This window comes from Glycine soja, chromosome 4 (assembly GCF_004193775.1).
Source record: "Glycine soja cultivar W05 chromosome 4, ASM419377v2, whole genome shotgun sequence".
Lineage (NCBI taxonomy): Eukaryota > Viridiplantae > Streptophyta > Magnoliopsida > Fabales > Fabaceae > Glycine > Glycine soja.
This window is the reverse complement of record NC_041005.1, coordinates 24,113,579-24,185,667: the sequence shown is the minus strand read 5'-3', so window position 1 is coordinate 24,185,667 and position 72,089 is coordinate 24,113,579. Positions and strand designations below refer to the sequence as shown.

Below are 72,089 nucleotides of genomic sequence, written 5' to 3'. Positions count from 1 at the left end.
TTCCGATGATAGGGACGAGGGGTTGTATTAACTATAATCCCGCACTTGCCATAAGACAGCTAGGGTACCCTATGAGGGGAGCACCAACGGAAGAGAGCCTCTCGCCTTTCCTTGTGAAGGATTTCGGCACGCAAAGTCTCAAGGTTGTACAAAGAGTCCACAAGGCGTGGAAAAGTCTGTTGAGGAAAGATAAAGAACTTAGGGGCATCCGTAATGGCATCATCGGTGGTTATCATGAATGGCTAAGAGTTCATACACGAGGGTTAGATTGGCTCTCCAAGTTGAAAATTATCAACGAGGAGAACTTCGAAGCTCCGGAAGAGGATGAAGAAGTCCAAGCTCTAAAATTAGAGCTAGGAAAGACAAGACTCGCCAAAGAAAAATTCAAGTCAGCCGCTGCAAACACCCGGAAAGAGTGTGCCGAGTTACGAGTGGAAAACGCGGCTACTGCAAGAGCCTTTGAACAAGAAACCAAGAGGGCCCGTAAGGAAGAGCATGGCCGAGATAAATTCTGAGGAGCTTTGTGGGGAAGCAACAATGAGCTCAAGCTCCGGAGAGAGGAAAGAGACCAGTCACGAGTACATGGCATGATCTTAAAGGAAGAGTTAGCTGCTTGCTCAAGATCCAAGAGGAGTTTGGCTCAACACTTAGAAGCCACGGAGCGAAGCATGCTAGCTATTATAGGGCAGTAGAAGGAAGAGTTAAACCAATCTTTGACCCATGAACAAAAACTAGTAAAGGACTTCGCACAAGCGTACGCCGAGAAGGAAGCAAAAGGGAGGGTGATTGATGCATTGCATCAAGAAGCGACCATGTGGATGGATAGGTTCGCCTTGACCTTAAATGGAAGTCAAGACCTCCCGTGACTACTAGCCAAAGCAAAGGCCATCGCTGAAGTGTGTTCATCCCCCGAGGAAATTCACGGGCTAATCAATTATTGTCAACACATGATAGATTTGATGGCCCATATAATTAGAAACCGTTAGGTTCTGTTGTAACACTTGGCTAGATAAAAGCTTTGTTCCTTTTTTATAAAAAGAGAAGTTCTGAAACTCATCACGTTATCTAAAAAAGACCTTGAGGTGGATCCAAGTGCTCTGATCATTCATTAGCATATTCATATTTTGGTGGCATACTCACCACTGTTTGTTTCTTTAGGGAACTTACCATAACTAAAAAAGCGCAAAGGCACCCCTATAACACTCATTCCAGAAAGATGGATAACGAAGAGGGAGTGCAAGAACAGATGAAGGCCGACCTATCGGCCTTAAAAGATCAAATGGCTTCTATCACCAAGGCCATGCTAAAGCTTCAAAAAACTATAGAAGATAATAATACGGCGGCCGCATCTAATACAGTTGGGGATGCGGAACCGGTGCTATAGCCTGCAATAAACTTGGGCCGACACAGAACACGACGGTTTTCGGTCGGAGGTATAGTCCTCAAGCCTACCCTTATGGTTTGCCTCCGGACTTCACTCCCCGTACCGCTCCAGACAATTTAAGCCAAGCCCCTACCTTCGAGGGGCAACTCCCTCCTCATGCCGACTATCCTCTGCAAGAAGATGATGAAGGAGATGCCCATCTAGGCCCTCTACTTCCCCTTAAGGATCCGCCCCCCCCATGAATTACCCCAACCAAACATAGTCCGCCACGTCCCGTCTCCACCCGCACCCGTTAAAGAATTTGTTCCCTTTGCAAAAGACAAGGGAAAGATTGACTTACTTGAAGAGAGGCTGAGAGCGGTAGAAGGCCTCGGCAACTACCCATTCTCGGATTTAGCGGATCTGTGTCTGGTACCTGACATCATCATCCCTCCCAAGTTTAAAATACTAGATTTTGATAAATACAAAGGGACGGCATGTCCAAAAGGTCATCTTCGAATGTATTGCCGAAGGATGGGGGCATATTCTATGGACGAAAAGCTGTTGATGCACTTCTTTCAAGACAGCTTAGCCGAAGCAGCAGTGGCATGGTATACCAATCTGGAAGCTTCTCAGATCCGGTCATGGAAAGACTTGGCAACTTCCTTCATTAGGCAGTACCAATACAACACGGATATGGCTCCTGATCGGAACCAACTTCAGAGCATGACCAAGCGGGAACATGAGTCCATTAAAGAATATGCTCAAAGGTGGAGAGACCTAGCAGCCCAAGTCGTCCCGCCCATGACTGAGAGGGAAATGATCACGATTATGGTAGATACTTTGCCTACGTTCTACTACGAGAAGCTGATAGGATATATGCCAGCTAACTTTGCAGACCTCGTCTTCGCCGGGGAAAGAATTGAGTTTGGACTGAGAAAAGGCAAGTTTGAGTATGCCTCCAACGTTGCCCTCAACAACAATAGAAGAGCCCCAGTGGTGGGCACACGGAAAAAGGAAGGAGATACCCACGCGGTCACCACTGCCCCAACATGGATGAAAGCGCCCCAAAATGCCCAAAACTCATACCAGCACAACCATCCGAACTTTTCGATCCGAGCTGGAAGTTCCCTCCCAACTCAAGTAGAAGGGCCTCCCGCAACAGAAAAAACGCCTGCCCAACACATAGCTCCGGCCACTCCCCGGCGAGCCAATAATACAACTCCTGGTGCGAGCTATAACAATGTACGGCGCCCCCCGAAAGACGAGTTCTCTCCTATTCCCATGGCATATTCCGAGTTGTGGATTATTGGAAAATCATTTGGTGGTGGCCATACCCGGGAAGGTCTTCCAGCCACCATACCCCAAGTGGTACAACTCGAATGCCAAGTGCACATACCATAGTGGAGCCCCCGGACACAACATTGACTCTTGCCTGCCGTTCAAGTATAAGGTGCAACACCTAATAAATGTCGGCTGGCTATCATTCCAAGAGGAGGGCCCCAATGTTAAAACCAATCCACTAGCCAGTCATGGAGGGGCTAGCGTAAACGCCATCGAAAAGGATGGGCCATCAGGGGTAAAGAGATTAGAAGATGTGGCTACGTCTAGACGATTCATCTACCAATCGCTGCAAGCTGCATGCATGGTCTCTCATGGCAGAGACGAAAGCAACAAATGTTTGTTTCATCTCGGGGAATCACACGACATGGAAACCTGTCCCGCGGTGGAAGAGTTACTTCAACGGCTCATGGACTGGGGGCAGCTCGAAGTGTCCAAGGGGGATAGGGAAGAACCACAGATTTGCATGCAGTCGGAAGAAAAGAAGGTTCCCCCAACCCCCAAAGCCCTAGTAATATGTTTCACTAGGAATGTGATCGGCTCCAGGCCCATGTACCCCCCGACAGCGCCCAAGCCAACGCCATTTTCCTATCAAAGCAATAAGGTCGTTCCATGGAAGTATACCCCTCCCGCTTTTGGAGAAAGGGCGGCAACCGAGGTTGACTCCTTGTCAGCCAAGGTGACCAACATTACGGGTCTTAGCGGCGTAACCCGCAGTGGCCAGGTGTTCGCTCCCCCTCACTCGGCGGAATTGCCCTCCAAGGGGAAAGCACCCATGATCCAAGAGCCCACAGACGTGGCCACCCCCTCAAAAGAAGTGGATCCCCCAGTGGTAAAAGGAGCTGAAAAGAAAGAAGGTCTTCAAGGAAAGGAGGTGACTTTGGAAGAGGCTCATGAGTTCCTTCGTCTCATCCAAAAAAGCGAGTTTAAAGTAGTTGAGCAACTGAATAAAACTTCGGCAAGGATCTCTTTGCTCGAACTGCTCATAAACTCAGAGCCTCATTGTGCACTATTGGTAAAGGTCCTCAACGAAGCCCACGTAGCACACGACATCTCAGTTGAGGGTTTTGAAGGCATTGTTAATCATATAACTACCAATAACTATATCGCGTTTGCGGAAGAATAGATTCCTGTTGAGGGAAGAGGGCACAACAAGGCTCTACATGTGTCTGTCAGATGCATGGACCATGTCGTCGCTAAGGTACTCATCGACAATGGTTCAAGTTTAAATGTGATGCCAAAGACCACCTTGGAGAAACTTCCTTTTAATGCGTCACGTCTAAAACCAAGTTCGATGGTAGTATGAGCCTTTGACGGTAGTCGGCGAGAAGAGATGGGGGAAATCAACATCCCCATTCAGATAGGCCCCCACACTTGCAATGTGGTTTTTCAAGTGATGGACATAAATCCCGCCTACAACTGCCTCTTGGGGAGACCCTGGATTCACGCGCTAGGAGTGGTCCCTTCAACGCTTCACTAGAAATTGAAATTCACGGTCGGTGGACTCTTGGTGATAGTGTCAGGCGTAAAAGATATGTTGGTGAGCTGCCCCTCCTCCGCACCATATGTAGAAGCAGCAGAAGAATCATTGGAAATAGCTTTCCAATCCTTCGAGGTGGTGAGTTGTGCCTCTGTGGAAACAAGTCTAGTGCTACCTTGTCTCTCTAATGCAGCCCTAATGGTGGCATAGGTAATGCTCAAGCACGGTTATGAGCTCGGAATGGGTCTGGGCAAGGGCAGCCTCGGGAATGCCGATGTGGTCGACATTAGGGGAAACCCGTACAAATATGGGTTGGGGTATGAACCCGGGAAACCGGGAAGAAGGAATGCGCCGTCAAGACTCCGGGCAGATAGGGCATGACCCGACCATGTTAGCCAGTGTTTCACGAGTGCCGGGATAATGTTCGAGGAAGAGGTGGCGGCAATAGAAGAGGAGTCTCCACAAGATCCGCCAAGTTTCGTGCGACCATGCCATCCCGATTCCCAAGTGGGGAACTGGCGCGTGATAAGTCAGTCGGAGGTCTATACCGTTGATTCAATGTAATTAGAGGCTATAGATTCCTTTCTCTTTTGTTTTGTGAAACCTACCTTATTAAATAACAAAGAGATCTTGCTTCATCTGTTCTTGCGGTTCCACCTTTTCTCATATCATTTTGCATGTTTTTGTTTCTTTTGTCTTGATTGGTATAGATATGAGGGTCGATTCTTTGTGGATCCTAACAGCGAGGGTTTGATAATCGATTTTGATCGAGATGTAAGCCAAACAATAAACGAAGAAGAGGAAGAGGACGTCCTTTCACCAGAGTTGGAGAGGTTGATCGCTCAGGAAGAATGTGAAATGAAGCCTCACCAAGAGGAAACCGAACTGATAAACTTAGAGACCAGAGAGGGAAAGAAAGAAGTGAAAGTAGGAATCGGTATGACCGCACCTATTCGCCAAGGCTTGATAACCCTTCTTGAAGAATATCAAGACATCTTTGCATGGTCGTACCAAGACATGCCAGGTCTGGACCTCGACATTGTACAACATAAGTTACCATTGAATCCTGGGTCTTCCCCGGTTAAGCAAAAGCTACAAAGGATGAGACCCGAAATGTCTTTAAAAATCAAAGAAGAAGTGAGAAAGCAGTTCCATGCGGGTTTCTTAGTAGTAGCTCGATACCCAGAGTGGGTAGACAACATTGTCCCGGTCCAAAAAAAGGATGACAAAGTGTGAATGTGCGCAGACTATCGGGACTTAAACCGAGCCTGTCCTAAAGACAATTTTCCCCTGCCACACATTGATATACTGGTAGATAATACAGCCAAGTTCACCCTTTTCTCTTTTATGGATGGTTTCTCAGGGTATAATCAGATAAAGATGGCACTCGAAGATGTGGAGAAGACTACTTTTGTCACCCTATGGGGAACGTTCTGCTACAAAGTGATGGCCTTTGGGCTGAAAAATGCTGGGGCAACCTATCAGCGTGCCATGGTAGCGTTGTTCCACGACATGATGCATAAAGAGATAGAAGTCTATGTAGATAACATGATTTCCAAATCTCAGACTGAGGACGAACACCTCGTCAATCTGCGTAAGCTGTTTGGAAGGCTGCGGAAATACCAACTGAAACTAAACCCAACCAAGTGCACCTTCGGGGTTAAATCGGGGAAGTTACTGGGATTTATCGTGAGCCAGAAAGGGATAGAGATAGATCCCGAGAAAGTAAAGGCCATTCTTGAAATGCCAGAGCCACGCACGGAGAAGCAGGTTCGGGGTTTCCTGGGCAGGTTGAGTTACATCGCGAGATTTATCTCGCAACTCACCCTACCTGTGAGCCCATCTTCAAACTATTGCGTAAGAACCAGGCGGTCCTGTGGAACAGCGACTGCCAAGAGGCCTTCGAGAAGATCAAACAGAGCCTCGCAAACCCCCCGGTGCTCATGCCACCTATAATAGGAAGACCTCTTTTCCTGTACATGACTGTGTTAGACGAGTCTATGGGGTGCGTGTTAGGTCATCACAATGACTCTGGGAAAAAGGAACAAGCCATTTACTATCTAAGCAAGAAGTTTACTGCATGTGAGATGAATTACTCAATGCTGGAAAGGATGTGTTGCGCCTTGGTATGGGCATCACATCGTCTTAGGCAGTACATGCTCAGTCATACCACGTGGCTTATTTCCAAAATGGATCCCGTGAAATACATCTTTGAGAAACTGGCCCTCACGGGACAAATCGCTAGGTGGCAGGTACTACTATCTGAATTCGATATTGTGTATGTCACCCAAAAGGCGATAAAGGGAAGCGCCTTGGCAGATTATTTGGCCCAGCAACCCCTCCAAGATTATCGGCCGATGCACCCTGAGTTCCCGAATGAAGACATCATGGCCCTATTCGAAGAGAAGCGGACGCACGAGGATATAGACAAATGGATTGTTTGCTTCGATGGGGCATCTAATGCTTTGGGCCATGGAGTAGGGGCAATCCTTGTATCCCCAGATGATCAGTGTATTCCTTTCACGGCCATGCTAGGTTTCGATTGTACCAACAATATGGCTGAATATGAAGCGTGCGCCCTTGGGATTCAAGCGGCCATTGATTTTGACGTAAAGCTACTCAAAGTGTATGGAGACTTGGCTTTGGTAATACGCCAGTTGAGAGGAGAATGGGAAACTAGGGATCCGAAGTTGATACTCTATCAAACTCATATCTTGAAGTTAGCCGAATTCTTTGACGACATTTCTTTGCACCACATACCTCGGGAAGAGAACCAAATGGCCGATGCATTGGCCACCTTGGCATCCATGTTTCAACTTGCCCCGCACGGGGATCTGCCGTACATTGAATTCAGATCTCGGGTGTCATACCCTAATTTCGTCCGGGGATTATAATTTGATGATATACAACCATTGATTGGCCGCTTCAAGATATTTGGCACCCTTTGTTGCACAATATGTGAAGTCCTGAGACGTGCCGAAAATCAAAAGGAAGCAGGCTTACGCGATCCGTGAAAATTCCGTGATGTGACGGAAATCGAAAGGACGTATTTTTCGCAATCCGTGAGTTTTCGTAACTTCTTCGAAAGCTAAAAAAGAGTAAATACATAATCTGTAAGGACTCGTAACCTTGCGGAAGGAAAATAAGTATCGTTACGAAATTCGTAAATTTTGTAATGTTACGGAATTCGTAAATTTTCGTAACGTTACGGAAAAAGAATTACCAAAAAAGGTAGAGGGGGTGCATTTAGTAAAAAGGGGGGTACAAATAGCAATCAGGCCCACTTGGGCCTTCCAGATTCTTCCTCCAGAAGGTTGTTGCTTCTGGAGGAAGCAACCTGGCTCGCCTGGGCGAGCTGAGCTCGCCTGGGCGAGCTGGGTGGCAAGCTCCTCCCCTATTTTGCTATAAATAGGGGGAGGAGTGAAGGGAGAAGGGGTTCAGCCTTCTTGGCACTTCTTATTCTCTCGAAATTGCTGAGGAAAATTATTTCCAGAAGAAAATTCAAGCCGAGGCGCTTCCGTAACGTTTCCGTGAGTAATTACGCGAAGATTCTCGACCGTTCTTCAACATTCATTGTTCGTTCTTCGTTTTCTTCAGTCTTCAACGGGTAAGTACTTCAAACCGAGCTTTTCAATTCATTCTATGTACCCGTGGTGGTCCACATTTTGTTTCATGTATTTTTATTCTCGTTTTAATTCGCTTTCTATACCCCCTTTTGACGTGCTTAAGTCATTTATTTAAGTCATTTCTCGCCTAATCTAAAAATAAAATAAATTTCCACCGATCATTTGAATTGTAGTATTCGTTAATTTCTGTTAAAATGAATTCCGACCGTTCAGTCGTGTCGTAACCACGTTGGAAATAAAAAAAAGGTAAAATAATAATATAATAATCAAAAAATACCTTTTAGTAAAATAAAGCGAAAAAATCAATCGGACGTTTTCTCTTTGGGATTTCTCATTCTTAATTGAATTGACTAATAACTAAAGTGAAACTAAGGCTAAAATCAACTCGCCTAGTCAAGCTCATCAACAAAAAATAGGGTTTTGAAAGTTTATCATTTCATTTTCTTACCAAGTAAAATGGATCATTTTTAAGGTCCAATGCCTTAAAATGATCACCCTTCAAGTAAAAAGAATCACTTGATTCACGCATAAAAAAGAACTACGTAGGTCTGATTTCCTCTTCGATGGAGGGTACGTAGGAGCAAGAGCCCCGCTTTTGTCGACCTCAAAAAAATAAAAAAGAACTAAAGTTAAGATAACACAATTTCCACAATTCTGAAAAATATGCTGTTGTCCTTTGAGACAAACGTGAGAGGTGCTAATACCTTCCTCAAACGTAAATACAAATCCCGAACTTAGAATTTTCATTTTGACCGGTTTCCTTCGGTTTTTCTGACGTTTTCCACAAATAAACGTTGGTGGCGATTCCGCGCATCTTTCCTCCTTTGGAAAGCGCACCTGTGAGCCTCGCCTTCGCTCGCCTTCGCTCGCCCCATGAATGTCATTGCCTAGCGTTGTTCATGTGTCCTCCACCCTCGAGTTTGGAGCTATGCTTCATGATTGCCTAAGTGTGAACCCTCAAGGCAATCCTCCATTCTCCACTTTTTCGGAGCCCCATGAATGTCATTGCCTAGCACTGTTCATGTGTCCTCCACCTTCGAGTTTGGAGCTATGCTTCATGATTGCCTAATTGTGGACCCTCAAGGAAATCCTCCATTCTCCTCCTTTTTCGGAGCCCCATGAATGTTATTGCCTAGCGCTGTTCATGTGTCCTCCACCTTCGAGTTTGGAGCTATGTTTCATGATTGCCTAAGTGTGGACCCTCAAGTGCAATCCTCCATTCTCCCCTTTTTTTCGGAGCCCCATGAATGTCATTGCCTAGCGCTGTTCATGTGTCCTCCACCTTCGAGTATGGAGCTATGCTTCATGATTGCCTAAGTGTGGACCCTCAAGTGCAATCCTCCATTCCCCCCTTTTTTTCGGAGCCCCATGAATGTCATTGCCTAGCGCTGTTCATGTGTCCTCCATTATCAAGCGCGGAGCCTCTGGTGACTGGGAAATATGTTCTTCTGTTCTTCGAGTATGGAGCTATGCTTCATGATTGCCTAAGTGTGGACCCTCAAGGCAATCCTCCATTCTCCCCCTTTTTCCGGAGCCCCATGTGATGCAATCCTCCCGAGGAAGGGACCAATCACTAGAACCATGAGCAAGAGGCTCCAAGAAGATTGGGCTAGAGCTGCTGAAGAAGGCCCTAGGGTTCTCATGAACCTTAGGGTAGATTTCTGAGCCCATGGGCCAAGGTTGGGTCCAATTATCTTTGTACATATTAGACTAGGATGTCGTTATATTTGGCCCTTGTATTTAGGGCTCCATATTATAGGTAGGGTACCCTAGAAATATAGGATTTTTCAGCCCTTGTATTTTTGGGCACCTAGACTAGTTTTTGTATTAGGGGGTAGTTTTGTAATTTCACATGCACTAAGTGGATATTTGATGTGTGTGGTTGGAAATAAATTTAATTGATTTGGTAGAAGCCCAATCCAATTAAATTTTAGAGGGGGAGGTGAGCATTTGCTTACTACACCTCATTGCCACATCATATAGTCACACTTTGTGCATGTCCTTCATGCTTTTCATGCCTCATGACACCTAAGCACACTTAGTGGAGAATCTTGGAATTGATCTTGGATTAGTGGGCTGAACCATAACTAAAATTCACTAATCATAATTAGTGAAATTTTGGCTCCAAAGTTTGGCTCCACAAATTCAATTTCAAATTCAAGTGAAATTTGAATTTCCCTCCAATTTTGAGTGACACTTATTGTGGCGTCCCTAAATTAATGACTGGTTTAAAAGTAATAATTTAAATAACAAAAACCATGGTAAATTTTTTTTTTCTTCTTTTTCTTTTTCATTTCTTTCTCTTTTCACCATAACTGGGTTTAGAAGGAAAGTCCTCACTATAGAGTCCTGAATGGCCAGTTCACAACTCTATTCGGAGTCATTTCTTTCTTACCGCTCATAATCTCTAAACTATTTTACTGTTTCAAAAGGAAGAATGTACCAGCCATTATTTTAGGTTGTCACGTGAAAATAAAAGAATAAAATACAGTCGATAAACTCTTTTACAAATAAAATTGCTAATGCTTTCTTTTCAAATAACAAGATCGATCATAAATGCATTCATCATTTAAAGCTGTCCAAAATATGGGAGTTTTAGAAAATATATATATAGTGTCATCCAGAGCAAAGGTGTCCACAGTGGTGGCTTCAGCCACATGTATACAATCATCAAATTCCTATACATCAGGTCTACCCATACAAAAACAAAAGAGTAAACCTAACAGTCAGTCCTAGATACACCCACCCTCAAAAAGTATATAAAACTAGTCCATCGAACTGTCCACTATGATGAAGAGCCTCCGCTGATCGCCATCCCCCCCCCCCCCCGGGCCACTATCCTTCGTAGAATCTGCCTCAGATGCCGACATGACTTCCTCGGGAGAATCCACCTCAGGAAGTGGGTCCTCATCGCCCTCTAGAAAGTCAAGAGCATCCACAGCAGGCTCAGGAGGTAGCTCCTCGGGATCCTCCTCAGGGTCTTCCTCGGATGACGTTACCTCGATCACTTGGACGGGCTCCACTAGACGATATGGTGTAGGCGTGGGTAGTATCCACTCCACAGTGCGCTGAAGTGTCCGTGCAGGTTCATCTGGATGCACCAAAGAAGTAGCCGTGAATCGAATGGTGCCCCGAAATCGGCACCTCGTGTTGCCTTCGAGGGTCTCCCAAGCTCCCTCTAGGCACTCCATCTCTACTCGATCACGGATTAGCTGCGCTGCCATCATGATCTACAAGAAAGAAAAGAAAGGGGTAGACTCTTTCACAAGAATCTAACTATGTCGCCGCACAATGCGTCTCATAACCACTACATGCAATTAAAAGGAGTATCTTAAGGATTTTCATCTCTGGTAATCGATTACACAGCCTTGGTAATCGATTACCAGAGGCTAAACTTGAATTACACAGCCTCAGGACATGAAATATGCAAAAATGCACTGTGTAATCGATTACACATACCTGGTAATCGATTACCAGTGACCCATTCCTCTGTGTAATCGATTACACAAGCTGGTAATCGATTACCAGAGGCCTCCACAATGTTCCAGTCCCCTTTCTAAGCCTTGTAATCGATTACACCCCCTTGGTAATCAATTACCAGAAGCCCTCATGGCTTCCTGACCTCGTTTTCAAGCCTGGTAATCGATTACCACGGGAAATCGATTACACCCCGTGGTAATCGATTACCAGAGACCATCTTAGCCTCCTGTCTTCATTTTTAAGCCTTGTAATCAATTACCCACCCTTGGTAATCGATTACCAGAGGCCATATCTCACACATCAATCAAGTTCATAGCTGGCCAGCCACCACAAGCCCCCTTGCTTTGTGGTCTTTGTTCCTTTTATCTGTTGACTGCCAGGAGCTCGCCTGTTTAGGTACATCACAGGTTCTCACTGACCGACTATGCCCGGGTTGGGTCGGGATTGGTCAAGCTTGGTTTTGGGCAATAGCACCCCACCTGACGTCCCCAAGGTCTCCTGACTCCCGCGACATATCTCCAGGTACCACTCTGTGGTCAACAATAAAAGCAGGAAGTTTCACCCTTCAACACTTCCTCATCTCAAACTTGTAGGATTATGGGGTACCCATCACATGTGGTACTAGGTGGCGGTCGGGCGATGGTGCACAACAAGTTTTCCACATCCACAAGGCGCGCATAAACCCACCATCCCCTGTTGCCCACCTCCAACTGAGCTCATGTACTCCCACGTAGCCGATATCCTCGTTTCTCTCAACACCGGGTCCCCATCAATCCTCCCAAGCTTCCCCAACATCAAAGTAATACAACATTCACACAGCACAAGCTATCATAGCCAAGCAAAACAGGGCAAAGGGAGAAAACTCTGCTCAAAACACCAACCAAAATCACAGCTTTTCTCACTTAAAGACCCCAGTAACAATTCCTTCGATCCAATTCGTTAACCGTTGGATCGACTCCAAAATTTTACTGGAAGTCTATAGTACATAAGCCTACATTTTGACCGTTGGGATCTACTAGCAAACATCCAGAACTCATTCTGTACTACTCTTTCCACAGCCAACCACACACAAGCATTTTTCTGCACAAAGCCAAAATCCTGCTGCACCTATTTTGACAGCAAAATTCTGCATAAGTGCAGATTTCGAAAATCACACTTCCCCTCATCCAATCTTTCCCAAATCAAATCCTACAAGTCCCAAATCATGTATCAATCATGTCTAAACCAAAGCCAAGCTTCAAACCACAGCAACACAAAATCTAGGTGTCCAAAACCCCTCAATTTAATGGGTTTTCTAGGTTTGAGAAGTGAAATTGAGGATGAGGTAGATTTGAGGCAAACTCTCACCTCACACAAGTCTATAACATCAATCTAAACTTGATCAAACTGGATTTACACCTAAAATCTCACCGAATCAAAATTTGACTCTTCAACACCCAAATTTGCCCTAGAAATGGCTCTTTGTTCACTTTGTTTTTCCCTCTAGCACAGCCTAACCTTTCTCATAAGTCCTAAATGGCATTTCAAGCTAAGATTAACTCACTCTAACCTCTAAATACTACCAATTCCAGATTTGGCCTTCCAGCCCTCAAAAATTCACTCTTTTTCCACTCATAACACCACATTTTCACTTTCTAACCCTAGGTTAATTCTACCATTCATCTCTAACAGTTTTCCATAAGCAATTTCAACATATAAACATCACAAACATCATCACAAAAACCCTAAAACAGAATGGGTATGTCTAACTCATCCAAACATGGCAATTTCAACAAGCTTTCAACAAGAGTCTTCACAAATAACTATCATGAAGTAGAAAACTAACAAAACTACCCATCATATCTCCCAAAACCCCATACCCACGAAAATCAAAGGAGAAAGAAGTCCACCCAAACCTGAAATTTCGAAGTCCCACTCGTAGACACACACTTCACGACCCCGAAAATGCTCTCCTTTCACGATTTGGGGCAGAAATGATGGCCAAAGGTTGAAGCTTTGTTTGGAGCTTCAATGGAGAATGAGGGAGAGGGGAAAAGGCTTCTGAAAAGTGTGGGGCTGAGTGAAGAGAGAGAGAGTTGCTTTTTAATTTTAAAAAGGCTTTTTCCTCATTTCTTATTATTTTATTATAAACTATGCCACATGTCTCCATTTGAGTGGAGCAAGAAGGGCCCACTTTCCCTTTTGATTGTGACCCATACTCAGCCACAAAAGTGAGAAAAATTTGGCCTTTGAAACGCTAAAATCCTGCCTCGGTTTGCGTGCCATTTCTCTGGTTCCAGTTCCTCGCGTTTCTCTGCGTCCGTCGGGGCTAGTTTTTGAAAGTAACCAATATATATATCAAAACGCTCAGAATAAAACCCCGAGCGTGGTTCAGAGGTTGGTTTCGTTAAATTCTAAGTCGCACGCAAAACGATGATTTTTAAACTAATTAATTAAGAATTAACCCATAACCTCCCAGTTATGGACTTCTCTTCCTTAATTAGCCTAACCCGTGTATCTTTCCCCCACTACTCCTATTTCTACCAAGAACATATATGCATATACACTGAATAATACTTATATATATATATATAATCATTCAAAATACATCTTTTTCGAAAATTCCGGGTAGAAATTTCCAGGATGTCACACTTAGGCTATAAATAGAGGTCATGTGTGTGTATTTTTTTCAACTTTGATCATTTGAATATTAACTTCAGATTTCAGAGCTCTTTTTGAGCACAAAATTTCGTGCTCTTCTCTCCCTCTCCCTTCATTCATCTCCTTCTTCCTCCAAGCTCTTATCCATGGCCTCCTATGGTAGTGAGCTTCTTCTAGACTCATCTTCTCCTTGAAGTGGCGTTTCCTCTCTCTCTTCCTTCTCCATTCCGCTGCCATTTATCTTCCAAGAAGCAAAGGAATCCATTGATGAAGAAGATCCTAGGCCTACAAGCTCCAATGGAGCTTGCATCATGTGGTATCAGAGCATCTTCATCTAGGTGATGTTCTTTTGCTTCCTCTATCTTTTTGTTGGGTGAATTCTCTTTAATTCCTTGTTCTTCATCTTATTCTCCATGTATATCCTCCATTGTCTTGTGGTTTGGTGTTGTTTAGAGTAGATTAAAAAAAAAAAACCGATTAAATCTTAGATTTACACTTGTTCTGGCATTTCTATGGTTCAAATTTTGTAGATCTACTCTTGAATCTTGTTTTTGTGTTGATTTTAGGTTCTATCATTTTTCATTCATAATATTCTTGTGCTGAACCTTAGATCTAAATTTTATTCCAAAATATTGATTAAAAAACACAAAAATCTAAGTGTAAATCACTTAATCCATGTTGTCTTAGAGTCATGTTTAGTCATAGTAATTGTCACATTATGTTCTAAGTTTGTGTTGAATTTTATTTTGTTGATTGAATTCTAGATACATTTGTTCATGTATTCTTGTCATTATTAGCCTATCTTTTGAATTTTGAGTCTAATTCATGCATGTTATTTAGTTCATAACATGTTCTAAATCAATTCCTAGAAGTAGTCTTGTTCTTGAACTTTTTTTTTGCTTTCTAAGTTTCCTACATGATGCCTATGATGAAGTTGAGTTGTGGTGCTGAGTTGTGGCTGGATTTGTGAATCAAAATAAGTCTTAAGCTCTCTTTAATTGTGTTATTCAAGATAATTGAGCATAAGCAAACACAAATTGTAACTATCCAAGCCTTAAGCAACATAAACACTACTCTTCATTTCTAGGTTGAAATCGCTGGTGCTGGCAGCTTGAACATACGAACTTGTATAAATTACTGGGAATTGGTCACTACGTTTTTTGAGCTGAAACTTTTACTGAATTTTTTAGACATCTGTACCAAAATTATAAAAAAAGAAACAAACGATTTGGATTAAAGAAAAAATAAAGAAAAATCTAAAAAGTTGGCAGAAAAATCAGTGTCCAGGAAAAAAAAAAGAAAAGTGAAAGGAAAGTATGCTTGTTGTTTTGGCTCAAAATTTGTTCTATAATTGGTGCCTATTTTATACCAATCCTAGTTCTGAAATTTCAATTGAAAATTATTGTGAAAACAAGTGCCAAAACTAGAGGTTTCTTGAGTCTTTTTTTTTTAGAGTTTTTCTACTCTACTCTAGAGCCATTCTAGGTTTCTCTTTGAGTCCTAGCTTGTTTTTTTGTGCTTTTCATTGCTTTAATTGTTGAATAATCCTTGGAAATTTGTCTTGTTAAAACTCTATTGGTTTAGCTTTCATTTCATTTTTTTTTGGTCTTTGGTTATTGTTTGTCTCTTTGTTTCCTTGGTTGTGAGTTGCTATATAGGGAATTGGAAAGGAGGATTGGTGCCATATCTTGAAGAATTTGAGTCAAGAAGAAAGGGGCCAACCACCTTAAGAGATATTGGACTAAGAAGCACTCCAAATTGAGTGAAACACTAAAGAGAGAATAGCCACCACAGTTGAGGACTTTTTTTTTCTTTGTAATTGGCAATTTGCTTTGCTTTCAAATTTTGTAACAAAAAGGCCTTTCATTGGAAGTAAGTTGGGAGCCTCCGCTAGGTCACCCTACTTCCATTTGTGTGTAATAATTTTAGGCAATTTTCCCTTAGGATAGTGAGTGTTTTGTTGGGAACCTTAAATGAGGTCATCCAAACACTCTTAGGATCCGCCTAGTTTGCATTTCTTGCACTTTAATTTCTTGCTTACTTTCATAGCTTATTTCTTTTACCCTCCATTGTCAAACCACCTAGATAGCTTGCCTTTTACCAATTAGTTTTTACCTTATCTTTCACAGCTCTTTTAGTGTTTATTTTGGCTAGTTTCAACCATAGTTTCTTTTACCTTTTGTTTTCAAACCCCCAACAAGAAAGAACCATAACTTAGGAACCAACATGAGTCTTCATTCTTCATCTAGTGTTAATGGTGAGGGTTCTACTCCTAAGGACCCCTTGTATAAGATATTAGATGATTTGAGATCCCTTAAGTTGTGGAAAGAAAAACAAGAGAGAAAAGAAAAAGGTAAAAAAAGAGTGGAAGAAATAAGTCAAGATGAAAGAGAGAAAATAAGAGAGGAAGAAAGAAGAAAAATAATGAAAGAAATGAAAAGAGAAAAACATGCCTCCTATAGTAGTCATGACTCTTGCAAGAGTTTAAGTGAAGAACTTAGCGACTATTATAGAGGGCGTCATAGTTCACATACTAAACATCACTCCCAAAGAAGAGAAAAGGATAGAAGGCCTCAAGAGGTTAACATTAGCCTCCCATATTTCCACGAAAAAGATAATGTTGAGGCCTACTTAGATTGGGAAATGAAGGTTGAACAACTCTTTGCTTGCCATCATATTAGCGAAGAGAGAAAAGTTCCATTGGCTACCCTTAGCTTTCAAGGGTATGCCCTCTATTGGTGGACTTCCCTTGTTAAAGAACGAAGGATTCATGGGGATCCTCTAGTAGAGTATTGGAATGATCTTAAGAGTGCCCTTAGGAAGAGGCACATTCCCTCCTACTATGAAAGGGAGCTTATGGACAAGCTCCAAAGGCTTAGACAAGGGAGTATGAGTGTTGAAGAATATAGACAACAAATGGAACTACTCCTTTTAAGAGCTGGACTTAGGGAGGAGGAAAGAACAAGCATAGCTAGGTTCCTTAGTGGGCTCAATATGGAAGTGAGGGACAAGGTTGAACTCCTTCCATATAGGGACCTAGATGAGCTAGTCCAACTTTGTATAAGAGTGGAGCAACAACTTAAAAGAAAGTCTTCTTCAAAATCTTATGGCTCTCACTCTTATCCAAGGAAGGACCAAGGCCATGGAATTTTAGGGGCTGCACCTTCAAAACCCAAGGAAGATAAGGGTAAGACCATAGAGAAATACACCCCTAAGACTAGTTCCCAAGAAAGGACTAGCAACATTAAATGCTTCAAATGTCTTGGGAGAGGTCACATTGCCTCTCAATGCCCCACAAAGAAAACCATGATCATGAGGGGTCAAGACATTTATAGTAGTCAAGAGGAGACTACTTCTTGCCCTTCCTCTAGTGGAAGTGAAGATGAAGTAAGGGGTGAAGAGTCTAGTGAGGAAGTCTACCCCCATGAAGAAGGTGACCTCTTAATGGTTAGAAGGCTCCTTGGAGGTCAATCTTGTGATCTATCTCAATCCCAAAGAGAGAACATCTTTCATACAAGATGCAAAATTTTAGATAAAACTTGTTCTCTCATTATGGATAGTGGATCTTGTTGCAATTGTTGTAGCACAAGATTAGTTACCAAGTTGAACCTCACTATCATTCCCCACCCAAAACCTTATAAACTTCAATGGCTCAATGAGCAAGGGGAAATGATATTTAACCAACAAGTGAAGGTACCTTTCTCCATTGGGACATATAAGGATGAAGTTAATTGTGATATAGTTCCCATGGAGGCAGGACATATTCTTTTAGGAAGGCCGTGGCAATTTGATAGGAAGATCATTTATAATGGCCTAACTAATGAGATTACCCTCACCCATCTTGGCACTAAATTTGTGTTGCATCCTCAAACACCTTCGCAGGTGGCCAAAGATCAACTAACTATGAAAGATAAGAGGGATGAGGAAGAAAAATTAGAAAAACAAAAGAAAAAGAAGGATAGTAAGGCCTTGTCTTCAAAGGCCAGGGGGAAGGAAAAAGAGGGAAAGGATTCCTCCAAGAAGATTGTTAAGAAGGAAAATCATTTTGCAACAAAAGGTGATATTAAAAGAGCACTCCTTCTTAAACAATCTTTCTACCTTCTCCTATCAAGGGAAACATCCCTTAGCACTGCCACAATTCCTACATTTGAGACCTTACCCCCAAAGGTCCAAGAACTCTTACATGAATTTGGTGATATATTTCCCAAAGAGATACCCCCTGGGCTACCTCCTTTAAGGGGAATAGAACACCAAATAGATTTAGTCCCAGGAGCAAGCCTTCCTAATAGGCCAGCCTATAGGACTAACCCTCAGGAGACTAAGGAGATAGAGTCTCAGGTTAAAGAATTGTTGGAGAAGGGCTGGGTCCAAGAGAGCCTAAGCCCATGTGATGTGCCAGTGTTGTTGGTGCCCAAAAAGGATGGTACGTGGAGAATGTGTACAGATTGCAGGGCCATCAACAACATCACTGTAAAGTATAGGCACCCCATTCCAAGACTTGATGATTTGCTTGATGAGTTGCATGGTGCCAATATCTTTTCAAAAATTGATCTTAAAAGTGGTTATCACCAAATCAGGATGAAAAAGGGTGATGAGTGGAAAATTGCTTTCAAGACCAAGTTTGGTTTGTATGAATGGCTAGTGATGCCTTTTGGGCTCACTAATGCACCAAGCACCTTTATGAGGCTTATGCATCATGTCTTAAGGGATTTCATAGGTAGATTTGTAGTTGTTTATTTTGATGATATTTTAGTGTATAGTAGGAGCCTAGATGATCACTTAGGACATCTCAGACAAGTTCTTTCAGTCCTTAGGAAAAACACCCTCTATGCAAATATAGAGAAGTGTACCTTTTGTGTAGATAATATAGTTTTCTTAGGTTTTGTAGTTGGTAGAAATGGGGTCCAAGTGGACCCTGAGAAAATCAAGGCCATCCAAGAATGGCCCACCCCAAAAAGTGTGGGAGATATTAGGAGGTTCCATGGGTTAGCAAGCTTCTATAGAAGGTTCGTTCCTAATTTCTCTACAATTGCATCACCTCTCAATGAGCTGGTGAAGAAGAATGTGGCATTTACCTGGGGTGAAAAACAAGAGCAAGCCTTTGCTTTGTTCAAAGAAAAGCTTACTAAGGCACCTGTTCTAGCTCTTCCTGACTTTTCTAAAACTTTTGAGCTAGAATGTGATGCCTCTGGAGTGGGAGTTGGAGCTGTATTGTTACAAGGTGGGCACCCTATTGCTTATTTTAGTGAAAAACTTCATAGTGCCACCCTCAACTACCCCACCTATGATAAAGAGCTTTATGCCTTAATAAGAGCCCTCCAAACTTGGGAACATTACCTTGTTTCCAAGGAATTTGTCATTCATAGTGATCATCAATCACTTAAGTACATTAGAGGGCAAAGCAAGTTAAACAAGAGGCATGCAAAATGGGTAGAGTACCTAGAGCAATATCCATATGTTATCAAATACAAAAAGGGAAAAACAAATGTGGTAGCTGATGCCCTCTCTAGGAGACACACATTGTTTTGCTCCCTAGGAGCTCAAATTTTAGGATTTGCTAATATTAGGGACTTGTATGCTTTAGATGAACATTTCTCTCCCATTTATGAGAGTTGTGGGAAAAAGGCCCAAGATGGATTCTATTTGGCTGAGGGGTATTTGTTCAAAGAGGGAAAGCTTTGCATACCCCAAGGATCCATTAGGAAATTACTTGTGAAAGAGAGCCATGAGGGTGGGCTCATGGGCCACTTTGGGATAGACAAGACCCTTGTCTTACTCAAAGAAAAGTTTTATTGGCCCCATATGAAGAAAGATGTCCATAAGCATTGCACTAGGTGTGTGGCTTGTTTACAAGCCAAGTCTAGGGTGATGCCTCATGGGCTATACACACCCTTACCCATCCCATCTGCACCTTGGGTAGACATTAGTATGGACTTTGTCCTTGGGCTTCCTAGAACCCAAAGAGGTGTAGACTCTATCTTTGTGGTGGTGGATAGGTTTAGCAAGATGGCACACTTTATACCATGCCACAAGGTGGATGATGCTTCCCACATCTCAAAACTCTTTTTCAAGGAAGTTGTGAGACTCCATGGTTTGCCTAGGACCATTGTGTCAGATAGAGATGCTAAGTTCCTTAGCCACTTCTCGAAAACCTTATGGGCTAAGCTAGGAACTAAACTTCTTTTCTCTACCACTTGTCATCCACAAACTGATGGGCAAACAGAGGTAGTGAATAGGTCTTTATCCACCCTTTTAAGGGCTCTTCTGAAAGGCAACCATAAGTCTTGGGATGAGTATCTTCCTCATGTAGAATTTGCCTACAACAGGGGGGTTCATAGAACCACCAAGCAGTCCCCTTTTGAGGTTGTCTATGGGTTCAATCCCCTAACACCGTTAGACCTCATTCCCCTTCCACTGGACACTTCTTTTATACATAAAGAAGGGGAATCTAGGTCAGAATTTGTAAAGAAGATGCATGAGAGGGTTAAGAACCAAATAGAGAACCAAACAAAGGTGTATTCAACTAAAGGAAATAGAGGAAGAAAAGAGCTAGTTCTTAATGAGGGTGACTGGGTTTGGCTCCATCTTAGGAAGGATAGATTCCCTACTAAAAGGAAATCCAAGCTTAGCCCTAGAGGGGATGGACCTTTTCAGGTTTTGGACAGGATCAATAACAATGCCTATAGGTTGGACCTCCCAGAAGAGTATGGAGTCAGCACCACTTTTAACATTTCTGATTTAACTCCTTTTGCAGGTGGAACTGATATTGAGGAGGAGGAACTAACAGATTTGAGGTCAAATCCTCTTCAAGGGGAAGGGGATGATGCAATCCTCCCGAGGAAGGGACCAATCACTAGAACCATGAGCAAGAGGCTCCAAGAAGATTGGGCTAGAGCTGCTGAAGAAGGCCCTAGGGTTCTCATGAACCTTAGGGTAGATTTCTGAGCCCATGGGCCAAGGTTGGGTCCAATTATCTTTGTACATATTAGACTAGGATGTCATTATATTTGGTCCTTGTATTTAGGGCTCCATATTGTAGGTAGGGTACCCTAGAAATATAGGATTTTTCAGCCCTTGTATTTTTGGGCACCTAGACTAGTTTTTGTATTAGGGGTAGTTTTGTAATTTCACATGCACTAAGTGGATATTTGATGTGTGTGGTTGTAAATAAATTTAATTGAATTGGTAGAAGCCCAATCCAATTAAATTTTAGAGGGGGAGGTGAGCATTTGCTTACTACACACCATTGCCACATCATATAGTCACACTTTGTGCATGTCCTTCATGCTTTTCATGCCTCATGACACCTAAGCACACTTAGTGGAGAATCTTGGAATTGATCTTGGATTAGTGGGCTGAACCATAACTAAAATTCACTAATCATAATTAGTGAAATTTTGGCTCCAAAGTTTGGCTCCACAAATTCAATTTCAAATTCAAGTGAAATTTGAATTTTCCTCCAATTTTGTTTGACACTTAGGCTATAAATAGAGGTCATGTGTGTGTATTTTTTTCAACTTTGATCATTTGAATATTAACTTCAGATTTCAGAGCTCTTTTTGAGCACAAAATTTCGTGCTCTTCTCTCCCTCTCCCTTCATTCATCTCCTTCTTCCTCCAAGCTCTTATCCATGGCCTCCTATGGTCGTGAGCTTCTTCTAGACTCATCTTCTCCTTGAAGTGGAGTCTCCTGTCTCTCTTCCTTCTCCATTCTGCTGCCATTTATCTTCCAAGAAGCAAAGGAATCCATTGATGAAGAGGATCCTACGCCTACAAGCTCCAATGGAGCTTGCATCACCATGAATGTTATTGCCTAGCGCTGTTCATGTGTCCTCCACCTTCGAGTTTGGAGCTATGTTTCATGATTGCCTAAGTGTGGACCCTCAAGTGCAATCCTCCATTCTCCCCCTTTTTTCGGAGCCCCATGAATGTTATTGCCAAGCATTGTTCATGTGTCCTCCACCTTCGAGTTTGGAGCTATGTTTCATGATTGCCTAAGTGTGGACCCTCAAGTGAAATCCTCCATTCTCCACCTTTTTCGGAGCCCCATGAATATCATTGCCTAGCGCTGTTCATGTGTCCTCCACCTTCGAGTTTGGAGCTATGCTTCATGATTGCCTAAGTGTGGACCCTCAAGGCAATCCTCCATTCTCCACCTTTTTTGGAGCCCCATGAATGTCATTGCCTAGCGCTGTTCATGTGTCCTCCACCTTCGAGTTTGGAGCTATGCTTCATGATTGCCTAAGTGTGGACCCTCAAGTGCAATCCTCCATTCTCCCCCTTTTTTCGGAGCCCCATGAATGTCATTGCCTAGCGTTGTTCATGTGTCCTCCACCCTCGAGTTTGGAGCTATGCTTCATGATTGCCTAAGTGTGAACCCTCAAGGCAATCCTCCATTCTCCACTTTTTCGGAGCCCCATGAATGTCATTGCCTAGCACTGTTCATGTGTCCTCCACCTTCGAGTTTGGAGCTATGCTTCATGATTGCCTAATTGTGGACCCTCAAGGAAATCCTCCATTCTCCTCCTTTTTCGGAGCCCCATGAATGTTATTGCCTAGCGCTGTTCATGTGTCCTCCACCTTCGAGTTTGGAGCTATGTTTCATGATTGCCTAAGTGTGGACCCTCAAGTGCAATCCTCCATTCTCCCCTTTTTTTCGGAGCCCCATGAATGTCATTGCCTAGCGCTGTTCATGTGTCCTCCACCTTCGAGTATGGAGCTATGCTTCATGATTGCCTAAGTGTGGACCCTCAAGTGCAATCCTCCATTCCCCCCTTTTTTTCGGAGCCCCATGAATGTCATTGCCTAGCGCTGTTCATGTGTCCTCCATTATCAAGCGCGGAGCCTCTGGTGACTGGGAAATATGTTCTTCTGTTGTTTTCCGGATCGGTTCCTTCGCCAAACATGTGTATATGTGTATATGTATATTATATTCGTTGTTCTTGTTGTTGTTTGTATTTTGTTTTGTGTTGTACAGCAAAAAAGAAGTAGTAGAGACGAGAATCGTCATCACGGAAAGGGCAGGATGGACGAAATCAGTGTCTTATCTTTGCTTTCCTCTTATCTCCGATGAGAGGTAAGTAAAGAGGGGCAACTATCATACCCTAATTTCGTCTGGGGATTATAATTTGATGATATACAACCATTGATTGGCCGCTTCGAGATATTTGGCACCCTTTGTTGCACAATATGTGAAGTCCCGAGACGTGTCGAAAATCAAAAGGAAGCAGGCTTACGCGATCCGTGAAAATTCCGTGATGTGACGGAAATCAAAAGGAGGTATTTTTCACAATCTGTGATTTTTCGTAACTTCTTCGAAAGCTAAAAAAGAGTAAATACATAATCCGTAAGGACTCGTAACCTTGCGGAAGGAAAATAAGTATCGTTACAAAATTCGTGAATTTTCGTAACGTTACGGAAAAAGACTTACCAAAAAAGGTAGAGGGGGTGCATTTAGTAAAAAGGGGGTACAAATAGCAATCAGACCCACTTGGGCCTTCCAGATTCTTCCTCCAGAAGGTTGTTGCTTCTGGAGGAAGCAACCTGGCTCGCCTGGGCGAGCTGGGTGGCAAGCTCCTCCCCTATTTTGCTATAAATAGGGGGAGGAATGAAGGGAGAAGGGGTTCAGCCTTCGTGGCACTTCTTATTCTCTCGAAATTGCTGAGGAAAATTATTTCCGTGAAGAAAATCCAAGCCGAGGCGCTTCCGTAACGTTTCCGTGAGTAATTACGCGAAGATTCTCGACCGTTCTTCAACATTCATCGTTCGTTCTTCGTTTTCTTCAGTCTTCAACGGGTAAGTACTTCAAACCGAGCTTTTCAATTCATTCTATGTACCCGTGGTGGTCCACATTTTGTTTCATGTATTTTTATTCTCGTTTTCATTCGCTTTCTATACCCCCTTTTGACGTGCTTAAGTCATTTCTCTCCTAATCTAAAAATAAAATAAATTTCCACCGATCATTTGAATTGTAGTATTCGTTAATTTCTGTTAAAATGAATTCCGACCGTTCGGTCGTGCCGTAACCACGTTGGAAATCAAAAAAGAGGTAAAATAATAATATAATAATAAAAAAATGCGTTTTAGTAAAATAAAGCGAAAAATCAATCGGACGCTTTCTCTTTGGGATTTCTCATTCTTAATCGAATTGACTAATAAACTAAAGTGAAACTAAGGCTAAAATCAACTCGCCTAGTCAAGCTCGTCCACAAAAATAGGGTTTTGAAAGTTTATCATTTCAGTTTCTTACCAAGTAAAAAGGATCATTTTTAAGGTCCAACGCCTTAAAAATGATCACCTTTCAAGTAAAAAGAATCACTTGATTCACGCATAAGGAAGAACTACGTAGGTCTGATTTCCTCTTCGATGGAGGGTACGTAGGAGCAAAAGCCCCGCTTTTGTCGACATCAAAAAATAAAAAGAAATAAAAGTTAAGGTAATACAATTTCCACAATTCTAAAAAATAGGTTGTTGTCCTTTGAGACAAACGTGAGAGGTGCTAATACCTTCCTCAAGCGTAAATACAACTCCCGAACTTAGAATTTTCATTTTGACCGGTTTCTTTCGGTTTTCCCAACGTTTTCCACAAATAAACGTTGGTGGCGACTCCGCACATCTTTCCTCCTTTGGAAAGCGCACCCGTGAGCCTCGCCTTCGCTCGCCCGCGAAGGGCACATTGCGACATCGGGGCAAGCCGGCGCATTGTTGTGCGATAGAGGAAGAGCGAGATGGGAAACTGTGGTATTTCGACATCAAACAATATGTTGAGAATAAAGAATATCCATAAGGGATTTCCGACAACGACAAAAGAACGTTAAGGAGATTGGCTACTGGTTTCTTTGTGAGTGGTACTATCCTGTACAAACGAAACCACGACATGACCCTCCTACGATGCGTAGATGCCAAAGAGGCGAACTACATGATTGAGGAAATCCATAGGGGTTCATTTGGGACACATGCCAATGGGCATGCTATGGGAAAGAAGATCCTTAGAGCAGGTTATTACTGGCTCACTATGGAAAGCGATTGTTGCGCCCATGTAAGGAAATGCCATAAATGTCAAGCATACGTGGACAATGTCAATGTTCCGCCACATCCTCTGAATGTCATGTCCGCCCCTTGGCCTTTTTCCATGTGAGGGATAGATGTCATTGGGGCCTGATGTGCCATCATTTTCTTCTATTTTCTAAACCCGTTTTGCACCATTTTAATTATTAATTGGTCTTAATTGTCAATTAATTAGGCAGTTTTATTATTTGGGCTCATTTAGCTAATTTGATGTTTTTAATCTAATTTCAGGAATTAATGAAACATTGGGCTTAATCCGGATTTTGGTTGTGGACTTGAAGAGGGCAAATAAAGAAGCGCTTACCTTAGTTAATTTCTAATTAGGAAATTTCGCAATTTTATTTTATGTTGTTCAGTGTTTATTTCGTTTTGGGCCAGAGTATTGTAATAGGGCCCAGTGACTTTGAGTGACTCTTTTTAAATAGCTGCCTTGGGATTCGTGCAGGGCATTCTATGATGTTATGCTATTCAGTATTCAGAGCTTTGTTTTAGGGTTTTCGTTTTTCTGTTTTGACATCTCTGAGTTCGTAATGCAATTTTACGTTTTCTGCTTCTAATTACAATTTCGTTCTTGCTTCTTCTTCTACTCTCATTTACGTTTCTGTTCCATTTTACATTTCTGTTCATTTACGTTTCCGTTCATTTACGTTTCTGCTTCATGTTTCAATTGCGTTTTCTGTTTGAATCCATGGAAGGCTAGATTTTCTGGTGTTGTTTCCTTTTGAGGACGAAGCCCAACTCTCTTTGAGGTTTCGCTTGTAATGTGGTTTCCTGGCAGTTCTCCCTTCACCAGTATCCCAAATTCGTGAATATTAATCAGTGCACGCTTCGTGTTCGATTAATTGCCTCTGAGCCTAACTTGCGTTCATGCTTAATGGACGAAGGGCTAACTGGTGTATGTGGTGCCTAATCACGTATTGAAAACCCTAAGTTGATTTTCGCTTAGTAAATTGAAATAGGGTTGGATTAAGTGGTTGACTGTTAGGGACGAATTCTCTAACCCAGGATAAGAGAATGGCTTCTGAATCAGAGGAAACAACCCGTTTTTAATATTAGTAGTTTCGAATTTCAGTTTACTTGTTCTGCTCTTTAATCACAAAACAAACAAACCCCCCCCCCCCCGCTAATCGTTACTGTTACTGCAAGTATATTATGAACATTTGGTTTGTCACTGCTCGTTGGGAAACGACCTAGGATCACTTCCTAGTTACTGCATTTTCATGTTTATTTGATTCGGGTACGACCTCGATCAAATTTGGCGCCGTTGCCGGGGAGCAGTGTCCAAAGGTTTATAATAGCTAGCTAGTGTTGTGTGTTTAATCCTTTCGTGTTTTATGTTTAATTGTTAGTATTGTGTTAGTATGTGTGTTAGTGTTGATTAGTGTCCTGGTATTTTGTTTAATGTGTGTTCTGTTTCAGTTTTACCATTAAGCGTTTCCCCTGTTTCAGTCTTGGGTGTTTTGCTGTGAAGATTGTTCGTGAAAACAGAGTAGTAGTAGAAATCAGCTTGCGGAAAAACAGAGTAGTAGTAGAAATCAATTAGAGACGGATTTTAGCGACCACCCATGCTGAATTAATTGGGATTTTTTGTTTTAGTAGCTAGGGTTGTTATTTTTGGCTGAATTTTTTTATGGTAACTTCTTTTAATCCATATTTTGTGGGAAAAATAGCTAGAGCCTTTAGTTTGGTCAGATTTGAAAGTTCCAAAAAACTAGCAAATTTTGTGTTTGTCAAAACTTCAAACGGCCATAACTTTTGCTCCGGTTATCAGAATCGCAATTATTATATATGCATTTGGGGTAGAAAAAAATTTCCTACGCCGTGGCAGCCCGCCGTAGGCTGGCTGAGGTCTCCATCGTCCAAAAAAAGCGATTCTGTCAAAAGTTTTTTATTTTTCAAGTTTTATTCACTTATTTTTCTTAACCTACCAATTTTAGCTTTCATAGTTAGACTTTGAATTTTTGTCTGAAATTTTTTGTGCTATCTTCTCATCATTTTATAGGGTTGCTCACAAAATTTCAAGTCATTTGAATATCATTTGAGGGTAGCTGTAGTTCAAACCTACACCTTTATTTACATGACAAGGCAACTAGTTGTGTGCATGCTGAATGTAGTGTATGACTAGAGGCAATCCATCTGACTTACAACCCTTTGATCCTGAGATAGATAGGACATTTCATAGATTAGTTAGGCATCATTTTATACCTTTTGATCATTCTGAGCATTCCATAACTGGTGAATCTGTGCATTCTGTTATTGGTGATTTTGAACATCCTGATCTTGAGCATTATAATTTTGAGCATTCTGATTCTGAGCATTCTGATTTTGCACATTCTGAGAACATGGCACAACCTCCACCTCGTGAGAGGACTCTAAGGGAAATGGCTGCACCTGATTTCACCTACGAAAGCTTGTGCATCCAATACCCTGATGAGGATGTCCCATATGTTCTTAAAACTGGACTAATTCATTTGCTTCCAAAGTTTCATGGCCTTGCAGGTGAAGACCCGCACAAACATTTGAAGGAATTTCATATTGTCTGCTCCACCATGAAACCCCCAGATGTCCAAGAGGATCATATATTTCTGAAGGCTTTTCCTCATTCTTTAGAGGGAGTGGCAAAGGACTGGCTGTATTACCTTGCTCCAAGATCCATCACGAGCTGGGATGACCTGAAGAGAGTATTCTTAGAAAAAATTTCCCCTGCTTCCAGGACCACAGCCATCAGGAAAGATATCTCAGGTATTAGACAGCTCAGTGGAGAGAGCCTGTATGAGTACTGGGAGCGATTTAAGAAACTATGTGCCAGTTGCCCTCACCATTAGATTTCAGAACAACTTCTTCTCCAATATTTTTATGAAGGACTCAGTAATATGGAGAGAAGTATGATAGATGCTGCCAGTGGTGGAGCCCTTGGAGACATGACTCCTGTTGAAGCCAGAAATTTAATTGAGAAGATGGCCTCCAACTCCCAGCGGTTTAGTGCCAGAAATGATGCCATAGTCATTAGAGGAGTGCATGAGGTAGCTACAAACCCATCTGCATCATCTGAAACTAAGAAGCTTGAAGGCAAATTGGATGCGTTGGTCAACTTGGTAACCCAGCTGGCCTTGAATCAGAAATCTGTACCTGTCGCAAGGGTTTGTGGTTTGTGCTCCTCTGCTGACCACCATACAGACCTTTGCCCTTCCATGCAACAACCTGGAGCAATTGAGCAGCCTGAAGCTTATGCTGCAAATATTTACAATAGACCTCCTCAACCTCAGCAGCAAAATCAACCACAGCAGAACAATTATGACCTTTCCAGCAACAGATACAACCCTGGATGGAGGAATCACCCTAACCTTAGATGGTCTAGCCCTCAGCAACAACAGCAGCCTGCTCCTCCCTTCCAAAATGCTGCTGGCCCAAGCAGACCATACATTCCTCCACCAATCCAACAACACCAACAACCCCAGAAACAACCAACAGTTGAGGCCCCTCCACAACCTTCCCTCGAAGAACTTGTGAGGCAAATGACTATGCAGAACATGCAGTTTCAGCAAGAGACCAGAGCCTCCATTCAAAGCTTAACCAATCAGATGGGACAATTAGCTACTCAATTGAATCAACAACAGTCCCAGAATTCTGACAAGCTGCCTTCTCAAGCTGTCCAAAACCCCAAAAATGTCAGTGCCATTTCATTGAGGTCGGGAAAGCAGTGTCAAGGACCTCAACCCGTAGCACCTTCCTCATCTGCAAATGAACCTGCAAAACTTCACTCTATTCCAGAAAAAGGTGATGACAAAAATTTACCTAACAATTTCTGTGTAGGTGAATCTTCTTCCACAGGTAATTCTGATTTGCAGAAGCAGCACATTCCCCCTCTTCCATTCCCTCCAAGAGCAGTTTCCAACAAAAAAATGGAAGAGGCAGAGAAAGAGATCTTGGAAACGTTTAGAAAGGTAGAGGTAAACATACCTCTGTTGGATGCAATAAAGCAAATTCCAAGATATGCCAAATTCTTGAAGGAGCTGTGCACTAATAAGCGGAAGCTTAAAGGAAGTGAACGGATTAGCATGGGCAGAAATGTCTCCGCATTGATTGGTAAATCTGTTCCTCAAATTCCTGAAAAATGCAAAGATCCAGGTACATTCAGCATACCTTGTATTATAGGGAATAGTAAGTTTGACAATGCCATGCTAGATTTAGGAGCCTCTGTTAGTGTTATGCCTCTGTCGATTTTTAATTCTCTATCTCTAGGTCCCTTGCAGTCAACTGATGTGGTAATTCATTTAGCTAATAGAAGTGTTGCCTATCCTGTTGGTTTCATAGAAGATGTCTTAGTTAGAGTTGGTGAACTGATTTTCCCTGTTGATTTTTATATCTTGAATATGGAAGATGGATTTTCTCAAGGATCAGTTCCCATCATTCTAGGCAAACCCTTTATGAAAACTGCTAGAACTAAGATAGATGTTTATGCAGGCACACTGTCCATGGAGTTTGGTGATATAACTGTTCATTTTAATATTCTGGATGCTATGAAATACCCATCTGAAGATCTTTCTGTATTTCGTGCTGAAATAATTGACCATGTTGTTGATGAATACATGACTGATCTTTATTCTAATCTGCATGCCTCTCACTCTTCATGCATTGAGTCTGAAATTGTACTTGATCATATGTCTGAATTTGATGCTGAGAGTGAATCTGAGAGTGATATTGATTGCATGCCTGGTGGTGGTGTTTTACCTCTTGAGATTGATTTTATAGAGTCAGATAGGACTAACCATGTTTCAGGAAGTACACATACCTCTGACTTTCTTTATGAGGTCAAGGCTGAGAAACCATCTCCTTCTACCACTGTCCAGCCAACCACACCAGAATTGAAGCCTCTGCCATCAAATTTAAAATACGCTTACTTGGATGATAGCAAGAGTTTTCCAGTGATTATATCTGCCTCCCTTGCTGATGAGCAAGAGGAGAAGTTGTTGTCAGTTCTCAAGAAGCATAAGAAGGCTATAGGCTGGACCCTGGCGGACATTCCTGGTATTAGCCCATCCACATGTATGCATCGAATAAATTTAGAGGATGGAGCTAAACCAGTAAGACAGCCACAGAGAAGACTCAACCCGGTGATTCTTGATGTAGTGAAGAAGGAGATAACCAAGCTTTTGCAAGCTGGAATCATTTATCCTATCTCCGACAGCCAATGGGTGAGTCCTGTCCAGGTAGTCCCGAAAAAGACTGGCCTCACAGTGATCAGAAATGAGAAGGAGGAGCTGATTCCTACTCGGGTGCAGAACAGTTGGAGAGTCTGCATTGACTATAGGAGGCTGAACCAGGTTACCAAAAAGGACCATTTTCCCCTGCCATTCATTGACCAGATGCTTGAACGCCTGGCAGGTAAATCCCACTACTGTTTCCTTGATGGTTTTTCTGGTTATATGCAAATTACTATTGCTCTTGAGGATCAGGAAAAGACCACATTCACCTGCCCCTTCGGCACTTTTGCTTATAGGAGGATGCCTTTCAGCTTGTGCAATGCCCCTGGTACCTTCCAGCGGTGCATGATTAGTATTTTCAGTGATTTTTTAGAAAATTGCATAGAGGTATTTATGGATGATTTCACTGTATATGGATCCTCTTTTGATGGTTGTTTGAATAGTTTGGAAAAAGTTTTGAATAGATGCATTGAAATTAACCTTGTTCTAAATTTTGAAAAATGTCATTTTATGGGTGAGCAAGGTATAGTTTTAGGCCACATTATTTCCAATAAGGGCATTGAAGTAGATCCTGCGAAAATTTCTGTTATTTCACAATTGCCTTACCCCTCTTGTGTGCGAGAGGTGCGATCTTTTCTTGGTCATGCAGGATTCTACAGGCGCTTTATAAGGGATTTTAGCAAAGTAGCCCTTCCACTGTCCAACTTGTTGCAAAAGGAGGTGGAGTTTGACTTTAATGACAGATGCAAAAAGGCTTTTGATTGCCTCAAAAGAGCATTGACTACCACCCCCATCATCCAGGCACCCGATTGGACAGCCCCTTTTGAGCTTATGTGTGATGCATCAAATTATGCATTGGGGGCTGTCCTTGCTCAGAAAATTGATAAATTGCCCAGGGTGATATATTATGCTTCTAGGACTTTAGATGCTGCCCAAGCAAATTATACTACTACTGAGAAAGAGCTTCTAGCCATAGTTTTTGCTCTTGAAAAATTTCGATCTTATTTGCTTGGTACTCGCATTATTGTTTATACTGACCATGCAGCTCTAAAGTACTTGTTGAAGAAGGCTGATTCTAAGCCTAGGTTGATCCGATGGATGCTCTGGCTCCAAGAGTTTGACTTGGAGATCCGTGATAGGAGCGGAGCACAAAATCTAGTTGCTGATCATTTGAGTCGGATCGAACGTGTCTCTGATGCAGATTCACCTATTCGGGATGATTTCCCGGATGATCATTTGTATATATTGTATAGTATTTCTGACTCTCTTTCTACTCCCTGGTTTGCTAACATTGTCAATTATTTAGTTGCCTCTGTTTTTCCTCCCTTAGCATCTAAGGCCCAAAAAGATAAGATTAAAAGTGATGCTAAGCATTTTATTTGGGATGACCCCTACTTGTGGAAATTGTGCAATGATCAGGTCATTAGACGGTGCATTCCAGATCATGAGACTGACTCAGTCCTGCAGTTCTGTCATTCTTCCGCACCGGGAGGTCATCTGGGTGTTCAAAGGACAGCTCGCAAAGTGCTTGATTGTGGTTTTTATTGGCCCACCATCTTTAAAGATGCGTGGAAGATCTGCAGCACTTGTGAGCAGTGTCAGAGAGCAGGAAATACACTTACATGACGACAACAAATGCCTCAGCAACCTATGCTATTCTGTGAGGTGTTTGATGTCTGGGGTATAGATTTCATGGGACCTTTTCCTGTCTCTTTTGGTTATGTTTACATTCTCCTTGCAGTTGACTATGTTTCAAAATGGGTGGAAGCCAAGCCCACTAGAACTAATGATGCTAAAGTTGTCGCAGACTTTGTCAGGTCTAATCTGTTTTGCAGGTTTGGAGTACCTAAAGCAATTGTTAGTGATCAAGGAACCCATTTTTGCAACAGGACAATGCATGCCCTGCTTAAAAAGTACGGGGTGGTACACAGGGTATCCACACCATACCACCCCCAGACTAATGGACAGGCAGAAATTTCTAACAGGGAAATCAAGAGAATTCTAGAGAAGATTGTGCAGCCAAGCAGGAAAGATTGGAGTACCAGGCTTGATGATGCTCTCTGGGCGCATCGGACTGCCTACAAAGCACCCATAGGAATGTCTCCTTATCGGGTTGTCTTTGGAAAGGCATGTCATCTTCCAGTGGAAATTGAGCACAAAGCATACTGGGCAGTGAAGACTTGCAACTTCTCTATGGATCAAGCTGGCGAGGAAAGGAAGTTGCAACTGAGTGAGTTAGATGAAATCCGCCTAGAAGCCTACGAGAATGCCAAGTTCTACAAAGAAAAGACCAAGAAGTTCCATGATAGCATGATAGTTAAAAAAGACTTCGTGGTTGGGCAAAAAGTGTTATTGTATAATTCTAGGCTTGGACTCATGAGTGGTAAGTTGAGGTCTAAGTGGATTGGTCCTTTTGTTGTTACTAATGTTTTTCCTTATGGTACAGTTGAGATCAAAAGCGACTCCACAAACAAGAGCTTCAAGGTCAATGGACATCGACTTAAGCCATTCCTCACGAACCCTTCTTTAGTGGACGTAGTGGTGGAAGAGACTTCCTTACTCCACCCTACTCTTCCTCCACCATGACTTAGGGAGTTTTTCTTTTCCTATCTCCTTCTTTGCTTTTATTACACTTGTCCGATTCTCTTTGATGATTTAATTGTTTTTAATCTTTTAATTGTGCTACATTGAGGACAATGTGTTGTTTAAGTATGGGGGGGAGTGTTCTTTGGTTTTGCTAGTTTTGTTGGTTTTGTTAATTTGTTAGTTGTGTTAATTTGTTAATGTTGTTAGTTTCGTCGGATTTTCAGTTTAATATTTTGGGTCAATTTCATGTGCACGTACGAATTTGCATGTTTTTCTTTGAATTATAGGATATGTTCAAGAAATGGGTAATTGTTTTGAAAATAAAAGTTCTTGAGATTTTGTGACTTGAAATCCTTGATTCTTCTCTACATGTCATGATAGTTTTGAAAGCTCAATTTGAAAGTGATGATTTTACCTTTGTGAGAATTTGAGCCATCCATCATTATAAGCATTTGGTGTGTTTTGCCCCATTGATTGCTTGCACAATAGCCTTGGCTTGATTCTTGTTGATGCGTCCTAATTCACATGCATATTTGGAAATGATTAAGGCAATTTTGTTCTTATAAGCTTCTAGCTAAATGGACTTACCTTGAATTAATTCCTTTGATAGCCCTTTTGAGCCTTGTTTCCCTTTCTTTGTTTTGAAGCTCACTACAAGCCTTAAGTGAAAAACCATGATATTACCATATCCTTAAGGAATTTTGGAGCTTTGGAATTGTTTTGGGAATAAGTGTGGGGGGTTTTGTTTCATTGGACAACTTGTTTTGTTGGCTATGCTTCATGATATATTTTGGGCCATACTTGATGAACATTGTATATTGGTTAAATGTTGGACATGCTGAATGAAATGTTGTTTCTCAAAGGCCAAAGAGTAAAAAAAAAAAAAAAAAAAAAATCGAAAAAAAAAAAAAAGCAATAAAGTTGAGTGAATAAGATCTTAAATGGCACAAGAATGATGAAACTCTTGGTTCTACTCTTCATGTTTAATTTTTATCTTTACTTCTTTATATTTTCTTATTTTTTTTTTAATATGCACTTATTCCCCTTTGCTCCTCTATTCCTTTGGGATTTAGCCACTTATTCCATATTTCTCCATACCTTGTCCTTGGCCCCATTACAACCTTAAAAGACCTTTTGATCCTCATGTGCTTGTGTTTATGGGTTGATTGTCAATTTTAGAATCTTGCCAAGTTTATGTGGTGTTTGCTTTCATGGGTGCTTTGAGGGTAAATAGTAGCCTAGACACTTGAGAGATAGAGTGTATATCTTGTGAGGCTTTATCACTTTTCATTCTTGAGCTGATTAACTATTTTGCCATGATTGGGTTGCTTGGATGATTTTCATGAATGTCTTGACTTTTTGGATCTCCTTATGTTAGATGTTACCCATTCCTTTCATTCCTTGATGTTCATTGAGAAATATGTGAATGTTTTTGTTTGTCTCCCTTTCATATCCTTGGATTTTGTTCTTTGTTTCATTTTGCCCAGGAGTGCAAAAGGCTAAGTATGGGGGGTTTTGATGTGCCATCATTTTCTTCTATTTTCTAAACCCGTTTTGCACCATTTTAATTATTGATTGGTCTTAATTGTCAATTAATTAGGCAGTTTTATTATTTGGGCTCATTTAGCTAATTTGATGTTTTTAATCTAATTTCAGGAATTAATGAAACATTGGGCTTAATCCGGATTTTGGTTGTGGACTTGAAGAGGGCAAATAAAGAAGCGCTTACCTTAGTTAATTTCTAATTAGGAAATTTCGCAATTTTATTTTATGTTGTTCAGTGTTTATTTCGTTTTGGGCCAGAGTATTGTAATAGGGCCCAGTGACTTTGAGTGACTCTTTTTAAATAGCTGCCTTGGGATTCGTGCAGGGCATTCTATGATGTTATGCTATTCAGTATTCAGAGCTTTGTTTTAGGGTTTTCGTTTTTCTGTTTTGACATCTCTGAGTTCGTAATGCAATTTTACGTTTTCTGCTTCTAATTACAATTTCGTTCTTGCTTCTTCTTCTACTCTCATTTACGTTTCTGTTCCATTTTACATTTCTGTTCGTTTACGTTTCCGTTCATTTACGCTTCCGTTCATTTACGTTTCTGGTTCATGTTTCAATTGCGTTTTCTGTTTGAATCCATGGAAGGCTAGATTTTCTGGTGTTGTTTCCTTTTGAGGACGAAGCCCAACTCTCTTTGAGGTTTCGCTTGTAATGTGGTTTCCTGGCAGTTCTCCCTTCACCAGTATCCCAAATTCGTGAATATTAATCAGTGCACGCTTCGTGTTCGATTAATTGCCTCTGAGCCTAACTTGCGTTCATGCTTAATGGATGAAGGGCTAACTGGTGTATGTGGTGCCTAATCACGTATTGAAAACCCTAAGTTGATTTTCGCTTAGTAAATTGAAATAGGGTTGGATTAAGTGGTTGACTGTTAGGGACGAATTCTCTAACCCAGGATAAGAGAATGGCTTCTGAATAAGAGGAAACAACCCGTTTTTAATATTAGTAGTTTCGAATTTCAGTTTACTTGTTCTGCTCTTTAATCACAAAACAAACAAACCCCCCCCCCCCAATCGTTACTGTTACTGCAAGTATATTATGAACATTTGGTTTGTCACTGCTCGTTGGGAAACGACCTAGGATCACTTCCTAGTTACTGCATTTTCATGTTTATTTGATTCGGGTACGGCCTCGATCAGGGCCATCGAACCCAAAGCTTCGAATGGTCATCGCTTCATTCTTGTGGCAATAGATTATTTCACCAAATGGGTCGAAGCGGCTTCTTATACCAATGTCACGAGGAGTGTGGTGGCCAGATTCATAAAGAAGGAACTGATTTGTCGATACGGACTCCCTAGGAAGATCATTACCGACAATGGCACCAATCTGAACAATAAAATGATGCAGGAAATGTGCGGGGATTTCAAGATCCAGCATCATAACTCCACCCCTTATCGACCAAAGATGAATGGGGCTGTAGCGGCTGTAAATAAAAATATTAAGAAGATTATTCAGAAGATGACAGTGTCATACAAAGATTGGCATGAGATGCTGCCTTTTGCCCTGGATGGATATCGAACCTCGGTACGAACTTCTACTGGGGCAACGCCGTATTCCTTGGTTTATGGGATGGAAGCGGTACTCCCATTTGAGGTAGAGGTCCCTTCCTAGAAGATACTAGCGGAATCAGGCCTAGAAGAGCCAGAGTGGGCTCAAACACGCTACGACCAACTCAACCTTATTGAAGGTAAGCGTTTGACGGCCATGAGCCATGGGCGCCTGTATCAACAAAGGATAAAGAACGCGTTCGACAAGAAGGTACGCCCTTGCAAGTTCAACGAGGGGGACCTTGTGCAAAAAAAGATATCCCATGCTGTTAAAGATAATCGATGGAAGTGGGCCCCGAATTACGAAGGGCCTTTCGTTGTGAAAAGGGCTTTTTCTGGGGGGGTTGTGGTGCTCACCAACATGGATGGCGAGGAACTACCCTCGCCCGTGAACTCTGATTTTGTTAAGCGATATTACGCTTAAAGTCTGGGGCAATTGAGGAAACCGCTGCATGTTCTTTTTATTGTTGAGTTTTCGTTCTTCTTGGTTTCCTGCAGGGATTCCTATTCGCTCAGTTCATGGGGTGCCCCAAACGCTTAATTAAAACTGAACCCAACCAGCTTTTACTAAGAAGATTATTGCATTGAAAACATTCATGCATACGCATACGCATGCATATTTTGTGATAACAGTGGCAGGATCGTCTTAGGCAACGGTCAGTGGTCAAGACAAAGTCAAAGGCAGAAATCAATCAAGGTAAGACGATGACACGGTCACGATTTGCCGCGCATTGTTGTTTCCTACTTTCAGGTACTTAGGGACGGATGCAAATAGAGGATAGGGTCACGACCGACAGATCGTCGTCCCTTCTCAGCGCTGGGCAAATGGAAAACGCCGCTGCAAGGCAGCCTAGTATCCTTTTAATTCACAACAATTATTATTGTTGTTTGTCTAAATTTAAAAATTGATGCCTAATCTACCTTGAGTGGGTTCGAAAAAGAGAACGCCAATTTGTAGAGGGCCATGGTTATGTTTCCCCTTAAAAAAAATGGCAGGTTAGCTCGCTTGGGTGAGCTGAGCTCGCCTGGGCGAGCAACCCCTGCTCCAAAATATAAAAAATGAGGGAGGGGAACGTTTTTGCACTCAAAACTTTCCCCCCTCATTCTAAAAGAGCAAGGCTTACGGGACTCACAGTTTTTGCTCCCCCAAGCCACCTTTGGTTGCATTTAGCTTTCATTTTTGGTACTCCTACTCCCTCCAACAGGTAAGTATCTAATCCTTGAGTTTTTTAGCTTTCCATTGGTGCATCATGTTCATCTTTTGGTGCTCTAAATTGTGAGAATGTGCTCAAATTTGTGGGGCAATTTTGGGTTGTTTTCATGCTTGATTTGTTTGAATTGAGGGGTTGTAGGGGATGGCCTTAGGCCTATGTTGCATCCTGAAGCAATGGGGCATGCCACATTGCCCCCACTCTCTTGCTATTCATGCCTAAACATGCGCCCACCAAGTGCTCGGTGAAATGCCTCAATGACATATGAATATGACTTTGTAAGATTGGGATTGTGGGACTGTTTTATATACATAGGGACAACATAAAGGATTTGAAATGAGTGCCCAAATGAAATTCTAAGCTTAGGAACCCAAGCTTTTAATTTCAATGCAAGGAAGTATGACTTATGCCTAGGAATCTAAATTTTGGTTTTGAATGTGGAAAGGCATGAATATTAGGACATGCTCGAGAGGGTTTTTACTAGAATTTGGGCTGCCCCATGAGGAATACTTTGCACCTAGGTAGCATGGAAAATACCTTTCAATGGTATGTATATGTGTGTGAATATAGGTAGCATGGAAAACACCTTTCAATGGTATGTATATATATGAATATAGGGCGTAAAGATACTTTGCAAAGTGTGAATGAGTAGCAAAAAATGCCTTTCAACATATGCATATTTGAGGATAGGTAGCATTAGGAGCCTTTTAGAAAATGTACCCATGTCAAAAATGGCCTGAGGACGCTTCCCAAATGAATATATGATGTGGAATTGTCCCTCAAATGTATATAGATGGCATGAAAGTTCCTTTTCAAATGCAAGTATGTGCATGACGTGAGATTAGCTTTCCAATGTGCATACGTGTATAAATAAATGTGAATGAAACGACAAAAATTTGTATGTTAAATAAAATACTTCAAATGTGTGTAGGTAGTTTGTGATAGCAAAATACTTATGATATGAATATGTGTAATTTTGACACAATGCCTTGAGCACGCGTATGTGTATTCTTTTCAATATATATATATATATGTGGTAACTAGAATATTTTGAATATCCTTGTATGTTGACATAAATAGTAGGATATTTTACGCATACGCATGTTCATAAATGTGTTACATTAAATGTGTGCACAAGTTTATTCTAAATCAGAAAGATTAGCATGTCGTTTTTGCGTTAAAATAAGCGTTTTCTTGTAAACTAACTTTCCAAATGTTTGTCTTCGCAGGAAATGGCTCCGAGAAAGCTTTCCACAAAGAGATCTAGGAAGGACACCGCGGCCGAAGGGACTAGTGCCGCTCCCGAGTTCGATAGCCATCGTTTCAGGAGCGTTGAGCACCAACAGTGTTTCGAAGCCATCAAGGGATGGTCCTTCCACCGAGAGAGACGCGTCCAGCTCAGGGACGACGAGTACACAGATTTCCAGGAGGAGATAGCTCGCCAGCGTTGGACGTCGCTGGTCACTCCCATGGCCAAGTTTGATCCGGATATAGTTCTCGAGTTTTATGCCAATGCTTGGCCTATAGAGGAGGGCGTGCGGCACATGCGTTCATGGGTAAGGGGCCAGTGGATTCCTTTTGATTCAGACGCCCTCAGTCAGTTCCTGGGATACCCGCTAGTGTTGGAGGAGGGCTAAGAGTGCGAGTAGAGTCAGAGAAGGAATCGGGCCGATGGATTTGACGAGGAGGCCATTGTTCAGCTGCTATGCATACCAGGTCAGGATTTTGCCCGGACCACTGCCGTGAGCGGGTACGGATCATGCGCACCAACATGACTACCTTGACCCAGACATGGATGACGTTGCTGCTCAGCAACTTCCTGCCCAGCGATCATAATTCCGACCTCCCTCTGCCGAAGTGTAAGCTGGTGTATGCCATCCTGACACAGATGAGCGTCCATGTGGCTCAGTTGATCGCTGATGCCATTTATTTATTTGTAGGTATGCCGCCTACCAGGCACTCTCTAGACCCAGATAAGTCTAACAGGGCCCTGGGTTTTCCAGCATTGATCACGGGTCTCTGCCAGTCGTTCGGGGTTCCCATCACACCTAGTAAGGTGATTCGACCGCCGATCACCCGGGCTTTCATAGAGAAGTATTACACACCTAGACAAGTGCAGGGTGGCACACCGCAGGCCCCAGACGCACCGCCACCACCTCCTCAGGCTGATCCAGCTGGGCCATTTGACACGGAGCGGTATTTACGGCATTTGGTTCACCAGTAGGCGGCCAACCACAGGGCGCACGTGCAGACCCATGACTGTCTCTACCAGTTCAGCCTCAGTCTGTTGAGCCAGGGTTTCGCTCCTTTTCCGTGCCCTACTCTAGATCAGTTCAGGGCAAAGGTCGCATGGCCCGGAGATTGGCCTGAGGCCCAGGCCGGGGAGGCGCCCGCAGAGGCTCCCGGCGATGCAGATGAGGCCCGCATGGACGAGGAGAAGACAAATTTACTCGATTTCTTGGGAGGGAGCAGAGCCACATGAACGGGAGATCCCTAGATTCATATTCTCTTTTATGTTTCCTCTTTTTTCTATTACATATCATTTTATTTTTTTATATAACTTGAGGGACTAACGTTTGTTTGGTTTTGTTTGACTCTTGTTTTGTGCATACGTGTCGTTTGGACTGTTACGTTAGTGCTTACTTCGTTGTTGTCAATAGTGTTTCTTGAAATTCCGGAACCGTGTAGAGTTTTCATTTAGGAACGTCGTCCTAAAAATAAAATAAACAAAAATCATGATAACGCCAAAAATAAGAAAAAAGGATGAAGCGTTGTGAACAAATGTCGTGTCTATAGATATAAAGAAAAGAAAAGAGTTTTTTATATGTAAAAGAAAAAATGTGTATAGAAGGATTTTGTGTGTGTAAATAATGTGTGAAAAGAAATTCTTGTGTGTGAGCGACGAGTGTATATAAAGAAATTTTTGTATAAACTACGAGTGCGGGTTAGGAAAAAAATGAAAAAGAAATCTTTGAACAGGAATAGGGTTTGTATATAGACCATGTTGATGTAAAGAGAAAGAGTTTTAATGTGTGTGTATACTGAAAAAGTTCGTCATGTATAGGAATGTAGGTGTACAAAGAAAAGTTTTTCTCATAGATGGCAATGGATGTATAGTTTTTTGTAAACATAAAAAATGAAACAAAAAGAAAAAGAATGAAAGACCTCGAAGGTCGGTATGTTATGGTCATAGGAAGCATAAATCATTCGTAGAGAGCAAACATATCTTTTGGAAACAAGGGACTGATGCTAAGAGTTTATTTTCCTGAATAACCGAGATAAGAATGCATGGATTCAGTGAACCGATGAAAGAACATAATTTGGAAATATTGGGTCTACTTGTGTAAATCCCAAGCCTTAGTATCACAAATGCCATAAACTGGAGCCCCGCGAATATATTGCCTAGCGTTGTTCGCCTATCCTCAACCCTCAACTCTTGTTCGGAGACCCATGAATTGATTGCCTAGCGCTGTTCATGCGTCCTCCACCATCGAATCTGGAGCCCCGCAAATTGATTGCCTAGCGCTGTTCGCCTATCCTCCACCCTCAAATCTTATTCGGAGACCCATGAATTGATTGCCTAGAGTTGTTCATGTGTCCTCCACCATCGAGTATGGAGCCCCGCAAATTGATTGCCTAGCGCTGTTTGCCTATCCTCCACCCTCAAATCTTATTCGGAGACCCATGAATTGATTGTCGAGCACTGTTCATGTGTCCTCCACCATCGAGTCTAGAGCCCCGCGAATTGATTGCCTAGCGCTGTTCGCCTATCCTCCACCCTCAAATCTTATTCGGAGACCCATGAATTGATTGCCTAGCGCTGTTCATGTGTCCTCCACCATCGAGTCTGGAGCCCCGCGAATATATTGCCTAGCGCTGTTCGCCTATCCTCAACCCTCAAATCTTGTTCGGAGACCCATGAAGTGATTGCCTAGCGCTGTTCATGCGTCGTCCACCATCAAGCGCAGAGCCTCCGGTGACTGGGAAATGTGGTTTTTGTTATTTTCTGGATGGGTTCCTTCGCTAAACATGTGTATATATGTATATTATGTTATTGGTGTTTTTGTTGTTTGTGTTTGTTTTGTGTTGTGCAGAGAAAGAAGAAGGAGAGATGGGAGTCGGCATAGACTAATCACGGAAAGGGCGAAGACGGACAAAATCAGTGTTTTATCTTTGCTTTCCTCTTATCTCCGATAAAAGGTAAGTAAAGAGGGGCAACTGTCATACACTAATTTCGTCCGGGGACTATTGTTTGATGGAATGCAACCTTTGATTGACCGCTTCGAGGTACTTGGCACCCTTTGTTGCACAATATGTGAAGTTCCGAGACGTGCCAGAAATAAAAAGGAAGCATTGCTACGCAATCCGTGAAATTCCGTAACGTGCCGGAAATCAAAAGGAAGTATTGTTACGCAATCCGTGAGTTTTTGTAACTTTTCAAAAGCTAAAAAAGGAGTAATTACATGATCCGTAAGGTTCCGTAACCTTACGGAAAGAAAACAAGTATCGTCACGAAATTCATAAAGTTTTGTAACGTTACGGAAAAAGAATCACCAAAAAAAAGCAAAGGGGGTGTATTTAGTAAAAAAAGGGTGCAAATAGCAACTGGGCCCACTTGGGCCTTCCAGATTCTTCCTCCAGAAGGCGGTTGCTTCTGGAGGAAGCAACCTGACTCGCCTGGGCGAGCTGGGTGACAAGCTCCTCCCCTATTTTGCTATAAATAGAGGGAGGAGTGAAGAAGGAAGGGGTTAAGCCTTCTTGGCACTTCGTATTCACTTGAAATTACTGAGGAAAATTTTTTCCGTGAAGAAATTCCAAGCCGAGGCGCTTCCGTAACGTTTCCGTGGGTGATTTCGCGAAGATTTTCAACTGTTCTTCGTCATTCATCGTTCGTTCTTCATTGTTCTTCGGTCTTCAAACGGTAAGTACCCGAAATCGAACTTTTCAATTCATTCTATGTACCCGTGGTGGTCCCCATTTGTTTCGTGTACTTTTATTCTCGTTTCATTTACTTTCCGTACCCCCTTTTGACGTGCTTCAGTCATTTACTTAAGTCATTTTCTCGCCTATTCAAAAAATAAAATAAATTTCCATCGATCGTTTGATTTGTAATATTCGTTAATTTCTGTTAAAATGAAATCCCACCGATCGGTCGTGCCGTAACCACGTTGGAAATCAAAAAGAGGTAAAATAATAATATAATAATCAAAAAATATCTTTTAGTAATATAAAGCAAAAAGAATCAATCGGACGTTTCTCTTTGGGATTTCTCTTTCTTAATCGAATTGACTAATAACTAAAGTGAAACTAAGGCTAAAATCAACTCGCAAAGTCAAGCTCGTCCGCGAAAAATCACTAAAAAAGGATTTTAAGGTTCAATATCTCAGTTTTTCTCACCAAGTAAAAATGGATCATTTTTAAGGTTCAACGCCTTAAAATGACCCCCTTCTAAGTAAAAAGTATCGTTTGATTCACCCTTAAAAAAAGAACTACGTAGGTCTGATTTAATCTTCGATGGAGGGTACGTAGGAGCAAGAGCCCCACTTTTGTCGACCTCAAAAATAAAAAAGAAATAAAAGTTAGGGTAACACAATTTCACACAATTCTAAAAATAAGGCTGTTGTCCTTTGAGACAAACGTGAGAGGTGCTAATACCTTCCTCAAACGTAAATACAACTCCCGAACTTGGAATATTCTTTATGACCGGTTTCCTTTGGTTTTTCCAACGTTTTCCACAAATAAACGTTGGTACCGACTCCGCACATTTTCCTCCTTTGGAAAGAGCACCCGTGAGCCTCGCCTCGCTCGCCCGCGAAAGGGAAGGTTGCGACACATGGTTTTGGTAATCGATTACGAGTGACAAGTTTTGAATGAAAAGTCAAGAGATGTAACTCTTCCAATGGTTTTCAGGTTTTTCTCAAGGTTATAACTCTTCCAATGGTTTTCTTGACCAGACATGAAGAGTCTATAAAAGCAAGACCTGGACTTGCATTTCAAAAAACTTTTCCAATTTACTTTTGAATATCTTCTTCTTCTTCTTCTTCTTTCTTTGCCAAAAGCTTTCAAAGTTTTCTAGTTTCCAAACCTTGTTCTTCCACAGAAAACAAAACTGTGCTATTTATATTTTTCATTCTCTTCTCCCTTTGCCAAAAAGAATTTGCCAAGGACTAACCGCCTGAATTCTTTTTGTGTCTCTCTTCTCCCTTTCCAAAAGAACAAAGGACTAACCGCCTAAATTCTTTTGTGTCTCTCTTCTCCCTTGGCCAAAAAGAATTTGCCAAGGACTAACCGCCTGAATTCTTTTGTGTCTGCCTTCTTCCTTTTCAAAGAATTCAAAATGACACAGTCTGAGAATTCTTTTGATTCTTCCCTTTCCCTTAAACAAAAGATTTCAAAGGACAAACCACCTGAGATATCTTTTGTTTCCCTTTTCACAAAGTTTCAAAGGACTAACCGCCTGAGAACTATGTTTTAAAACATTGGAGGGTACATCTTTTGTGGTACAAGTAGAGGGTACATCTACTTGGGTTGTTGTAACTAAGAATAAGAGAGGGTACATCTCTTGTGGATCAGTTCAAGTGGAGGGTACATCCACTTGGTTGTTCAAAGAGAACAAGGGAGGGTACATCCCTTGTGGATCTTTGCTTGTAAAGGATTTTACAAGGTTGAAAAGAAATCTCAAGGACCGTAGGTTGCTTGGGGACTAGATGTAGGCACGGGTTGTTGCTGAACTAGTATAAAACTCTTGTGTTTGTCTTCTTCTTCCCTACACTTTTAATTTCCGTTGTGCACTTTAATTACCGCTTTAACTTTTGGTTAAGTTTCTATTTCTTTTCTTTACTTTCTTAACATTATAGTAAAAGCCTAATTGAATCTAGTAACATTAAGAAGGATAGATTTTTAATTATTAAAGGTTCATTAACAATTTATTCAACCCCCCTTCTTAATTATTCTGAGGCCACTTGATCCAACAAGTGGTATCAGAACAGGTATCTTATAAAAAGTTTAACAACTTCAAGATTCATGGTCTCTTTAAATTCTTTTTTTTTCAAAAGTAATTTCAGGAATAGGTTATTCCAAGATCATGATAAAGACCAGGACAACTTGTGTCTCATGACAAAATGTCATGAAAACAATAAAGAAGAATCTGTAAGGAAGAAGTGGTACATTGACAGTGGATGTTCCAAGCATATGACGGGAGATGTATCCAAATTCACAACCATTTCCCCTAAGAAAAGTGGACACGTTACATATGGCGACAACAACAAAGGCAAAATCATTGGAGTCGGTAAAATAGGTACGAGTTCCTCTATTCCTATTGAAAATGTGTTACTTGTAGAAGGATTAAAGCATAGCCTATTAAGTGTTAGTCAATTATGTGATAGAGGATATAAAGTATCTTTTGATTCTGAAAAATGTGTTATCAAGCATGAGCATGACAAAGATATTGAGCATATAGGTTTCAGAGAAAATAATGTTTACATGATTTATTTAAAACAAAAATATGAAAATGATAGATGCTTTCTAAGTAAAGATTGTGATCCATGGTTATGGCATAAGAGAATTGCTCATATTAACATGGATCATCTAAATAGATTAATTTCAAAAGATCTAGTTATTGGATTACCAAAATTAAAATTTGAAAAAGATAAGTTATGTGATGCATGCCAAAAAGGTAAACAAACAAAAGTATCTTTTAAATCTAAAAATATTGTTTCTACCACTCAACCATTATAATTATTGCACATGGATTTGTTTGGACCATCTAGAGTCATGAGTTTTGGTGGAAGTTACTATGCATTAGTAATTGTTGATGACTATTCTAGGTATACTTGGACTTTATTTCTTACTCATAAAAATGATGCATTCCATGCATTTAGAAGACTTGTTAAAGTCATCCAAAACAAGAAGAATCTCAAAATTATCTCCATCAAAAGTGATCATGGAGGTGAATTTGAAAACAATGATTTTGAAATGTTTTGTAATGAACATGGCATAGAACACAACTTTTTTGCACCTAGGACACCCCAACAAGATGGAGTAGTAGAAAGGAAAAATAGAGCCTTAGAAGAAATTGCTAGAACTCTTTAAAATGACACACCACTTCCAAAATATTTTTGGGCAGAAGCAGTCAACACCCCATGTTATATTATGAATAGAGCCTTAATAAGACCCATTCTTAAGAAAACCCCATATGAACTTTTTAACAATAGAAAACCAAACATTGCTCATTTACATGTTTTTGGATGCAAATGTTTTGTCCTAAACAATGGTAAAGAAAGCCTAGGAAAATTTGATGCTAAGGCAGATGAGGGCATATTTCTTGGTTATTCCCTACATAGTAAAGCCTTTAGGATATACAACAAAAGAACCATGACAATTGAGGAATCAATACATGTTACTTTTGATGAAACTAATATTACCTCTCCGAGAAAGGAGTTTCTTGATGATATTGCAGATTCTTTGGAAGATACAAAAAATGAAGAAAGAAATCTAAAAAGGAAGAGAGATGACGAAAACAAGGATGACCAAATTGACACAGCTCAAGAAAATGATAATCTTCCCAAAGAATGAAAAACTTCAAGAAATCATCCTCTTGACAACATCATCAGAGATATCTAAAAAGTGGTAACAACTAGACATTCTCTTAAAGATTTATGCAATAATATGGCTTTTGTTTCGTTAATAGAACCTAAAAACTTTAAAGATGGCATTATAGATGATCATTGGATAATAGATATGCAAGAAGAATTAAATCAATTTGAGAGAAATGATGTATGGGAATTAGTAGAGAAACCTTCAAACTATCCAATTATAGGAACTAAGTGGGTATTTAGAAATAAATTGGATGAAAATGGTATAGTAATTAGAAATAAAGCTAGACTTGTAGCAAAAGGATATAATCAAGAAGAAGGTATATACTATGAAGAAACCTTTGCACCCGTAGCCAGATTAAAAGCCATTAGGATGCTATTAGCCTATGCATCTATTATGAATTTTAAACTATATCAAATGGATGTCAAGAGTAAAGCCTTTAGGATATACAACAAAAGAACCATGACAATTGAGGAATCAATACATGTTACTTTTGATGAAACTAATATTACCTCTCTGAGAAAGGAGTTTCTTGATGATATTGCAGATTCTTTGGAAGATACAAAAAATGAAGAAAGAAATCTAAAAAGGAAGAGAGATGACGAAAACAAGGATGACCAAATTGACACAGCTCAAGAAAATGATAATCTTCCCAAAGAATGAAAAACTTCAAGAAATCATCCTCTTGACAACATCATCAGAGATATCTAAAAAGTGGTAACAACTAGACATTCTCTTAACGATTTATGCAATAATATGGCTTTTGTTTCGTTAATAGAACCTAAAAACTTTAAAGATGGCATTATAGATGATCATTGGATAATAGATATGCAAGAAGAATTAAATCAATTTGAGAGAAGTGATGTATGGGAATTAGTAGAGAAACCTTCAAACTATCCAATTATAGGAACTAAGTGGGTATTTAGAAATAAATTGGATGAAAATGGTATAGTAATTAGAAATAAAGCTAGACTTGTAGCAAAAGGATATAATCAAGAAGAAGGTATATACTATGAAGAAACCTTTGCACCCATAGCCAGATTAAAAGCCATTAGGATGCTATTAGCCTATGCATCTATTATGAATTTTAAACTATATCAAATGGATGTCAAGAGTAAAGCCTTTAGGATATACAACAAAAGAACCATGACAATTGAGGAATCAATACATGTTACTTTTGATGAAACTAATATTACCTCTCTGAGAAAGGAGTTTCTTGATGATATTGCAGATTCTTTGGAAGATACAAAAAATGAAGAAAGAAATCTAAAAAGGAAGAGAGATGACGAAAACAAGGATGACCAAATTGACACAGCTCAAGAAAATGATAATCTTCCCAAAGAATGAAAAACTTCAAGAAATCATCCTCTTGACAACATCATCAGAGATATCTAAAAAGTGGTAACAACTAGACATTCTCTTAACGATTTATGCAATAATATGGCTTTTGTTTCGTTAATAGAACCTAAAAACTTTAAAGATGGAATTATAGATGATCATTGGATAATAGATACGCAAGAAGAATTAAATCAATTTGAGAGAAATGATGTATGGGAATTAGTAGAGAAACCTTCAAACTATCCAATTATAGGAACTAAGTGGGTATTTAGAAATAAATTGGATGAAAATGGTATAGTAATTAGAAATAAAGCTAGACTTGTAGCAAAAGGATATAATCAAGAAGAAGGTATATACTATGAAGAAACCTTTGCACCCGTAGCCAGATTAAAAGCCATTAGGATGCTATTAGCCTATGCATCTATTATGAATTTTAAACTATATCAAATGGATGTCAAGAGTAAAGCCTTTAGGATATACAACAAAAGAACCATGACAATTGAGGAATCAATACATGTTACTTTTGATGAAACTAATATTACCTCTCTGAGAAACGAGTTTCTTGATGACATTGCAGATTCTTTGGAAGATACAAAAAATGAAGAAAGAAATCTAAAAAGGAAGAGAGATGACGAAAACAAGGATGACCAAATTGACACAGCTCAAGAAAATGATAATCTTCCCAAAGAATGAAAAACTTCAAGAAATCATCCTCTTGACAACATCATCAGAGATATCTAAAAAGTGGTAACAACTAGACATTCTCTTAACGATTTATGCAATAATATGGCTTTTGTTTCGTTAATAGAACCTAAAAACTTTAAAGATGGCATTATAGATGATCATTGGATAATAGATATGCAAGAAGAATTAAATCAATTTGAGAGAAGTGATGTATGGGAATTAGTAGAGAAACCTTCAAACTATCCAATTATAGGAACTAAGTGGGTATTTAGAAATAAATTGGATGAAAATGGTATAGTAATTAGAAATAAAGCTAGACTTGTAGCAAAAGGATATAATCAAGAAGAAGGTATATACTATGAAGAAACCTTTGCACCAATAGCCAGATTAAAAGCCATTAGGATGCTATTAGCCTATGCATCTATTATGAATTTTAAACTATATCAAATGGATGTCAAGAGTAAAGCCTTTAGGATATACAACAAAAGAACCATGACAATTGAGGAATCAATACATGTTACTTTTGATGAAACTAATATTACCTCTCTGAGAAAGGAGTTTCTTGATGATATTGCAGATTCTTTGGAAGATACAAAAAATGAAGAAAGAAATCTAACAAGGAAGAGAGATGACGAAAACAAGGATGACCAAATTGACACAGCTCAAGAAAATGATAATCTTCTCAAAGAATGAAAAACTTCAAGAAATCATCCTCTTGACAACATCATCAGAGATATCTAAAAAGTGGTAACAACTAGACATTCTCTTAACGATTTATGCAATAATATGGCTTTTGTTTCGTTAATAGAACCTAAAAACTTTAAAGATGGCATTATAGATGATCATTGGATAATAGATATGCAAGAAGAATTAAATCAATTTGAGAGAAGTGATGTATGGGAATTAGTAGAGAAACCTTCAAACTATCCAATTATAGGAACTAAGTGGGTATTTAGAAATAAATTGGATGAAAATGGTATAGTAATTAGAAATAAAGCTAGACTTGTAGCAAAAGGATATAATCAAGAAGAAGGTATATACTATGAAGAAACCTTTGCACCCGTAGCCAGATTAAAAGCCATTAGGATGCTATTAGCCTATGCATCTATTATGAATTTTAAACTATATCAAATGGATGTCAAGAGTAAAGCCTTTAGGATATACAACAAAAGAACCATGACAATTGAGGAATCAATACATGTTACTTTCGATGAAACTAATATTACCTCTCTGAGAAACGAGTTTCTTGATGACATTGCAGATTCTTTGGAAGATACAATAAATGAAGAAAGAAATCTAAAAAGGAAGAGAGATGACGAAAACAAGGATGACCAAATTGACACAGCTCAAGAAAATGATAATCTTCCCAAAGAATGAAAAACTTCCAGAAATCATCCTCTTGACAACATCATCAGAGATATCTAAAAAGTGGTAACAACTAGACATTCTCTTAACGATTTATGCAATAATATGGCTTTTGTTTCGTTAATAGAACCTAAAAACTTTGAAGATGGCATTATAGATGATCATTGGATAATAGATATGCAAGAAGAATTAAATCAATTTGAGAGAAGTGATGTATGGGAATTAGTAGAGAAACCTTCAAACTATCCAATTATAGGAACTAAGTGGGTATTTAGAAATAAATTGGATGAAAATGGTATAGTAATTAGAAATAAAGCTAGACTTGTAGCAAAAGGATATAATCAAGAAGAAGGTATATACTATGAAGAAACCTTTGCACCCATAGCCAGATTAAAAGCCATTAGGATGCTATTAGCCTATGCATCTATTATGAATTTTAAACTATATCAAATGGATGTCAAGAGTAAAGCCTTTAGGATATACAACAAAAGAACCATGACAATTGAGGAATCAATACATGTTACTTTTGATGAAACTAATATTACCTCTCTGAGAAAGAAGTTTCTTGATGATATTGCAGATTCTTTGGAAGATACAAAAAATGAAGAAAGAAATCTAAAATGGAAGAGAGATGATGAAAACAAGGATGACCAAATTGACACAGCTCAAGAAAATGATAATCTTCTCAAAGAATGAAAAACTTCAAGAAATCATCCTCTTGACAACATCATCAGAGATATCTAAAAAGTGGTAACAACTAGACATTCTCTTAACGATTTATGCAATAATATGGCTTTTGTTTCGTTAATAGAACCTAAAAACTTTAAAGATGGCATTATAGATGATCGTTGGATAATAGATATGCAAGAAGAATTAAATCAATTTGAGAGAAGTGATGTATGGGAATTAGTAGAGAAACCTTCAAACTATCCAATTATAGGAACTAAGTGGGTATTTAGAAATAAATTGGATGAAAATGGTATAGTAATTAGAAATAAAGCTAGACTTGTAGCAAAAGGATATAATCAAGAAGAAGGTATATACTATGAAGAAACCTTTGCACCCATAGCCAGATTAAAAGCCATTAGGATGCTATTAGCCTATGCATCTATTATGAATTTTAAACTATATCAAATGGATGTCAAGAGTAAAGTCTTTAGGATATACAACAAAAGAACCATGACAATTGAGGAATCAATACATGTTACTTTTGATGAAACTAATATTACCTCTCTGAGAAAGGAGTTTCTTGATGATATTGCAGATTCTTTGGAAGATACAAAAAATGAAGAAAGAAATCTAAAAAGGAAGAAAGATGACGAAAACAAGGATGACCAAATTGACACAGCTCAAGAAAATGATAATCTTCCCAAAGAATGAAAAACTTCAAGAAATCATCCTCTTGACAACATCATCAGAGATATCTAAAAAGTGGTAACAACTAGACATTCTCTTAACGATTTATGCAATAATATGGCTTTTGTTTCGTTAATAGAACCTAAAAACTTTAAAGATGTCATTATAGATGATCATTGGATAATAGATATGCAAGAAGAATTAAATCAATTTGAGAGAAGTGATGTATGGGAATTAGTAGAGAAACCTTCAAACTATCCAATTATAGGAACTAAGTGGGTATTTAGAAATAAATTGGATGAAAATGGTATAGTAATTAGAAATAAAGCTAGACTTGTAGCAAAAGGATATAATCAAGAAGAAGGTATATACTATGAAGAAACCTTTGCACCCATAGCCAGATTAAAAGCCATTAGGATGCTATTAGCCTATGCATCTATTATGAATTTTAAACTATATCAAATGGATGTCAAGAGTAAAGCCTTTAGGATATACAACAAAAGAACCATGACAATTGAGGAATCAATACATGTTACTTTTGATGAAACTAATATTACCTCTCTGAGAAAGGAGTTTCTTGATGATATTGCAGATTCTTTGGAAGATACAAAAAATGAAGAAAGAAATCTAAAAAGGAAGAGAGATGACGAAAACAAGGATGACCAAATTGACACAGCTCAAGAAAATGATAATCTTCCCAAAGAATGAAAAACTTCAAGAAATCATCCTCTTGACAACATCATCAGAGATATCTAAAAAGTGGTAACAACTAGACATTCTCTTAACGATTTATGCAATAATATGGATTTTGTTTCGTTAATAGAACCTAAAAACTTTAAAGATGGAATTATAGATGATCATTGGATAATAGATATGCAAGAAGAATTAAATCAATTTGAGAGAAATGATGTATGGGAATTAGTAGAGAAACCTTCAAACTATCCAATTATAGGAACTAAGTGGGTATTTAGAAATAAATTGGATGAAAATGGTATAGTAATTAGAAATAAAGCTAGACTTGTAGCAAAAGGATATAATCAAGAAGAAGGTATATACTATGAAGAAACCTTTGCACCCGTAGCCAGATTAAAAGCCATTAGGATGCTATTAGCCTATGCATCTATTATGAATTTTAAACTATATCAAATGGATGTCAAGAGTGCTTTCTTAAATGGTCTAATTCAGGAGGAGGTATATGTAGAACAACCTCCTTGGTTTGAAGACTCACAAAAATTAGATCATGTCTATAGATTAAAGAAAGCACTATATGGTTTAAAACAAGCACCTAGGGCTTGGTATGAAAGATTAAGTAAATTCCTATTAGAAAAGAATTTCACCCGAGGGAATGTAGATTCCACCTTATTCATAGAAAAGAAGGATAATGATATATTATTGGTACAAATTTATGTTGATGATATAATTTTTGGATCTACTAATGAATCTTTTTGCAAGGAGTTTTCTATTGATATGCAAAGTGAGTTTGAGATGTCCATGATGAGTGAGTTAAATTACTTTCTTGGACTACAAATCAAACAAACAAATGATGGGATCTTTGTCAACCAAGCAAAGTATTGCAAGGAACTCATCAAGTGATTTGGAGTGGAAAACTCAAAACACTTGGCTACTCCTATGAGCACCAGTTGTTACCTTGACAAAGATGAATCTGGTCAACCCGTTGATGCAAAGCAATACAGAGGTATGATTGGATCTCTACTCTACTTATCTGCAAGTAGGCTAGATATTATGTTTAGTGTATGTATGTGTGCAAGATTTCAATCAAATCCAAAGTTCTCACATCTAATGGCAGTAAAAAAAATCATAAGATATCTATTAGGAATAGTTAACTTTGGATTATGGTACCCTAAGAATTCTTTATGCAATTTAGTAGGATACTCAGATTCGTATTTTGGTGGATCAAAAACAGATAGGAAAAGCACTAGTGGAACATGTCAATTCATAGGGTTTGCTCTTGTTTCTTGGAATAGCAAGAAGCAAAATAGTGTAGCATTATCCATAGCAGAAGCATAATACATTTCTGCTGGTAGTTGTGGTGCACAGATTCTGTGGATGAAACAGCAAATATCTAATTATGGAATTGTATTAGATCACATTCCCATAAAATGTGATAGCACAAATGCCATAAACATATCTAAAAATCCAGTTCTCCACTCTAGAACCAAGCATATAGAAATTGGGCATCATTTTATTAGAGATCATATTCTAAAAGGTGATGATGTTTTAGAATTTGTAGATACTAAAAATCAACTTGCAGACATCTTCACAAAACCACTAAATAATGATTCCTTCTACAACATTAGAAGAGAATTAGGACTGCTAGATGTTAGTGACTTATCCAAGTGATCTATATTATTATGACACTTGAACATTTAGTATTTCTTTCACTATTTGCTTAGTACAACTAAACATCTATGAATTATGTTATATGATTATGTGGTTTATATTTTAATTTGGGTTATTCATGTTTTTGCTTCATGATTGGTTTAGATTTTTCAATGAATGTCTTGTGTATGATTAGTCATTTATGTATGTTTTATATTTGTTATGCACTTTGGCTTTTTGTTGATGCCAAAAGGGGAGAGAAAATAGGGATTAAATCAAGAACTCACATAATTAAAAAACTTAATTTCAAGTGATTCTTAAAATCAAAAACAAAGGGGGAGAATATGGAGAATTAAGTGAGTGATCGACTAGGAAAAATGATGTGTATGTGTTTCTTGATTTCAGGGTTGTCATCATCAAAAAGGGGGAGATTGTAGAAGCAAGCTTCATGGTGATGAATCAAGTTGATTCAAGTAGTTTTGATGATAACAAAGATGATGACAAAAAGCCCAAGAGAATGATTTCAAGATTGAGTCAACAAGTTTCAAGAATCAAGAGAAGTTTGATTTCAAGATTCAAGAGAAGATGAATTCAAGATTCAAGAGAAGAAATCAAGAAGACTTCACAAGGGAAGTATTGAAAAGATTTTATTTTTTAAAAAAACATAGCACAATTTTGTTTTGCAAAAGAGTTTTTCTCAAAATTTTCTAAGTTACCAGAGTTTTTACTCTCTGGTAATCGATTACTAGTTTTCTGTAATCAATTACCAGTGGCAAAGTTTGATTTCAAAAGCTTTTAACTAAATTTGCAACGTTCCAATTGATTTCAAAATGGTGTAATCGATTACAAGATATTGGTAATTGATTACCAGTGTATTTGAACGTTGAAATTCAAAATCAATTGTGAAGAGTCATATCCTTTCATAAAAAGCTTTGTGTAATCGATTACATGGTTTTGGTAATCGATTACCAGTGCCAAGTTTTGAATGAAAAGTCAAGAGATGTAACTATTGCAATGGTTTTCAGGTTTTTCTCAAGGTTATAACTCTTCCAATGGTTTTCTTGACCAGACATGAAGAGTCTATAAAAGCAAGACCTTGACTTGCATTTCAAAAAACTTTTCCAATTTACTTTTGAATATCTTCTTCTTCTATTCTTCCTTTGCCAAAAGCTTTCAAAGTTTTCTGGTATCCAAACCTTGTTCTTTCACAGAAAACAAAAGTGTGCTATTTATCTTTTTCATTCTCTTCTCCCTTTGCCAAAAAGAATTCGCCAAGGACTAACCGCCTGAATTCTTTTTGCGTCTCTCTTCTCCCTTTTCAAAAAGAACAAAGGACTAACCGCCTGAATTCTTTTGTGTCTCTCTTCTCCCTTTTCCAAAAGAACAAAGGACTAACCGCCTGAATTCTTTTGTGTCTCCCTTCTCCGTTTTCAAAGAATTCAAAACGACACAGTTTGAGAATTCTTTTGATTCTTTCCTTTCCCTTAAGCAAAAGATTTCAAAGGACTAACCGCCTGAGATATCTTTTGTTTCCCCTTTCACAAAGTTTCAAAGGACTAACCGCCTGAGAACTTTGTCTTAACACATTGGAGGGTACATCCTTTGTGGTACAAGTAGAGGATACATCTACTTGGGTTGTTGTAACTGAGAACAAGAGAGGGTACATCTCTTGTGGATCAGTTCAAGTGGAGGGTACATCCACTTGGTTGTTCAAAGAGAACAAGGGAGGGTACATCCCTTGCGGATCTTTGCTTATAAAGGATTTTACAAGGTTGAAAAGAAATCTCAAGGACCGCAGGTCGCTTGGGGACTAGATGTAGGCATGGTTTGTTGCCGAACCAGTATAAAACTCTTGTGTTTGTCTTCTTCTTCCCTCACTTTTAATTTTTGTTGTGCACTTTAATTATCGCTTTTACTTTTGGTTAACTTTCTATTTTTGTTCTTTACTTTCTTAACATTATAGTAAAAGCCTATTTGAATCTAGTAACATTAAGAAGGATAGATTTTTAATTAGTAAAGGTTCATTAATAATTAATTCAACCCCCCCTTCTTAATTATTCCGAGGCCACTTGATCCAACAAGTTGCATCCTACGACACCTGTATAGGCTTAAAGAAAAGTTGCAAGATGTCATACCCTAATTTCGTCCGGGGACCTTTGCTTGATGACATGCGACTTTTCTTTGGTCCTTGTGAGGTGCTTGGCACCCATCATTAGGCAATTTGTGAAATTCCGAGACATGCCGGAAAACCAAAAAATATTGATGCACAATCCGTAAGTTTCCGTGACACGCCGGAAATCAAATGGAAGCATCGTTGCATAAATTAAGTGAGGTTCCGTAACATTCCGTAAGTCAAAAAGGGGATGATTATGTAATCCGCAAGGTTCCGTAACATTACGGAAAGAAAACAAGTATCGTTACGAAATTCGTAAGTTTCCGTAACTTTACGAAAAAAGAATCACCAAAAAAAAGCAGAGGGGGTGTACTTAGTAAAAATGGGGGTGCAAATAGCATCCAGGCCCACTTGGGCCCTCCAGAATATTCCTCCAGAAGGCTGTTGCTTCTGGAGGAAGCAACCTGGCTCACCTGGGCGAGCTGGGCGGCAACCACCTCCCCTATTTTGCTATAAATAGGGGAGGAAGTGTAGAAGAAAAGGGTTCAGCCCCTTAGGCACTTCTCTCTCTTTCGAATTTGCTTGGAAAAATTGTTTCCGTGAAGAGAATCTAAGCCGAGGCGCTTCCGAAACGTTTCCGTAACGTTTTCCGTGAAGAATTTCGCAAAGGTTTCAACCGTTCTTCGACGTTCTTCATTCGTTCTTCATTGTTCTTCGATCTTCAACGGGTAAGTACCTCGAACCAAGCTTTTCGATTCATTCTATGTACCCGTAGTGGTCCACATTGTGTTTCGTGCATTTTTATTCTCGTTTTGTTTACTTTTTATACCCCCTCTTGACGTGCTTAAGCCATTTTACTTAAGTTATTTCTCGCTTAACTTAAAAATAAAATCAATTTCCACCGAACGTTTGAATTGTATTATTCGTTAACTTCGGTTAAAATAAATTCCGACCGTTCGGTCGTGCCGTAACCACGTTGGAAATAAAAAAAAGGTAAAAAATGATATAATAATAAAAAAAAAACATCTTTTAGTAAAATAAAGCGGAAAATCAATCGGACGATTTCTCTTTGGGATTTCTCATTCTTAATCGAATCGATTAATAACAAAAGTGAAACTAAGGCTAAAATCAACTCGCCTAGTCAAGCTCGTCCACAAAAATAGGCTTTTGAAGTTTGTCATTTCAATTTCTCACTAAGTAAAATGGATCATTTTTAAGGTTCAACGCCTTAAAATGATCACCACTTAAGTAAAAAAGAATCACTTGATAAGAAAGAACTACGTAGGTCTGATTTTCTCATCCCAAATTGAGGAATACGTAGGAGCAAAGGGAAACACCCTTGTCGACCACAAAAAAGAAAAAATATAAAAAGGGTATAAAGGATATAAAGACATAAAAGGGAACGTAAAAATCAAAGTCATGTTTGCACATTCGATTAAAGGCTACCGTCCCTTGGGACGGACGTGTGGGGTGCTAATACCTTCCCCGTGCGTAAATACAACTCCCGAACCTTTCACTTAAAAGTTCGTAGATCGCGTCTTTTCTGGTTTTTCCGACGTTTTCCTCAAATAAACGTTGGTGGCGACTCCGCGCGTATTCCTTTCGTGGAACACGCATCCCGCGAGTCTCGCGTCGCCCTCCCGCCGAAGGGTAGGTTGCGACAGTTGGCGACTCCACTGGGGAGTGTTTTTAGAGAGTTAGGCCATTTAATTTTGTGCAATGTTTTACCATGACTTATCCCTTTGTTAGTTTCCCTTCATTATGTTCTTGTGTGTATAAGCTCTTTATTGCTTTTAGTGCGTTTTAAAATGTATGCATGAGGTAAATATTTATTCATTTGATGCACACAAACACCAACACTATTTGCACACACTGTGAGTGAAAAAGGGCCCTATACCCAGGTTCGTGGGAACATAAGGAGTGGAGGTGAATCTGTGATCATGCTAGGTCTCTGACTTGCTTGATTACAGTGAACCCTCATCTAGAGCTTTTCTCTTTGAAAACTTATTGTTGCTAGTAGTCACTACTGCTACAATATGTTCTTCAAAGAGGATAATACCTCTAGAAACCATCAAAAGAGATATGACTACCTTGGGGGTTATCACTAAATGCCTAGTTAGTTCTCTCCCTTATAGGTCCCTTAAATAGGGGCACGAGCAAACACGCTGCGTGCCATTTTTCACACTGCCATGCATAAGTATCATATACCCTTTTGCTTGTGTTCAGTGAATATTGTCATACTGTGTACATTCCCGCATTGTGTCTTTTGCATAGGCATCGCATATGGGTTCTGTCTTGATCCCTTGTGTAAACAAACCAACGGAGGGTCCGTGTCGCCTTCTTAAAAACGTACGTTGGGGCACTTTGCTACCCCTAGACGTTGTGTCTAAAGAAGGGGACGAATTCCCCGGACCCCCGCATTCCTAGATTGCATCTGTGTTATATGCATTCCTTCATGCATTCATCCATTCCACCCATGAGATATCGGAGTTTTGATTTGCACCAGCTTTTGTCTCACTTTAGCAAGCATGGGAACAAATCAAACCGGCAAGAGGTTCTACCAAGTCAAGGTTAAAAGCTTAGATACCACCAGCATCAAGGAATTAGGGCGGTTGATGGAACCTCTCCAAATGCAAGCTTTCCGCAAGACTTACGGAAAGATCTTAGAGTTGACCTTAGCAGAGGTATCCATAGAAGCCATTGCATCACTCACCCAATACTACGACCAGCCTTTGAGATGCTTCACATTCGGAGACTTCCAATTAGTACCAACCATTGAAGAATTTGAGGAAATTCTAGGATGTCCTCTCGGGGGAAGAAAACCATATCTTTCATCCGGGTGTCTCCCCTCTTTGAGCAGAATTGCAACTGTGGTCAAGGATTCAGCAAGAGGTTTGGACCGCATAAAACAGACTCGGAACGGCATAGCGGGCCTACCACGGAGGTACCTAGAAGACAAGGCGAGGGGTATGGCCAATCAAGGAGATTGGGTCCCGTTTATGGATGTGTTAGCTTTGCTAATTTTTGGGGTCGTCCTCTTTCCAAACGTGGATGGTTTGGTGGACCTAGCAGCAATCGACGCTTTCCTTGCCTACCACCATAGCAAGGAAAGTCCGGTGGTAGCTGTCTTGGCAGATCTATTTGACACATTTGACCGAAGGTGCGAAAAGAGTAGCGCACGGATCATCTGTTGCTTGCCCGCCCTCTGTGTTTGGTTGGTTTCGCAATTGTTCCAACAAGACACAAGACATCCATGCCCGCTCCTGAGTCATCGCTCGTGTACTGAAAAGAGGAGAATAGATTGGGACCAGCTTTTGGCCGGGATAGGAGGTAGAACAATCAGTTGGTTCCCCCGATGGAAGGAAGGAAAAGAAGGAGTCCTTTTCTCATGTGGAGGATACCCAAATATTCCGCTGGTAGGAACGAGGGGTTGTATTAACTACAATCCCGCGCTCGCTATAAGACAACTAGGGTACCCCATGAAGGGAGCACCGACGGAAGAAAGCATGTCTCCTTTCCTTGTGAGGGATTTCGGCGCACAAAATTCCAAGACTATACAAAGAATCCATAAGGCATGGGAAACCCCGTTAAGGAAAGATCAAGAACTTAGAGGCATTCGTAATGGCATCATTGGTGGCTACCATGAATGGCTGAAAGTTCATATACGAGATTTAGATTGGCTCGCCAAGTTAAAAGTCGTCAGCGAAGAGAGTTTTGAAGCACCGGAAGAGGACGAAGAAGTCCAAGCTCTCAAAAGCAAGTTAGGAAAGGCGAAACTTGCCAAGGAGAAGTTCAAGTTGGCCGCAACACACATTCGGAAGGAGTGTGCCGGGTTACGGGAAGAGAATGCAATTACCGCAAGAGCCCTTGAACAAGAGACCAAGAGGGCTCGCAAGGAAGAGTATGGCCGGAATAAATTTCGCGGAGCTCTATGGGGTAGCAATAGTGAACTCAAGCTGCGAAGGGAAGAGAGGGACCAGTCGCGAGCACATAGCATGGTTCTGAAAGAGGAGTTAGTTGCTTGTTCAAGGTCCAAAAGAAGCTTGTCTCAGCGTTTATGCGAGGCGGAGACCAACATGCTAGCTATCATCGCCAAGTACCAAGAAGAGTTAGGTCTAGCCACGGCCCACGAGCATAGAATCGCGGACGAGTATGCTCAAGTATACGCGGAAAAGGAGGCTAGAGGAAGGGTGATCGACTCGTTACACCAAGAGGCAACCATATGGATGGATCGGTTTGCTCTTACCTTGAACGGGAGTCAAGAACTTCCCCGCTTGTTAGCCAAGGCCAAGGCGATGGCAGACACCTACTTCGCCCCTGAAGAGATTCATGGGCTTCTCGGCTATTGTCAGCATATGATAGACTTAATGGCCCACATAATTAGAAATCGTTAGGAAACTTGTATGGTCTCTCAGACCTTGACTAGATACGACTTTCTTTTTGAAATAAAATGAGTTGGTCCCATGTTTCTACTCCAAAAAGCTTGTGCAAGTCAAATTACTCCTACATTTCATCTCTAGCATGCATTTTTTTCTTTACCCACTCCTCACGTTTGGTTTTTTAGGGAAAAACACCATAACTAAACGCGCCACAAGGCATCCCTATCGCACCAGATCCAAATCTAGAACGATGGGTGATCAAGAGGAGACACAGGAACAGATGAAAGCCGACATGTCGGCTCTGAAAGAACAAATGGCCTCCATGATGGAGGCCATGTTAAGTATGAAGTAGCTCATAGAGAAGAAGACGGCCACCGCTGCCGCTGTCAGTTCGGCTGCCGAAGCAGACCCGACTCTCTTGGCAACTGCGCACCGTCCTCCCTCAAACATAGTAGGACGGGGAAGGGACACACTGGGGCACGATGGCAGCCCTCACCTGGGATACAACCGAGCGGCTTACCCTTATGGATTGCCGCCCAACTACTCACCACCCGTCTTGCAAGAAGATGCGGGCCACATTGCTTCTCCCGTCCTTGAAAGAGAGCCTCCTCAACAGCCCGACGAAGTCCACAAAGACCCTCAAGACTATGCTCGAAGGGATGTCGAGTTCTATCCCCCGATCCCCGAAGGGCCGGCACCAGGCACGTTGCCTCAACTCAACATCGCGGCACCACCAATAGTTTTGTCCACGGAAGGACCGCCCCCAGCAACTGAAGAAAGGAGGAAGCTCGATCTCCTTGAGGAAAGATTGAGGGCCGTGGAAGGATTTGGGGACTATCCGTTCGCAGACATGACGGATCTTTGCTTAGTACCCAATGTTGTTATTCCCCCGAAGTTCAAAGTGCCGGACTGCGACAAGTATAAAGGGACGACTTGTCCCAAAAACCATCTCAAGATGTACTGCCGTAAGATGGGCGCCCACTCTAAGGATGAGAAGCTATTAATACACTTCTTTCAAGATAGCTTGGCCGGAGCCGCGGTAGTGTGGTACACTAATTTGGAAGCTTCCCGTATCCGTACTTGGAAGGATCTGATTACTGCCTTCCTAAGGCAGTATCAGTACAATTCTGATATGGCTCCCGACCGCACTCAACTGCAGAATATGTTCAAGAGAGAGGGTGAAACCTTTAAAGAATATGCGCAGCGGTGGAGAGATTTGGCGGCACAAGTAGCTCCTCCCATGGTTGAGAGAGAGATGATCACCATGATGGTAGACACTCTGCCAGTGTTCTACTATGAGAAGTTAGTAGGTTACATGCCGTCCAGCTTTGCGGATCTAGTATTCGCCGGGGAAAGAATTGAGGTAGGACTGAAAAGAGGAAAGTTTGATTACGTTTCCTCCACGAGTGCGAATGCCAAAAGAATCGGGGCAACAGGGGCAAAAAGGAAGGAAGGAGATGCCCATGCCGTCTCTTCAACACCCGCGTGGGTCAAACCCCAGCAAACGCCTCATGGTACCCATCAGTACGCGCAACATCACCCGAGCTTCTCGGCTCATACCGGGAACGCCTCTAGTTCCACACCCGTGCAGCCTAAGGCACTCACCCAGAGGGAAGCTCCCCAAGTTCCAACTCCAAACACAACTCGCCCGGCCGGTAATTCCAACACGACAAGGAATTTCCCTCCAAGGCCATTTCCAGAATTCACCCCACTCCCAATGACGTACGAAGACCTTTTGCCATCCCTCATCGCCAATCATTTGGCCGTGGTAACTCCCGGAAGGGTCCTCGAACCCTCTTTCCCGAAGTGGTATGACCCTAACGCAACCTGCAAGTACCATGGGGGTGTCCCGGGGCATTCCGTTGAAAAATGCTTGGCCCTTAAATACAAGGTCCAACATTTAATGGATGCTGGATGGCTGACTTTCCAAGAGGATCGGCCCAATGTGAGAACCAACCCGCTCGCCAATCATGGAGGGGGAGCGGTTAATGCCGTTGAGTCCGATAGGCCGCACAGGTCTAAACCTTTAAGGGATGTGGCAACCCCTAGGAGGTTTATCTTTGAGGCCCTACAAAAAGGAGGTGTGATTCCCCATGGTGGGTGTAAAGAGGATTCCTGTTTGCTACATTCCGGCGAGCTGTATGACATGGAGACGTGTTTGGGAGTAGAGGAGTTGTTACAGCGGATGATAGATCAAGGTCGACTGGAAGTCGGCAGTGAAGGAAAAGAAGAGCAGCATATATGCATGCAGTCCACGGACGGGAACAGTGTTGCGAAGCCCAAACCCTTGGTGATATACTTCACCAAAAGCGCAGCTTCACAAAAGCCCGGACACCCCTTAGTAGCCAAACCTGTTCCTTTCCCATACCAAAGTAGCCACGCAGTACCATGGAGATATACACCTCCGAGGGAGATGGAAGAAGAGGCCACCGACGTCAGCTCGTTGTCAGCTAAAGTAACAAATATCACGGGACTGAGTGGTGTGACCCGTAGTGGTCGTGTGTTCTCACCTCCAGACCTACCAGTCCAACCCTCGGACGTCAAGGGAAAAGGAAAAGTGGTGGAGGAACAAGATGGCAAAGCACCCCACGCTTCGAATAAAGATATCCCGGCAAAGGGCCTCCCGGAGAAAAAGGATGGTAAAAAGGAGGTGTCGCTAGAGGAAGCCAGCGAGTTCCTCCGGATAATTCAGCAGAGCGAATTCAAGGTTATCGAACAGCTCAACAAAACCCCGGCCAGGGTCTCGCTGTTGGAGTTACTTATGAGCTCCGAGCCTCATCGGGCTCTGCTAGTAAAAGTTCTGAACGAGGCCCATGTGGCCCAAGATATCTCGGTAGAAGGTTTCGGAGGGCTGGTCAACAATATCACTGCCAACAACTATCTTGCCTTCGCCGAAGAAGAAATCCCCACCGAGGGGAGAGGGCATAATAAGGCTTTACACGTATCAGTCAAGTGTATGGACCATATCGTAGCCAAGGTGCTCATCGATAATGGTTCCAGTTTAAACGTGATGCCTAAAAGCACTTTGGAGAAGTTACCATTCAATGCTTCCCACTTAAAGCCGAGTTCAATGGTGGTTCGTGCCTTCGACGGCACTCGCCGAGAGGTTAGGGGAGAGATCGATCTCCCAGTACAAATAGGCCCTCACACCTGTCAAGTCACCTTCCAAATAATGGATATTAACCCCCCCTACAGCTGTCTGTTGGGGCGCCCGTGGATCCACTCAGTGGGAGTTGTGCCCTCTACGCTCCACCAAAAGTTGAAATTCGTAGTGGAGGGGCACTTGGTCATCGTGTCAGGCGAGGAAGACATCTTGGTGAGCTGCCCATCCTCTATGCCTTATGTGGAAGCCGCAGAAGAATCGTTAGAAACCGCTTTCTAGTCTTTTGAGGTGGTCAGCATTTCCTCCGTGGACTCCCTCTCTGGGCAGCCTTGTCTGTCCGATGCAGCAGTAATGATGGCCCGAGTTATGTTGGGGAACGGTTATGAACCCGGAATGGGTTTAGGCAAAGACAACGGCGGCATAACTAACCTGATAAATGCCCAAGGAAATCGTGGGAAGTATGGTTTAGGCTATAAGCCCACTCAGGCGGACATGAAAAGAAGCATCGCGGGAAGGACGAGCAGTGGTCAAAGCTCGCGTTGGAGACAAGAAAGTGAAGGTAGCCCGCCCTGCCACATAAGCAGAAGCTTTATAAGCGCAGGTCTGGAAGACAAAGGTCAAGTGGTCGCAATATGCGAAGATGATGTTCCGAGTACATTGGATTTGGTACGACCATGCCCTCCTGATTTCCAGCTGGGAAATTGGCGAGTGGAGGAATGCCCCGGCATTTACGCAACGAGCATAATGTAAACCTTTACAGTTTTAAAAGCTCTATAGTTGGGCCTAGGCTTTAGAGTTTTTCCTTTTGTTAAGGCTTTGTGTCTTTTGTTTTTGAATTTATAATACAAGGATCTTGCTTCATCTGTTCCTACGTCTCTACCCATTCTCATTCATTTGCATGTTTACTTCTTTTTCTGAAACGGCAGATCCGATGACGAGTCCCCCGAAGGTACTAATACCTGGGACCCGCCTATCGACTTCGAGCAAGAAATGAATCAAACGGAAGATGAAGGAAACGAGGATGTGGGACTTCCCCCAGAATTAGAAAGAATGGTCGCCCATGAGGACCAAGAAATGGGGCCTCATCAAGAAGAAACAGAGCTGGTAGACTTAGGAATTGACAGCGGAAAAAGGGAAGTAAAGATAGGTACAGGTATTACCGCACCTATCCGTAAAGAATTAATAATCCTGCTAAAAGACTACCAAGACATCTTTGCTTGGTCATACCAAGATATGCCCGGTTTGAGTTCTGACATTGTACAACACCGATTACCTCTAAATCCCGAGTGTTCCCCGGTAAAACAGAAACTGAGAAGGATGAAGCCCGAAACATCCTTGAAGATAAAAGAAGAAGTGAAGAAGCAATTTGACGCTGGATTTCTGGCCGTCGCTCGGTATCCAGAATGGGTTGCCAACATCATACCAGTTCCTAAGAAAGATGGGAAAGTACGAATGTGTGTGGATTATCGGGACCTGAATCGGGCCAGTCCCAAGGACAATTTTCCTTTACCACACATCGATATCCTCGTAGATAACACGGCCAATTTCGCTTTATTTTCCTTCATGGACGGTTTCTCTGGTTACAATCAGATAAAGATGGCGCCCGAGGATATGGAAAAGACTACTTTCGTCACCCTGTGGGGGACGTTCTGTTACAAGGTGATGTCCTTTGGACTCAAGAATGCCGGGGCAACTTATCAACGGGCCATGGTAGCTTTGTTCCATGATATGATGCATCAAGAGATCGAGGTCTACGTGGACGACATAATTGCTAAATCTAAATCCGAGGAAGAACACCTTGTCAACCTGCGGAAGTTGTTCGAAAGGCTTAAGAAATATCAATTAAGGTTGAACCCCGCTAAGTGTACCTTTGGGGTCAAATCAGGGAAATTGCTTGGTTTCGTTGTAAGCCAGAAAGGGATAGAGGTAGACCCCGAAAAGGTGAAGGCTATCCTTGAGATGCCAGAACCCCGTACAGAGAGGCAAGTCCGAGGTTTCCTGGGACGCTTGAATTATATTGCCAGATTCATATCGCAGCTCACCGCCATTTGTGAGCCGTTGTTCAAACTCTTACGCAAAAACCAAACTGATCGCTGGAATGAGGATTGCCAAGAAGCTTTTGGAAGGATCAAAAAGTGCCTTATGAATCCTCCCGTGCTTATGCCACCAGTACCTGGAAGGCCTCTCTTTTTGTACATGACAATCTTGGACGAGTCAATGGGGTGTATGCTGGGGCAACATGACGAATCCGGGAAGAAAGAGCGCGTTGTTTACTACCTAAGTAAGAAGTTCACGACCTGTGAGATGAATTACTCCTTGCTCGAAAGAACGTGTTGTGCTTTAGTATGGGCATCCCATCGCCTAAGGCAGTACATGCTGAGCCATACTACCTGGTTGATATCCAAAATGGACCCGGTTAAGTACATCTTTGAAAAGCCAGCTCTCACGGGACGAATCGCCCGGTGGCAAGTCCTGCTATCCGAGTTTGATATAGTCTACGTCACCCAAAAGGCGATAAAAGGAAGCGCCTTAGCAGATTATTTGGCTCAACAGCCGCTTAACGACTACCAGCCCATGCATCCTGAATTCCTGGATGAGGACATCATGGCCTTGTTTGAGGAAAAATTGGACGAAGATCGGGACAAATGGACCGTATGGTTTGACGGAGCGTCAAACATTCTAGGTCATGGCGTTGGGGTAGTGTTGGTCTCTCCGGACAATCAATGTGTACCTTTCACAGCCAGGCTAGGATTCGACTGCACCAACAACATGGCCGAATATGAAGCATGTGCCCTAGCCGTCCAGGCAGCAATTGACTCCAATGTCAAACTACTCAAGGTGTACGGCGACTCAGCGTTGGTAATCCATCAGCTGAGAGGGGAATGGGAAACTAGAGATCCCAAGCTGATACCCTACAAAGCCTATATCAAGGAATTGGCTAAGACCTTCGATGAGATCTCCTTCCATCATGTTCCCCGCGAGGAAAATCAAATGGCAGATGCACTTGCTACGTTGGCGTCTATGTTCCAGCTAACACCGCACGGGGATCTACCCTACATTGAATTTTGGTGTCGTGGCAAACCCGCGCATTGTTGCCAAGTGGAAGAGGAACGGGACGGAAAGCCTTGGTATTTCGACATCAAGCGATATGTCGTAAGCAAAGAATACCCGCCAGAGATTGCCGACAATGATAAAAGGACATTGAGAAGGTTGGCAGCCGGTTTCTTCATGAGCGGAAGCATACTGTATAAGAGAAATCACGACATGACACTCCAGCGGTGTGTGGATGCCAGGGAGGCAAATCACATGATCGAGGAAGTCCATGAGGGCTCGTTTGGAACATACGCCAACGGGCATGCTATGGCCAGGAAGATCCTAAGAGCAGGTTATTACTGGCTTACCATGGAAAGTGATTGTTGTGTCCATGTGAGGAAATGCCACAAATGTCAAGCATTCGCAGATAATGTCAATGCCCCACCACATCCTCTGAATGTCATGTCCGCCCCTTGGCCTTTCTCCATGTGGGGAATAGATGTCATCGGGGCCATTGAGCCCAAGGCCTCGAATGGTCATCGCTTCATCCTCGTAGCGATAGATTATTTCACCAAGTGGGTCGAGGCGGCTTCATATACCAATGTCACGAGGAATGTGGTGGTCAGGTTCATTAAGAAAGAGATCATCTGCCGATATGGTTTGCCAAGGAAGATTATCACGGACAACGACACCAACCTGAATAACAAGATGATGGGGGAAATGTGCGAGGAGTTTAAAATCCAGCATCACAATTCCACGCCCTACCGGCCAAAGATGAATGGAGCCGTGGAAGCGGCCAATAAGAATATCAAAAAGATTATCCAAAAGATGACCGTGTCATACAAGGATTGGCACGAAATACTTCCATTCGCATTACACGGTTACCGAACTTCAGTGCGAACGTCAACTGGGGCAACGCCGTTCTCATTGGTATATGGGATGGAGGCTGTGTTACCGTTTGAGGTAGAAGTCCCGTCATTAAGGATCTTGGCAGAATCCGGATTAAAGGAATCAGAGTGGGCTCAAACGCGCTATGACCAGCTCAACCTCATTGAGGGTAAGCACTTAACAGCTATGAGTCATGGGCGTTTGTACCAGCAAAGAATGAAGAGTGCATTCGACAAGAAAGTACGTTTGCGCAAGTTCCATGAGGGAGACCTTGTGCTAAAGAAAATGTCTCATGCTGTCAAGGACAATCGAGGGAAATGGGCCCCGAACTACGAAGGGCCTTTTGTTGTGAAGAGGGCTTTCTCCGGAGGAGCCCTGGTGCTTACCAACATGGATGGTGAAGAGTTACCTTCACCCGTGAATTCTGATGTCGTCAAGCGATTTCTAATTAAGCCGAGAATGGAGAAGATGAGGATTGGGGGTGTGTATTTATAATTTGTTGGAACAAAAAGATATCCTTTCATGAAATGTAAACACGGATGTTGATTATCCTTTCATGAAATGCATGTTATTTTCGTAACCTACACTGAACCCCGGTCACATTGGCATGGTCGGAATTTCCTAATGACGTTCCTTTGTAAAACCGAAATGCTCTCAGCTCTTTCATGTAGTGATGTGGGTGTTTGACCCAGAGCACTGTTACTAGCTTTGTTTTCTGAAATCCATACTAAGTCTCCTTCGTTTTGGCATGGTAGAGGCTTGTGTGGAATCGACGATCAAGGACTAAAAGGAATCTTCAAGTGACGCGACGAGGAATCCACGGGGTAGCTCACGATAGGTAAAGGGAGTTTATTATAAAATTCACCGTTTTAACACCATAGTTAGGGTCAGGGAACCTAGCTATGAGGATATCTGTCTGTCCCTGTTGCATGCTGATTTTTCTTCAAAGAAAATTACGTTTTAACTAATGGGATGCGTATATATATATATATATATATATATATATATATATATATATATATATATATATATATATATATATCTGTGTGTGTGTGTATGTGTGTGTATTGAATGATATTGTTTTGGTTGTTTGAAATGTGTTGTTTGAAGACCGTGCGTGTGAAAATGATATTGTTGTGTTTGTTTGAATTGTTGTTGATGTTGCTATTGAGGATTTTAATTGATATGTGATGATAATAATAATTATGATGATATTGATTTGAGATGACGTTGTTAATAAAGACCATGTCAACATAAATTGTTATTATTGATGAATATGTGAATATGAAATGAGGTTGTTGTTGTTGTTGATAACGTCATTGAGATGAGATGATATTTATGTTGTGAATGACATGGAAATGGAATGTTGATTGATGTTGGAAATGCATTGGCATGTGCATGTTGTGTATGTTCGTGGGGGGCACTGTGCACTGACCTTTTAGGGTCTTTGGCACTAGCTTTTGGTCACGATCATACGTCGTATGGAGTGTATGTCATGGGGGGTAGAGTGCACTGACCTTGTCCGATGGCCCAGACGTGGGTAACTAGCGTGGTTAGAGAATCTAAGCATTTATGAGGGGATGCTTAGGCGCTTTAATTGGTCCATGGTCTTTGGCACTTACTTTTGGCCGTGATCATAGCTCATACGACACAGGAAATAGAGTAACTGTGGCCAAGTGTACTTTGTACTAGGGGGCTTGTCACCTGGTAGGGAACACCTTTAGGCTCCCAGGTTGATCACCTATGGGAGGGGGGCTGTTACGTGCACAACCGGGTGATCTCGAGAAACTCAGCACAGTTCCCTAAGTGAGAGTGTCGTGTGGACACGCTTAGGCTATTTCCTGAGGTTTGGTTGTTGTTGGTACGTACCACATTGCATCTGAGTGTTGAGTTAGGTGCGTGCATCATTTTGTGCAGTCTTGATTGGGTCCATGGATGGATGATGAGTAATTGTTGGATGTGAATGATGAATATTTGTTGGATATGAGTGTTGAATAATGATTGTTGTGCATTCTTATCATGTTTGCATATGTTCCTTGCTAATTGTGGTTATTTGGAATTGGTATTGGTTCTTTTATAATAAACTCACCCTTGCAATTTTGTATCGTGTGGTTGATACCTGTGATGATCACGAACCTTGTTCGTGGGAGCAGAATGACAGTGGCAGGGTGTAGGGAGTAAGATTCTGGTTAGGAGCCGCCGAGCCGACGTGATGACATTGGCGTTATTTTGGGAGAGAGTTGTGTTTTGTAATCAACTCCTCCGTAGTTGGTTTTTAAGTTTTATTTTGTTGAGTTAAGGATGTAAAACTGGAATTTTAATTATATATATATATATATATATATGAACATATTTAATTTTCGTTATGTGTATGAGATGTACCGAATTATTGTTTCTATGTAATTATGCATATTCACTTAAGTAATGGCGTGTTGTTGGATGAATTTATGTTGTGACAAAATCACTTCTATTTTCATAATAAAAAATTAAGGGAGTTCTTTTTATAAAAATTGAAATTATCGAATATTAGAGTGTGGATACCGTAGCGGCGAGGCGGGTCATTACAAAAACTAAGTCATCGACTAAAGATAAAGCTAATATTTAATGAAGATTAATATGGTTGTCTAGTGACAGATAAAAGAGAGTTTTTAAAACAGTTTCTCAACTAAACACTTGGTGTTAAAAAGGTGATAGAAAGTGTTATAAGAATGCTCAATAAACCATTAGGGAGAGAAGTAGAAATAGTTGGTTTATACTTGTTCACTCAACCTGAGCTATGTCTAGTTCTCCTTTACTCACTAGTAAAGGGTTCCACTAATCAAAACTTGATTACAAAATAAGTATCCTAACTTGCCTCTCCTGGCTTTCCTATCACTTCTGATATCTTCTTAGACTCCCCCTGAATCTAAGAATGCAAGTATTGTTTAACACTAAGCCACTCCTAGCTTTCATAAACAACTGTTTGAATGAATACAAGTATTCCTAATACTCAATGAGTGAATAAATAGTTAAGCTCAAATACAAAAATAACTTTTCTTTGCAAAGAATAAGCTAATGAAAATTATGTATCAGTTGTCTAGTGATTTCAATAGAATTTTGCTTCAAGTATTTTCTTGCTCTCTTGTAATCTTTTTCATCAATAGCTTCCTCGATGGAGATGGCCTTTTATAGATTTCAATGAAGGATCCGTTACGAGATCATCGTTGATTCCTTGAAAGGATTGTTGTCTCACACTGAATGATAAGGCTATGTGTCATGCTCTAAATAGAGAGGAATGATCCATAGTACAGACAGCGCCATGTGCTTTTTGTCCATAGCGAAAGCGACCTTTAAGGGAATATTTCCTGAAAACCTTCTATACTCTTCTATATTGTTCTTTTCTTAAATTCAAACGTTAGTAATTCAAAAATAAGAGAGGCAAATAGAATTCAAATAAAATAGAAAATATGCACTTCCCTTTTTCATCATACTCAGTCTTTGAGACCAGACATGCAAGTTTCCCAAATGACAGTGTGTTATACTAATTTACACAAGGGTGGATGCTCTCTAGATATAGCGTGTTGGACGTTAGATAAAAACAAAGCATTCTTTCTACGATAGTGGACAATACTGAATGTTGTGAATTCCTTTAACATAAAGATAATGTCCACTTGTCAAAACTCATTAGAACATCAATAATTTATACTTATTGTTATACATCAAAATCCAAGGTGGATGAGATGAGTGGTCATTCGGACCTAACAATAGACATTCTTCTGAACCCAAATTTTTTAGACAATCCCTTAGTTGCCCAAGTTGAGCTTGATTGAATACTATCTTTATACCTGATTTTTATTGAATTAAAATTGTGACAATGTGAAAAGAGGCAGGGGAACTAATTAGAACATTGCATGTTGTGCCAATTAAAGGCAAAGTGAATTCCAACCTCCTTCTCCCATGAATCAAATAAAATGGTTCAAAAGTCAATGAAAAAAGGAAGAAATTGACCCAAGTGCAATAAAAAAAAAGAGAAAGAGGAAAAGGAATGACAATTAAAGTGAATAAGGTTGGTGAAAAAGAAGGTAAAGGTTCCTCAAAACTTTGAGTTAATTGTTGTCTATATTGATTGGATGCCTTTGTTGCTTATTCCTTTCAGCATCTACCTTACATTACAAGCCTAGCTGGCCCTATTACAACTTGAATTGCCTGAATTGCTTGGAATTTTTTAGTATCTATTAGAGTTTAGTTGATTCATTAACAGAATTGTGAACATGTCCATTGAATTGTGATTTGAGTATTTCTTTATATTTGATACCATTGAGAGATGGTGAGAAGAGTAAACTAAAAGATCATTGAGATTATTGTGCTAGAATAGTTAAGCCTAATGGACTCCTTGATGAACCGTCATGGTCATGATCAACTTGGGCATCATCAAGGTTGTGTTAATTTAATCAGGGCTCAGTATCGGAAATTCATCAAGGCCATGATCATTCATTTGGGCCTTGATGGATTGATCACGGCTCAGCACAGACCGACATCCAAAAAATGATCACGACCCTGATCAATTCATCAGAGCCATAATCAAAATGCACTGGCAGTCACTTATCCTAAGGCTATAAATAGATTCTTTTAGACTTTAGGTTTTTGGAAGTTTTTACTTTTTTGTCAAATTTTGAGTTTTGAGAGAGTGAGAGCATTATGTAGGAGTCCTTAGCCTTAGTGCAGCACAGAGGTCGCAATTGGGAATATTCCTCATTCGGATTTCAACTCTCTTGGTATGTTTGTGCTTCTTCTTAGGATTTCTAGTGTATTCATGACTATGAGTAGCTAATCTCCCTAGTACGGGGATTATGATGTAACCTACCTTGAACCCCTTTTTTAATTTCAATGAGATTCTCAATGTTATTCGGTTAATTAATTATCTTCCTCGCTTTTAATTTCTAGTCATTCTAATACATAATTGATTGCATAGTTGTGATCATCTAAATGTAATTGGTAGAATTAGGAAGAGTGTTTTATACCAAACTATATAGTCAAACTAGTTTGATAATCTCCGATAGGTTGATTAGGAAACTAATTAATCACCCCTGTCATTATTATTCATCCTTTGGTTTAAATTAATATGTCAACCATTAATTGAGTATTGTTTAAGGCAAAGAGCATTATTAGACCATTTTCAACGGCTAATACTTGACGATCGTAATAATCTTGCTAGAATAAGAATTGAAGGAATTGGTTAGTGTGAAATCATAATCGTTGGATATTCATCCCATCTTATGTTTCACATTATCTTGTGCGTCACTATTTTATGCACCAAGAGCTACTGCTTATCCATCAACTCTTGTTCATGAACCTTTAATGAGTAAATAAGTTCATCCATAGCTAGATTTTTCAAATCTTTTGCTTCTGTTATGGTAGTGACTTTTGGTCTCTAGATTTTGGGCAGACTTTTAAAAATTTTCTTGATCCTCTGATGTGTTATGTACTTTTCTCCAAGAGCATTCAACTCATTCACTTTAGTAGTGAATCTGGTGAACATCTCTTCTATGGAATCATGTTACTACATCCTAAACATCTCAAACTTGTGAGTTAAAATATTGATTTTTGAGTCTTTTACATGATTTGTATCCTCATGTGTTGTTTGGAGTGTGTTCTAGATTTCTTGAGTAGTTCCACATTCTTCTATTTTATCAAACATAGATATTCTCAAAGCACATTTCTAGAAGAACTTTGCTCTAGAGTTTAAAAGAAGTTTTGTTTTCTCATCTTGGGTCCATTCAGCTTTGGGTTTGTCTATCACAACTTCAACTTGATTTCTTT

The 72,089-nt window shown here is 40.8% G+C and overlaps 1 non-coding gene across 1 annotated transcript; it reads right to left on the bottom strand.

Moving 5' to 3' along the window:
• Window positions 1-27,717: 27,717 nt before the first annotated feature.
• Window positions 27,718-27,824, bottom strand: LOC114410997. The gene has a single exon (XR_003666385.1). It is a non-coding gene; the product is annotated as a small nucleolar RNA R71 (small nucleolar RNA).
• Window positions 27,825-72,089: the final 44,265 nt, after the last annotated feature.